Source organism: Metopolophium dirhodum, chromosome 1 (assembly GCF_019925205.1).
Source record: "Metopolophium dirhodum isolate CAU chromosome 1, ASM1992520v1, whole genome shotgun sequence".
Taxonomy (NCBI): domain Eukaryota; kingdom Metazoa; phylum Arthropoda; class Insecta; order Hemiptera; family Aphididae; genus Metopolophium; species Metopolophium dirhodum.
In genome coordinates this window covers 133,224,751-133,296,839 of record NC_083560.1, presented here as the reverse complement: position 1 = coordinate 133,296,839, position 72,089 = coordinate 133,224,751, and the positions used below count along the sequence as shown (strand labels likewise).

At 30.0% G+C, this 72,089-nt stretch overlaps 3 protein-coding genes, 1 long non-coding RNA gene and 2 pseudogenes across 4 annotated transcripts; 2 read left to right on the top strand and 4 right to left on the bottom strand.

Annotated features, from left to right (window-relative positions):
* Positions 1-5,478: 5,478 nt before the first annotated feature.
* Positions 5,479-6,432, bottom strand: LOC132953841 (uncharacterized; annotated as a pseudogene).
* Positions 6,433-11,931: 5,499 nt separating this feature from the next.
* Positions 11,932-12,705, bottom strand: LOC132933541 (uncharacterized). Its single transcript, XR_009662898.1, has 3 exons — positions 12,463-12,705; positions 12,120-12,374; positions 11,932-12,053 (listed from the first exon to the last, which is right to left on the bottom strand). It is a non-coding gene; the product is annotated as an uncharacterized LOC132933541 (long non-coding RNA).
* Positions 12,706-17,375: 4,670 nt separating this feature from the next.
* LOC132953839 (uncharacterized) lies at positions 17,376-22,246 on the top strand. The gene is made up of 5 exons (XM_061026173.1): positions 17,376-17,475; positions 20,148-20,172; positions 20,280-20,528; positions 21,518-21,777; positions 21,906-22,246. Exons 1-5 carry the CDS (start codon positions 17,376-17,378, stop codon positions 22,244-22,246), a joined length of 975 nt encoding a protein of 324 aa, XP_060882156.1.
* Positions 22,247-23,698: 1,452 nt separating this feature from the next.
* LOC132953838 (putative nuclease HARBI1) lies at positions 23,699-26,278 on the top strand. The gene is made up of 6 exons (XM_061026172.1): positions 23,699-23,785; positions 23,873-24,061; positions 24,645-24,736; positions 24,861-25,256; positions 25,777-25,946; positions 26,031-26,278. Exons 1-6 carry the CDS (start codon positions 23,699-23,701, stop codon positions 26,276-26,278), a joined length of 1,182 nt encoding a protein of 393 aa, XP_060882155.1.
* A 4,837-nt stretch (positions 26,279-31,115) lies between these two features.
* Positions 31,116-32,333, bottom strand: LOC132953837 (uncharacterized). The gene has a single exon (XM_061026171.1). The coding sequence runs from the start codon at positions 32,325-32,327 to the stop codon at positions 31,116-31,118; it is 1,212 nt and encodes a 403-aa protein (XP_060882154.1). The 5' UTR covers positions 32,328-32,333.
* A 15,692-nt stretch (positions 32,334-48,025) lies between these two features.
* Positions 48,026-53,845, bottom strand: LOC132936697 (uncharacterized; annotated as a pseudogene).
* Positions 53,846-72,089: the final 18,244 nt, after the last annotated feature.

Sequence of the window (72,089 nt, the reverse complement as noted above, 5' to 3'; positions counted from 1 at the left end):
TCATCGAAGAGGTCATTTACACTGTCATCGAAAGCTTCTTTCGGTATTTCTTGTGCGAGAAGTTTACGTTTAAGAACGTGCATACGGATTTCGAGATCTAAGGGCATGGTCCCTGCAACTACCGGGAGGCAGTTCGTGGACGCGGTATTGTAGGCACCGGTCATCGCCAATAGTGGAGCTCTCTGAGCGCTAAGTAATTTCTTTTTACTTTTAATTAGATTGGTGCCAGATGCCCATATCTCTGCGGCATAAGTTACTCGTGGTAGGAAGACACCTCTGTAAATGGTCCTGGCCGTCAATTGACCCATACCCCAGTTCGCGGAGCGGAGTCTCCTCATTCGGCCGTACATGTCCTTAGATTTAGAGCTTATGTACTCAATATGATCCCAGAAGCTCCGTCTAGGGTCGAGGTAAACTCCGAGGTACTTGGCCGTAGCCGAAGATTCGATGACGGGAGCATCTGCCCTCGTACCAAGGCGAACGCTAGGTTTAAGACCGCCTTTGAGAGATAATAGCTGACTTTTACTGGCGGAGAAATCGAGGCCGAACGTAGAGGCCCAATCGTTAAGAATGTCTAGGTTCTTTTCAATGCGCTGGAAGGCCGTTTTTGGTCTAGCGGCACCAACCATCATCAGGATATCATCTGCGTATGTTATTATTTTTAACGTGCTGGTTTCCGGAAGTTTTCCGTATATGGGTGTCATGGCGATCTTTCAAAGGGTAGGGCCAAGCTGTGAACCCTGGGGGCATCCCCTAGCGAGCCTCCTTCGGTAATGGATGCCCTCAAGTTCGAGATCTTCCCACCTGTTATGGAGGTACGAATTAACTATTCTCGAGGTACCAAGCGAGGCGGCCAGATTGGTCATTTGTGTGAGCAATGGCAACCATCTGACGTTATCGAATGCGCCCGTAATATCCAGGAAAGTTCCGAAAATATGCCTGGATTTGGACGCATCAATTCGCGCGTGTACACTACACAGGGCATTAACTGTGGATTTACCAACAGTGAAGCCGTGTTGCTCGGCAAAGGAGTCCAAATTTGTCTCCTGTCCTATGTTTCTGATTATAAGGGTTTCAAGTGCCTTTCCCAGTGATGGAAGTAGGCTTATGGGCCTAAACGACTTAACACTACAAAGGTCTGTACGGTCTGGTTTGGGGATAATGACCAGCTTGGCAATTTTCCAACAGTCTGGAAAGGTGCTGACTTGAAGGCATCTGCCAAATAGATGAGTGATGGAATCACGGAGAACTGGCCAGGCTTTCCTTAGAATGCCCGCAGTGATGCCGTCTGCACCAGGTGCTCTGGTAGGCCGCATGCGCCATATAGCGGCTTTGATCTCTTCTGAGGAGGGAAGATCCCTAGTTTGTAATGGGCCGTGGAAATCCGCGTCGCCTTGTACTTGGTCGGGATCTGCGGGGACAAAAGTGTCCAGCAGGAGTTCCGCGGTCTCACTGCAGTCAGAAGTGAGAGATCCATCAGGCTTTGTCATGGAGCTGGGCATTTTGTTCATGCTTTAACTACCCTTAGCCCATTTGAATGCTTTGCTCCATGGGTTTGCGTTGAGTTCGCTCGCAAAGCACTTCCAAGCGGCTAGCTAGTGATTTTTAATTTCAGTAAGGAATTCATTCCGTAATCTATTGTAGGCCTGTCTGTTACTACTCCTGAGACCTTCGCGTCTCTTGCGGACCAGGTTTTGTCGGAGCGTGGAGAGCACAGGCGACCACCAGATGTTCCTACCAGAGGTTCTACCCGGTATCCTACGTTGGATCGCACGGTCAGCGGCGATTGCCAGCACACGGTTGATGCCTAAGGCCGAGGATTCGATCGAGGAATCATCAATGCTACCAATTTCACTGAGGAGCGTGGAATTAAACAGATCCCAGTCGGCTGTTCTAAGGTCATACCGCTTTTCGTGAGACGCCTGTTTGCCTGTGCTGTTCACTTTCATAGTGAAGGCTATTACCCTGTGGTCGCTATCCGTTAAGTCGCTGACAGACCAGTTATCAATGCTACGGCTGATATTACTTGTGGACAAAGTGACATCAATGTTAGAGGTTCGGTTGTCCCGGCGGCAGAAGGTGTTCATCTGACCCGCGGTATTATGAATGTCGAGGTCGTGATTATCTATAAACTGTTCAGTGAGCCTGCCACGGCGGTTTCTCGATTCCGAATGCCAACGCGGCGAGTGACCGTTTGTGTCTGCGGCAATTATCACTCTGGATTCGGTGACCAGGATCTGATTAAGGCGTTCTAAGTGGGCGATTGTCGGCTCATTGTACTTAAAGTACGCTGATGTTAGCACAACATTATCACAAGGCCTTTTGCCGAATGTGACTTTAACCGTGGCCGTATGGTTAGACGTATGTGAACTAAGGGATATGCATTGAAAACGGTCTGTCAGGGCAATGACCGCTGCGCCCGATTTATGGCTTATATGGCATTTGCATCGCTCAAAGGCATATATTTTCCCGTTGCAAACAAATGGTTCTTGCACTAGAAGGAAATCTATTCTCTGTTTTTTGCAGGCTTCGCGTAACTGGTGGGAGGCAACACGGTCACGGTTAAGATTGTGCTGGAATATTCTAATTATTTTATTTTCCATTTGTTAATGGGACGGTACCTTTGACCCCTGAGGTAGGACCTGAATTACCAAAATCGGTCTGACGGGTAAGTCGTCTAATGGCAGCTGCTCTTGCCGGACACTTAGCTGAGGCCGCATTGTGTGACCCACTGCGACAGTTGGGGCACTTAAGGGTTTGCACCGTGCAGTTCCTGGATTCATGCCTTTCAGAGCAATTTTTGCACCTGGGCTGATCTTCCCTGCATTTAATGGCTGTGTGGCCAAAACCTTGGCATTTATAGCACTGGGTGACTAAATCATAAAATTTCATTTTACATTTAGTCACTCCAAGATAGGCCGATTTACCTTCAATTTTCGTCAGAATATCCGGTGCGACTTCAACAACCCAATGAACTGCGTGACCGTCACGAGGACCCAGCTTGAAAAGAGGCGTAATGCTACCTAGCTCTTGTTCATTAATCCCGAGAGAAACGTTCTGACTGAGAGCCCACGGGATCTCGTCCTTTTCCAGATGTCTATCAACAAATTTTATGATGACCCTAGGCAACCGTGGAGCCCTCTCAACGAGATTGGTAGTGCGGCGTAATGCTGCTGTGGTATTGTCATCCTCAGGGAAAAGGACCAGGCCACCTTCCTTTTTTTTTACCGTTCTGATCCTAGGGTTAGGAAGTTTTTGTTCGATTGACTTACGAAGGTCCTTCCAGCCCTCGTCGCCCGTTGTGACTTCGAATCTAGGCCCTAACCTGGCAGATCGGTCCCTAGCATTGATCGTTTGTGCAGCTTTGCTCTTTTCCAAATTTTTAGCAGGTTTCGTTGTGCCCAGTCTATCCTTAACGTTGCTTCTTGGCGCAATAGGCGTCTTAAGCACAGGGAAGTCATCACGTTTTCCCCTTTTCTTCGAGTTTTTAGAAGAAGGCGCCATGGGTTTGGCAGCAGCTGTGGCATAGGAAGCTCCCGACGGGCTGATGATCATAACACAGTCGCCGTCATTGTCAATGTTGACAAATTGTAAGGGGGGAGATATAGGCCTATTAGGAGTGTGCTGTTATTGGTCCCACATAGAGGCCATCAGCAAAAAATCAAAAGACATGTACAGACGACTAAGGGCACTCAGGTCGGCAAACTTGGGACTTAGCCGGACCACGGCGCGCATCATTTACAAAGGCGTCTTCTTGCCCAGAATTACATATGCGGCTGAGGCGTGGAAAGACGGAACACGGCTAGTAAAAAGTCAGAAGGTGCTAAACAGCGCACAGAGAGCCCCATTATTGGCCATTACAAGTGCATACAAGACGGCATCAACGAACTGCCTCGCTGTGGTTGCGGGCACATTACCGCTCGACCTTGAAATCCGTCAGTATGTAATCAGACGCGAATTTAAGGAAAATAAAATTACGATTGCAGAGCTCGACAGAAGACTGGACGGTCTATACGAAGAATGGCAGACTCGCTATGATGGTATCGAAAAAGGAAGCTGGACGAAATACATGATCCCGTCTGTCCGCACGCGATACAGCCTGCCTCTGGAACTGGACCATTATACCACCCAGTTCTTGACAGGCCATGGCGACTTCTACGGCAAACTACATAAGTTTAATCTAGTAAGGGACCCCACGTGCGAGTGTGGAAGGAACCCTGAAACGGTAAGGCACGTACTCAGGTTCTGTCCTAGAACAATAATGGCCAGAAGAAAACTGAAAAAAGTCCTCGCAGATGAAGGTGAGAGATGGCCGCCCGAAAAAGGAGCGTTCCTCAAGTCGAAGAGAACATATGATGCCTTGGTGGTATTTGCAAGAGAAGCCTTAACTAATAGATGCGACAGATAGAAAACACGATGTAAAAGAACATGCAAAAACAAGCTCTAGGTCACAAGACCTGTATGGGTCAGGACGCGGCCACCGTCAATGACGGATGGCATAGCACTCGGGGTGTCTCGAATGAGTGCATATGGCGTAAGTGGCAGAAGCGGTGGGACACGCTCGAGTGCGTCCTGACCCGGGATGCGCTCATACGTCAGGGACGTGTAGTCAGGCCCTGGGGTGGGGGCCTTGGAGAATACTACCCCAGTAGTCCCTGCTTGTCGTACGAGGCAACTTAAAGGGAACAGGCCAGGCGAGGCCGGCGCCTGGGGCGCGGACGCACCGAAACCTACGGAGACTAAGGCGTTGAGTGGTTTTGACCGCGACCACGTGAAGAGCGGGTCGGTCACTGGGCTTAGTCACCTGGTGACGCCTTGGTGGCGTGGTTGAGGTTCTGACCGCGACCTCGTGAAGAGCGGGTCGGTCACTGGGCTTGGCCGCCCGGTGACGCCTCTTGGAGGCGGAGTCGGGCCCACCGTGAGCCCGTGGTACACGGCCCAAATCTCGGGAGGACCATAAGCTGAGGCTTGAAGCCAACGACGCTTCGTCCGAGCATCCCACCAATGATGTGCTTCACCTAACGGGGAGCGAGAATGGTGCTTCGGGATGTGGAGGGGGCCCTCGGTGTTGAGAGATTAACACCGAGCCCTCACACGTCGGTCGAGGTGGACACTGCCTCGACCGACGGTGGATTGGTTTCGAAGTGGCAGTTTGCAGGAGCATACTATGTGGTAATAGACCTCACGCTTGGTCAGGGGATAGCTGCCGAGTGACGGGGCCTGGCGGACCCGTACGGCGACAGTCGGCCGGGAATGCACGGTCTCTCCTTAGCGCTCACCCAGCTTATCGTTGGAGCTATATAGTGACCAAAAACGGAAAGCAAAGTGGATAGATTGCGGCCTCACCAAGGTGGCGAAAGGCACCGGTATGCCCTAGCCGGATGGTACGGGCGCGCCAGGGTACTCCTCCGTGCGCGTCCGGTGCTCGTGGTCCTTAGACGACGTGCGGTCGTCAGCCCCGCCGACCCTCGGGCCATCTCAGACATGAAAGTGCTGTGGGGAGGTTCGGCGGGCGGCGCCTGTATGCCTCCGCGGCCCTTGACTAGCACCAAGTGCTAACATAAGGTCCGTGGTTGTAGCCGTAAGGCACCAAACCCGGGAGCTTCGTGATTCTCTTATCGGAAGATTTGCTTTACCGCGACCCGGATATGATCTCATTATGTTTTCCATAAGCGGGAATGCTTCATTTGCTATTATGTAGTATGGTATTTTTCCATTTTCACTATCAATTTCTATGGGTTATGGAAAATCAATTTTCTTTTCTATTATAGCTTTCCCTAATGTGCATTCTTTGAATATGCCTCCATCACTACAACGGCCAGGAGAACCAATATCGACTATGGTAAAATAATAATTAGCATCGCACAATGCTAGTAAAACTGTGCTGTGAGATCCTTTATAATTAAAGTTGGATGATCCACTGTTTTCCAATGCCTGTTATTTGTAAAAACTATAACAAAATACCAACTTGATGTACTACATGTTTTCCATCTAAAGCGCCACAACAATTAGGTATCTGCCATTGTTCATAAAACTGCTTTGCTACCTTAACCCAATTACTTCTAATTGGTTGCAATAATACCTATATATTAGTGTAACAATTTAATTTTAATAATCTAAGTCAACTAAGTCTATTTATAGTACTTTTTTATATAGTATATCCCACTATACTGTACAGCACTCATATATTATTTTTGTTATAGTTGCCTTTCCAATTCTAAAAGAATACATAATAGCTTTCATGCTTTCGCCTGAAGCTAAATATCTATAGAAAAAAATATCTTTCATTATTTTAAATATAGTCTTTAAGTATATATACCTTAATGTAGCAGTTAAAATTTCTCCAACTGAAAGAATATCCTTTCTGATTGGATTTCTTTGGAGTTTGGGAGAAACAAGAATTACTAATTCTTCAAAAGTAGTAGAAGTCATTCGTCATACAGTTGCAGTTCTTTTGTAAAACAATGATAATGGCCATGTAATTCTCTCTCTTGGAGTAACGGACGTACGTGCCATCTTGGTTTGGCCCTACTAGAAGTATATTAAACATTAGGAACGAATGCAGTTTAGCTCCCAAATGATTTTTTGGATTTTTTTTTTTCAAAATGTGAGTTTTGCATGCCTAATTTGATGGCACATTTAAAAAAAGGCGGTCAAACTTATTTTGGAAGTTATGGTCAAAAAATCGTGTTATTGAATTAAAAATACCAAAAATTTAAGTTTTGTAATGATATGCTCACACATCATTATAATAAATAAACTAAAATCTTACAGAATAATAAATAACGGCCAGATTGTCGTTTGTAGAAATCGGTCATCCCCAATAAAACTATTGTCACCGACAAAAAGGTCTTTGCCGCCGAAGAGAAATCTAGTTCGGGGAAATACAAAAACTTTTGATAAAATCGCCTACCTCTCTCTGGTCGGCATATCCGTGTCGTCCCTTAAACCAGTGCATGAGCACCAACCACCAAAGTAACAACCTCTTAAGTACCAAAGACACCGATTTCAACGAGCGACAACTGGACTTCTTGTGCAAGCAATAATCAGTGCGTTCGTTAATTCAATTTGTGTATTTGAAGTAGTACTTTGTTTTATCTAAAACCTAAAACTCCTACAATATTGTCTACGAACAACTGCGAATCAGGTAAGGCATTTAATATAATATTTTATATTTATTGCGTTAATACACTATATGTGTTTTTTACATAAAATTACATTGTATGGTGTATTTGATCTAATTCTCGAATACACGATCTCGAGAGCCCTCCGAACACCTGGAGGAAGGTAATAGCTTAATTTTACTATTTTAACATCTATTTTAATATAACTATCGACAGGAGTCATATCTATATTCGTATTTTTATTTTATCTTATTTCTAAGTTATTACAGTTTTTAGAATTTTTTTTTTTTAGAAATGTTTGTATTTATATGCTCAACATTTTGGTGTAATCAGAATTTGCCTATCACACTTACTTTTTATGTTATTGTTAATAAACCACATAAAACTGAATTATAAAATTATTTCAAACATTTGCATATTTTAACCAAAAAATTTAAGTTAGTTCTGATTTCCCCAAAACTTATTTATGTTATTACTCATCGAATGAAAAAAAAATATCAATTTTGAGTTTCTCAAATATGCAAAAAAAAAAAAAATCACTTGGGAGCTAAACTGCATTTTTTAGTTGTAATTATAAAATTAAAATGTTCACATATTTGTTTTAGAATTGAATGTCAATGTAAATTCACTTAAATCATTTAAATGTATGTACACTTTAACTAATTATGTAGGCACTTACCTACAAACATATTTCATATTTTCGATGTATAAATATAAAATCACAACTTTTCGTCGGTATTGTTGTAAATCATAATGATAAGTTTCTAAGATTATATAAGATTAGGTATATAATATTATATACGCCTATAATATTATATAATAATAGATTGTTTCTATTGTATCTGTCGCGTTCGGCTCTTAACAAAAATAAATATATAATAAATGTCAAGGGTGCCTTCACGACTAGGCGTTAGTTAAATATAAATACTAACAACCTTATGAATAGCAAAAGGAATTAATATAGATAATCCAAGTGATATTGGGATAAATAATTGAATTTATTGATTTTATAAGTGATGTTAGGTACTTTGGTTAAGTATAATAAAATAAATAATAACAAGTGTGGAATGCCTATTTGGCACCCACCAGCTGAATAAAATATAAAGTAATAATAATATTGAAGTGCTTGATTAGCACACAAAAATAATAACAATAATATTGAATAATAATATAAAAACAAATCGTCAGCTGGTTACCTGGAGAACTGGTGTCCGTTAGCGGCTTCGAACCAAACGCTACCGTCTCAAGATGCGCACATTTACACAATAAAAATACAATATTATAAAAATTAAATGTGCAGCAACCCGAGAACGTACGACTAACGAGCCACCAGTTCAAACGAATAAATCAATGAACACATGTAATTGACAACGACACAAAATTCACGTGCTTCTGTAAGTATCTTGTGGTACGCCCTGAATAGGGGAATAATATTAAATGATTGAACAAATCAAATGACTGAACGATACTTACAGAAGTAAATTCACAGAAGACGATTAGTACAAGATGATTGAATATATATGAAATATGAATGTATTGAATGAATGTTTGCTTCTTCAGCAAAAAATGAATGTATTTAGGTTAATGAAACAATGTGCTCTGGCTGGCAGTTGACTTCGACCGAACAGCTCGAGAGGCAAAAAAAAAAGAAATCAAACGAATGTATTGAGTTGAATATGATGCTTTTACGAAAACGAATGAATATTTGAATGACCAATGAAAAAACGCATAACTCACGAAAATGCGATCAGTACCACCTTAAACATTTAATACGACGAAATACAGACTTTCGGTGGCACTGAAAGCGGTACACAACTTTATGAATAACAAAAAACATTGAAAATACACGAAAAAATAATATGAAAATATAACCGTTGGAATACGCACATTGCCCACTATCAGTAAGATAACACAATGTCACAATCTGACGGTGGGACAAAGCGCGCACTCCCCGATCCGTTGTCGTGAATCACACACACACATGCACACACCAGACAGCCAGCTGATTTGCTGTTGGCGCGGAAACGAAAACATTAATTTGTTTGCGGAGCGAACAGTACCATTGGCGCAAATATCATTTGAGATTTGTGGGTAAACAATAACAATTTTAAATTAGATTCGCAATAGTTTGGAAATTCACAGAAAATCAATAATAGGTACAAATTAACCACATGGTTAGATATATTGTAATTTATTTAATGAATTTAGATATATATAACTATATAAATGTACAAGAATATAGTTAATAGGAGTGAAATTTACATACAGTTATAGTCGGCAGTACCACAGATACATGTATCAAATATAGAATAATAATTTCATCTTGTATCATGGTACATATATTAATGTTTCATGTTATAATTTATACTAGGTATCATAATATATCTTATTTTACTAAAAGATACAAGGTACTTTGGTAAAAATGTATATTGAATTGTGTTGGAATTTACAAGTTATAAAGCCTTCAATTTTCAGGAAACTCAAAACTTAAAAAAACATTTAAGATTTTTCTCTTTGTTATCCTTGAGATAATCTAAAAATATGTAAACAATTTAGGTTCCTGTATGACCATACCTAAACATATAATATGAGAAATTATTAGTAGAAATTATCATTTTTGTTTTTCTAAATGATTGCAATTGGTTACATATTATATAGATATTATAATTAGAAGAAATATGGCATAATATACATTTTGTACAAATATAACTACAAATATTTGGTCTGAACAACGTCGGCCGGGACAGCTTTTAATATAATACAATCATAAATTATTTCTATTGTACCTACTTGTTTATTTTTAAGTAAAAAAAGTTATACTTTTAAATGTTGCGTGATATTTATGTAATTAAGTTTATTGCACCTACTACCTACTCTATAATATAAAGTGCCCATAATATAATATAATAATGAATTGTTTCTATTGTATCCATTGATGCAAATAGCATTTGAGATTTGTGGGGCTGAAGCACTACTATAAAGTAATATTGAATATGATTGAAAAAACATTAGGTAATGTTTGATGGTTGACATTTTTTGAGCTTAGCCCTTAAAGCATCCATTTTGCACATATGATTCTTTCTAATAATCTTTAAGTGGTAAGTGTCTAAACTAAACACACATGGGTTAAGGCTTTATCAGTTTACGTGTCCAAAACACATAGAAAAGACGGACAGCACCTCCAGGATCGGTATTACCTCTATGGTGTTGGGTCGTAGGTACAATGGTTGAGTTGCAAATAATTTTTTAATACTCGCCAATCACGCAAACTCAAAAAAAAATAACTAGTTTCTTAGCTATTATTTTTAAAAACAAGCATACGAATTCGTACGTCTCGCATACTAAATGTTGGGACCGTAAAAAATACCACGACGCCATCGGTTCTATTTGAGGGGGTGCTGGAGAAATGCTCAAATGTTAGGAACGACATTTGTACTTGGACGGGAGGTCGTACAAATTTCGGAAACGGTCATACAAATTCTTAATTACTAAATGATGAGACAAAAAAAACACACTATTGCCATCGAATCTTGTGGAGGATACTGGGGAAACGTTTCTTCAGCACCGCCCCAGTTTTTTGTTTGTGGGGCGAAAACTAAACGAGTACAAATTTAAAAAATGGTCATACTAATTCATACTAATTGCATACTAAATATTAGCACAAAAAAAAATATGAAAATCGTATGGGGGTGTGCTGGTTAGTACGTCCTCTCCGGGCCGCGCGCACCAGCGACCAGTGTTAGGACTTATCTAGATAAATTATATTTATTTATATTTATTTATTTATTTATTAATACGGACAAAAGTCCAGTTCACAATATATTTGTATAGATAACAATACTATAATATAATTAAAATATTAACATAATAAAAAATGAAAAGATTAACACATCGAATAAAAGTAATAATAATAATAATAATAATAATAATAATAATAATAATAATAATATTAATAATAGTAATAATAATAAAAATACATTCAGTGTTTATTAAAATAATTAATTGTTTATTTAAGATATTAATGGGGTTATATGACGTATAATTTTTGGATAAATGAGCATAGGCGGATATTTGATCATATCCGTGGGGGGCTTAACATTTTTACCATATTCATTAGCGTCAACACATTATTAGACACTTCAACCTGCAAGCTAGTAGCTCTCCTACTTTATTCTATCTGAGGCCCAAAATATGTATAGGTTTTATGAACATAAATAAAAATATTTATTTGCTATATTGCTATATTGATAAGCTATCAAATGTGTTTTTTATTTTAATGTTATGAATCTATTTTTTTTTGCAAATATATCTATAACAGTATCGGTATTAATATATTTAGTTATGTTTTTTTCAATATACAATATTGATGTGTTGTTGAACCACTCCTGCAACATGGAAGTTCGAAGCCAAGTTTTGATTCGACGCATTGCTGAAAGACTCCTTTCACAAGTTGAGGAACTTATTGGTATTGTTATAGCAACTTGAAATAATTTGTATAAATTAGGGAAAACACTTTTTGTTAAAACCTTTTTTACATAATTTAAAGATATATATTCTTCGTCAGTAGACTGCAATATGCAATTCTATACCACTGCCATTTCTGACTTCAGTAAATCTTTAGATACACACATCAAATCCTAAAAAATATATAAAATAGAGGATTACTTTTAAAAATAGAAAACTAGAGTATAAGTAGAAATTCATTTTTATAAACGATAAATCAATACTTACTTTATAATGATCTACAAAAAAAAAACCTTTTTTCCAGATTTACCAAGATAGCATCAAATACAGGAAAGAAAGCATTTTTTTTTTTTAAATAACCTTCAGTGGTTTCATTAGTTTCATTGATACTATGTTCAGCACTTGTGGTTGCAGTGACATCAAAATTTTTAAAAATTGTTGGCTCTTGTCTTTTTCTTTTACATCCTAGTTAAGTAAATATTTACTTAAAATTAAGAATTATAAATAAATATATGTATAATCAAGGCTCACCTTTAGACGGTGTTTGTATTGATATGTCATGATCTTTAGCAAAGGTTTCTATTTCACACCAAAGCTGAGAAAAATATTCTGTTGTTCTTAAAATTTAAAAAATCATCATCACACCTTAAATAATATTTTTAGATTGACCTAAGGTAGCAGTTTTTTCTTGAAATTTGTTGGTAACGATATTAATATGAATTAATACTTTATGTAAGATAAATAAATAAACTATAAATGGTCCACTTTTTAAATTTGCTAATATTCCTAAAACAAAAAAAAAAAGGACTATAATTACTTTTTATTAATTTATAAATTATTACTTATTAGTTATTATAATAATATATTAATATACCAATTGCTTCATTTACTCCTCTATCATCTTCATTTTCGATTTCTTCTTCTAAAGCTTGAATAATTGCTTTATAACTTGCTTTAACACACTCTATATTTCTATAGCGGCAGTTCCATCTAGTGTCACTGAGTCTAATCACTGACCTATGTTTTATCCCCAGATTGGTTTGAATCTCAATTAAATGTTGATTTTTTGACGGATGTGAAAAATGTATGTATAGGGATTCTAAAGTGTTAAACACATTCCTAGGATAGGATAATATAACGATCTTATCAGCGGTAAATAAGGGGAATAGTTGAAAATAAATTCTTACAAAACAATATTTTTTTTTTATATTTTGATTATTTTTTACAATTATATCAAAATTGTTTGTTGTAATTGAAGTAGAGATACTAGAACCTTCCGAGGGGGCTTGACTACGTACTGAGGGGGCTTAAGCCCCCCAAGTCCCCCCCAATATCCGCCTATGTAAATGAGGAATATAAAATAAATGATTGTTACGAGCATTACGACGAAAGTCCAATTCACAATATATTATTTGTAGATAAAAATAATGTAATATAATTTAAAATAATAAAATATGACATAATAAAAATTTAAGAGATTAATATATCAAATAATAGTAAATATAATAATGATAATAAATGATATTGATAATAATAATAATAATGATAATAATAATAATAAATGATAATATTAATAAAAATACATTCAATGTTCATTAAAATAATTAACTATTTCCCGAAGACATTAAAATATTTATCGTATCGTATGACGTAAACTTTTTAGATGAATGAGGAATATAAAATAAATGATTGTTACGAGTGTAATGGCTATTAACTTTGACATTTAATTGACTTAATAAAAATGAATCATCAATCTCGTTATTTAGTAATTTGGCGAGGAACGTGTTGTAGGATAAGTTTCTTCGTACATTTAAAGATTCTAAGTTTAACAAATTTAAGATATTATCGTAACCAGAGTGAGGTATTCTATGAATATTACATTTATGACATAAAAATCTGAGAACTTTATTTTGAACTTTTTCAAGTTGATCATTATGTCCTACATTGTTGTGATCCCAAATCAGTGGAGCGTATTCTAATAAAGAACGGACTAGTGAGGTATAAAGGCATTTGAGAGCAAGTGGATCACGAAAATCTGAGCAGTTCCTTTTTATCATACCAAATACAGATAAAGCTTTATTTTTAATCGCTGATACATGAGCATTGAATAATAGTTTGGAATCAAATAAGATCCCTAAATCTTTAAATAATGATGAACGATGTAGGTTAATGTCACATATATGATAATTAAAATGTAAGGGATTGTGTTTTTTGGAGTAAGTAACAATTTGGCATTTGTCAATATTTAATGATAGGCTATTTGAAATGCACCATTCGTTAAATGAAGCTAAATCACTTTGAAGAAGTTTAATATCATCGGGAGAAGTAATAGATTTGTAAATTTTGCGTCGTCGGCAAATAATAAAATGTTCGAGTGTGAAATGGATGATATAGCATCATTTATAAATAAATTAAATAGGAGAGGGGAAAGGTGATCGCCTTGGGGGACACCAGAAATTACGTTTATAGGTGTCGATATAAAATTTTTATATTTGACAAATTGTATTCTTTGACTTAGGAATGAGTTGAACCATGATAACAAGGGATTGGCAAAGTCGATTTCCTGCAGTTTATTGATTAATAAAGAGTGGTTTACTCTATCAAAAGCTTTTTCAAAATCTGTATAAATAACATCTGTTTGTTGATTATTAGAAAAAGATTTTATTATATGATGTTTAATAGTTATTAAATTAGTAAGACATGACTTTTTATTGCGAAATCCATGTTGTTGTGGTGCTAAAATATGTTTAAATATGGGCGTAAGCTTGTTATTTATTATTTTAGAAAGTATTTTTGGGAGAATAGAAATTATTGATATAGGACGGTAGTTTGAGATAAATGATTTATTACCTTTTTTAAGAATCGGATTAATATAAGTGGATTTCCGAGATGATGGAAATGAGCCACTATTTAAACAAAAATTAAAGAGATACGTGATAGGTGGTGAAAGTATAAATCTGCAGTTAAATAAAAATATAGGAGAGAGTCCATCAGGACCAATTGCATTTTTGTAAGATAGAATATCTAATTCATTGAAAACTTCTAGGAGTTCGATGTGAAGTGAGTTTAACGAATCAATTGATTGAACTATATTAGACTGAAAATTAATAGTAGTAGGAGCTGTGTCTTTATAAACTGAAGAGAAGTATTGACTAAATAAGTCAACAATTTCTTGACCATTATCAGCTGTCATATCGTTGAAAGACATTGTGTTAGGAAAACCAGATGATTTTTTAATATTTTCAATAAAAGACCAAAATTTTTTAGGTCTAAATCTAAAAGATTTTTGAATATTAATTAAGTATTGGGAGTAATCAAATCTACTTAAGGATTTACATTGAGCACGTGTGGAAGAGAATTGTTGGTATTTATCTTGTGAGTTAGATAACATAAATATTGAATGTTGGAATTTTTTTAATTTGATTAGATTTATTAAGTCTTTAGAAAACCAACCGGGGAATTTAGATTTGAAGTATCTTTTTTTAGGAATAAAAGTGTTTATTGTATAGAATAGGAGGGAATAAAATTCTTCAGTTATGGTTGTAATATCATTATTAATATTGAAAAACTCGTTCCAGTTTATTGAACCAAGGAAAGATAAAATATTATTATAATCATCCTTATACCAGTCGTAGGCTTCTTCAGAAAAAGATAGCGGAAAGGGAGTGTAGGACTGAGAGTAGCTGACATAAATAGGAGGGTGATAATTATCTACTGGAACTATAGAATCCTTATTCAAAGATATAGAATGAGAATTAGAATTGGATAATATAAGGTCCAGTATTGAACCATAACTATTGAAAATTGTATTTATTTGAAAAAGATTAAGTAATGATAGATTTTCTAAAAAAAATAGCTCAAGGAGAGAATAAATTTAAGTTAACATTTAGTGATGCCTTATTTAAATTTGGCAAATTAAAATCACCAAAAAGTAGAAGATCATCATTTGGACGAGAAGAAATTAGGTTATCTAAAATAGAGAAATAATCATTATACAAAGAAGAAGGAGAATTTGGCGGAAAGTAGAAACAACCTACGATTAAATTTTTAGTGTTATTAATTTTTACAGAGACAAAGCATAATTCTAACGATTTTTTATCAATTTCAATTTGTGGGGAGATACATTTTTTATTCTCTGCTATTAAGACACCTCCTCCTCTGGTCGACGAGCTAGATAATAATGATCTATCATATCTATAAATTTCGTAGTTTACGAGACCAAGTTCAAGTGAGCTAACATTATTATGTAACCAGGTTTCGGTAAAAGCTAAAATATTAAAATCTAAGAAATCAGTATTGGTTTTCAATAGTTTTAATTTAGTATTAAGACCTCTTACATTTTGATAGTAGCAGTTGAATATATTGTGAACGGAAATTAGTTTTTTGAGTTGATAATTTTTGGAGTGCCTTTGATGTATTTAATGATGAGGTCCTGTTCTCCATTAGATTGACGGTTTAGAAGTTCTTGGCGAAGGTGAGACATGTATTCTTGTTGCTGTTTGGTTCGGTCAGAAGAGAAGCGAATGTCTTTCCAGGTAGAGTTTGATTTTAATTTATTTTGATATGAGAATAGTTCGAAAATATCTTTTTGATCTGAGAAACGTAATTTTACTGGTCGAGGTTTGGTAGTATTGGAAGAAGAAGGTTTGCCCAGACGAGTGACAGAAATTGGTTTGGATTTTAAATTAAGAACATCAAGTATGTTTTGAATAGAAGTAGAATCCGAGCTTGAGTTTGATGAGTCATTAAGAGCTTCTGGTAAATTAAAGAGTAGCACATTATTCCGTCGTGATTGTCGGTCGATCATCTCAGATATTAAATTGTCGTCAATTAAGATTGATGCCTTTGAATTTGATGATGTGATATTAGCTTCAAGAGTTTCCACTTTAGTTGTTATAGAGGCTAGTTCAGTAGATAGAGTGTTTAATTGTGCGGAATGATTATTGACTTTATTTGTTATAGTTGCTAATTTTTTGGATGGAGAATTTACTGAAGACACTAATTTATTAATTGAAATTTTTAAATCATTTACAGATTTAATTAGAGTATCAAGTTTAGCTTCCATGTTGGTGAAATAAGTGGATAAATATCCAGATAATTATTTTTTTATCTTTTATCTTATCTAGATACATAAATATAAGTTATCTAAGTATTTATTTTAGATAAAAATTGAATTTATCTAGATAAATTTTTTGGAGAAAATTAGCTAGATCTGTTCGAAAATGTTTTATTTTTATTCTCATTAACTGAAGCACAACTTGTACGTAAAATTACACCCAGGGCTGAAAATATATGACGTTATTCTGAAAAAACTATAAATTATTCCTATTTAGTACTTATTAGTATATAAGTAATTAATATTCTGTATTCGGTTAATAATATATAATATAATATTATACTAATTAATTTATGTATTATACATGATACTTTATACTTTAAAATTATGTATCACGATATAAGATACAAAAAACAATTGTATCTTTGATACTGCCCAACCCTGCAAATAGAGTAACTAATGAGTTCTCGAAATTAGGTTAGATTTATTGGATAGATTCGGACAAGAATGCAATAATCCATGAGAGGTAGGCCAGATTATAGGCGATATTAATATATGGGTAGGTATACTTATGAATAAGAAAATAATAAGAAAAATAAATAAAATGTGATTAATTATAACAGAAAAAACAAAAGAAACAAATGGGCGTTGTGACCATTCTTTCTTAGAACGAACAGCCATTGACGCTAACGGAAAATGAAACAATGAAGGATTAAGAAATATTTGGAAAAATGGCAAGAGCAGCAATAAAAAGTTTTGGGGAGACTCAGGAAAGAGCATGGGTTTGGCCAGATGACATTAAATGGATGGTTTTCGAATTGGTTTGTGACAGTAGGATTTCACATTAAAAAAGGTCAGAGCCACGAGGAGGATATACGCAATTTCTTTCATAATAATAAAAAAAGGATATATATAGGGCTATTATTATATGTCTAATATTAGGGATACTAAGATAATAATAATGAAAATAAGCAGTGTCGGCCTGGTACACCAAAGGCCCATGGATCAGTTTTTTAAGGGGCCTCATAATAAAATATAAAATTTACTTGATATTTTGGTGAAAAATAGCTCACCACCTTTTTTCCTTTAAATATACATATAATATTCGAATTCCTGATATTTTTGGTACTACTATTAAAGAGTGTCTTGTGACTATACAAGCTTCTATTTTTCAAATGAAAATCTCATCGTTTCTGAAAACTATTTAGGAGACAATGTTCTTGTAAATATAGATGTATCTAAATCAAAATTCTAATAAGTAGTTGCTAAATTATTAAAATGTTTATACTAAGGATAATCCTTAATTATGGTTTTACAATAAAAAATTATAAGTAGCTAATATTAGATGTAGTATACTAGTACATATTCACTATTCAGTACACCTACTTAATAATTTTTACATATAATTTATCTTGATAGATCAAAGGTAATTAGTACCTACTGACTACTAAATTTTCAAACCATCTAAGCTCCCAAATCTAATTAGCCAAATTCCATATACGTGTTATCATTAGTACACAAAGTTATATTACTCAAAAACTACTACCTAGTTCGAATTTTGATTTAGATACATCAAAGCTAAAAAAAAAACCTACCGAATAATTAAAAGTAAAAAAGAGGATTCATATATGAAAAACAGAAGTTTGTATTGTAACAACATCATCATAAAAAATATTCTAAAATCTTCAAGTGTATTTAAAAATTCTAAAAATCAGAATTTGAATATAATATTTTAAAACTTAAGTGAAAAAATAGGGTGAGCATGTATCAATGGAGGTATATGTAGGAACGCAGCCTGACATCCCATTCAAATTTGAAAATAAGCCATAAAGTATTGTAAAAAGGATGATAACTCCAATTTCTAAAACTGGTCGAAATATCACGATAGATAACTGGTACACTTACATACCATTGGTAAATGAGTTGCTTGAAAATCATAATTTGACAACTGTTGGAACTCTATGCAAAGATAAAAAAGAAATCCCCCTTGCTTTTTAGATACTAAACGTAGGCAAAAAAATTTAACTTTATTCGGATATAGAAAAAATCAAATAATTATGTCGTACGTGTCTCGTAAAAACAAAAATGTCATATTGGTATCTAGTATGCATTATCAAGGCGTTATAGATACAGATTCTGGTGACTAAAATAAACCCGAGATTATTACCACTTACAACTCTACAAAGGGTGAAGTATGTTGTTGATGAATTGAAGGGAGAATATTCTGTTTCTAAAGTAAGCTGTAGATGGCCATTGACAATATTTTTCTCTCTAATGAATATTGCGGAAATCAATAGCCAAATAATTTATCGGGAAAATACTGTCAATGTTATTACTCCTCGAAATTATCTTAGAAGTTTGGGTCGAGAACTTGTTAAAGAATTTATGATCAACCGACTTGATATACCAACATTGAGTATTCAACATCGAAGTACAATTATGAATATAACAGGAATAAAGAAACAGCTTACACAGCCTGAACAACACGGGGCAGTGAAAGAAAGATAGAAATGTGTATATTGTCCAAAAAAGAAAAATCGAAAAACAATGGTGGGTATTACATGAAATATATTAATAAACTTTATAAATAATGAATTCAAAAAAAAATATTTCATGTTTAGGTATGCTGTGTAGGGCTGTGCGATTATTTTTATTAATCCATTATTTTAATCGATTATTTTTAACGAAGGATAAATAATCGAATAACCGATTAACCGATTATTCGATTAACATTCGAATATAATCGAGTAATCGAATATAATAAGATATAGTCGAATAACCAAGCATAACATTTCAAAACAAGAAAATAAATAGGTATTTTAGTTAAATATAACAAATAATATTAATATAATAATACCTAACCAAGGACTAAACTTAGGATTGCTGTAATTCAGTCAATTTTTGAGATAGGAAAAAAGTTTGTTTATCAAAGTTGCTTAAAAAAAATAGTTCTATCGAAACCCGGTGTTGAAAATAGGTGTTGCAATTTAAAAAATGTAAGTTTTATTGCGCATTCGCACAATAAAAGAATTAAAAATTCGAAAATGATCACAAAATGTGTATTTTAGTATTCCCTAGCTTCTCGAAAAAACCCCAATTCAATCCAAGGTCGCTGAACAGAGATATTTCGTGTTACCATTTGAGTGAAACACACTGTATATGTCTTCCTAATGGCCTTGCTGCCGAGGGTTATCTATTTTTAAATTAAAAAAACAAATAATATTAAATAAAAATAAAATAATAATTATAAGTCTTGCATGTTTGCGCGGGTCTACCAAATTATACAATGACATTTTATATTTATAATCTAAATAAACTGATAATGATTATGGTTAATTATTAGATGCTATTTATATTTTATTATTCATTCGTAATATTTCTTATTGACTTATTGTTTACACGGAGTACGGACGTCGGTAAACACTATTTCGTAACTAGTTCGTCTTCATTCTCCATCAGCACATGTGGATTTTAATAATTATACCAAATAATATATTATACAGATTACAGAAATACAAAACAACGAAAGTAAGTACTTACTACCTACTAGTTATAGTAGTTACTAGTGGCTAACTATATCTTATATATACATTGAGGAATTCATATAATTAAATATTTATTATTTATTTCATTAGTACCAAGTACCAAGTATTCAATATGAGTGAGGTATGGCAAGTTTTTAGCAAAGACGATGATGGTCTTAAAGTGAAATGCTCAATATGTAAAAAGAAATATGCAAATCCAGGATCAAGTACAACAAACATGTGGAACCATTTAAAATTTAAACCCAAGCCAAAATTTATTGAACTTGATCAAATTCGAATGGGGTTATCAGGAAGTGCATTTAATCAAGACGTTTCCAATGTTTCCATAGACGAAGATGAGTAAGTAAACACTTATAAGCTCTAATGTAGATCATGATTCAATATAGTAAAATATTAGTTCAATATAAGTGTGATTTAAAATACATAAAAATTGTAATTATTTTTCACGAGTTTACGATTGCTAAGAGTTTTGAACTTTACCGAAAATAGTACCCAATACCTATATAATTTTTGAAATGCATGAAATTGTTTTTAAAGATTAAGCAATACTAATTTTTGTAGCGTTAAAATAATATAGTATTCGAACCTCCAACGCGAGTTATACTAGCTAACCCTTGAGATTTTATACATTTTATAAAAGTATAGGTATGTCGAGTGTTCAATATTTCAATTATTATTTATTAACTGTTGGTCAAAATTATACTAGGTACCTACTTAAAAAGTTAGAAATCGATTGAGTTCCTGCCTCCGGGGGTTGTCCTTATGGCTTATGGGCGATGGTGACAACATAAATTACTAAATTTACCAAATATACAAACATTTAATATTTCTAAATAAAACTTTATGTCGTTACTGACTTTTAGTTATTATGGCAGATCTAGTAGGTATCTACTAAATGTCTAAATATTATCAAATATTCATCTGCTTTATCTAAAATGGACGTTACCAGTTGAATTGTGTCTTATGTAAAAGTATAATAAGTATATATAATAATATTTTTCCAGCATTGCTGATAATTTTAGGTTAATAATTAAATAATATGAATAATATTAATTTATTTAACTTATTCAGCTACCGTATAATAACAATATCAATATAATTTAAAATATCCTAGACTGACATGCCGTCTCCGCTCAGAATCGTGTTTTTCATATACAATGATATTATATCATTGAATTCAAATTTAATGACATCCATTATACAGTGACGTACTTGTAACCTACTGTACAGCGGAGCGATATCCACTTGACCCCCTTTTTTTTGTTAAATTGAATTAAAGATAAAAATGTCTAAATATACATTTACCTATTTCATAATATTTTTATTAGGTCTGAGATTGAGGAATCAAATTCATTAATATCACAACCTTCTACTTCAAATTATGAACCAGAATTAGGTCAATCAGATTCAACTGATTCATGTATTTATCCGTCTCCTATTACTAACACCTCATCAATAGCCATTGTTCACAAAACAAATTCAACTCTAACAAAACAAATGAAAATGACACAATTCACTCTGAATAAAAGTGCAAAAATCAAAATTAATAATGCTCTTGCCTATTTCATTGCAACAAATATGAGAGGCCGTACAGTTTAGTGGAAAAGGAGGGATTCAAACTATTTGTGAATGCGTTAAATCCTAGCTACAAGCTACCAGGTCGAAAAACTCTTACAGAATCCCGAATCCCGTCTAGTGAAACACGTAACATTATAGGGAGCATAATTAGGAGCGCCGATGTTTTTACTTTCACCACGGACTGCTGGACTTCAAGTTCAAACCAACCGTTTATTGGTCTCACGTGCTATTTTATCAACGCTAATTTCAAATTAACTTCAGCCTGTTTGGGTTGCATTGAACTGTCGGAAGACCACACTGGGGAGAATATAACCGACGTAGTTCAAATGTTGCTTTTAGATTATGAGATACCGGATAGGAAAATATGTTCGATAGTGACGGATTATGGATCTAATATGCTAAAGGCTGTACGCAATTTAAATATACCACATGTAGCTTGTTTTGGCCATGCTCAACACGGCAGTTTTACGCATCTTTAATATGGACGAGATAAAAGATGTAGTCCATAAAGTCAAATTAATCCATAATATATTTGCCCATAGTTGGAAGGCAGTTCGAGAAATGGGAAAAGTTCAGGAAAAATTTAGCTTGCCAAATAAAAAATGTCCATCTTCCTCAAAAACGCGTTGGTGGTCAATGTTGGAATTAATTAATGTTATTATTGAACAAGAACTTGGACTCACGAGTTTCCTACGAACATATAAAAATGGTGGATATAAAAATTTAGCTCTTCAAGAATCAGACATTATCGTGTTAAAAAACCTAAGTTGTATTATACAGCCAATCCGGGAAATTTAGCTGGCGATTCATACGTCACGGGCTCGGCTATACTACCAGTTATTTCTTCGTTTAAATCAAAATTATCTCAAATAATACAACTAAATGAAAGTGATGATACGGACATCAACGGAGGACAAATTAAAAACATGTATACAACTATTATTGAAGTTCTAGATCAACGCTATCAAGACATTACTGATTATGTGTACCGTATTGGATCCTAGGTTCAAAACCGAGTACTTTAAGTATGATGATTTATCGGTTTTAAAGAAAACCATCGCTGAATTTTGTGAAACAACATACAGGAGTATCGAAAGTGATAGTTAATGATTTGGAGTAAGGCGTGTCCTTTAAGGTTTGAGGAATGGCAGCCCCAAATTTGATTTTTTGCATTTAAGTCACCTCCTACGATAAAGTAGTGGCTGAGAGAATTAAAGAATGTTTCGTACTGTGGTGGTGTGATTTTGTGTTTAGGGGGACAATAAACTGCTGCAATTTTGATTGGTACATGATTTAAATTAATATTTATTAATGCTGCTTGGAGGAAATCCTTATTTATTATAGGAAGAGGAGTAAATTGTAATGTCGATTTGATAAGAATTGCGGCGCAATTATAATATTCGATTATTGTAGGGAAAAAATAATCGCACAGTCCTACTTTGAACATACCTAGGTACATTTATTAAATTATTTATTATCTATATGATTTGCAGTGCTTGACATCAGCAATACTTTAAATGCACGACTGCCATTACAACGTCATGCAGAGACACTATGGGGACAAGATTAAACTCATGTACACTGATACAGTTGAATATATAAAACTATTCTCTTGTATATACAGGGGTGCGTTCGAATATGATTAGTCGGAGTAGAGTAGAGTAGAGTAGAGTAAACTCTACGTTATCAGCTGGTACTCTTAACCATATTACTCCGAATAACCGAACGATATACCTATTTTAAATTTTTATCAATATTCTCGTATTAATAATTGATAAGTAATATCAATTTATAAAAACAGGAAATCAATGTATTTTTCAAAAACTAAACTAAGTAATTTATTAATTAAAAGTAAATGGGTAATAGGTACTAATTAATAATTATTACCCATTGTTTGTCAGTTAAATTAACATTTAATTAGTTATTGCGAGATGAGCAACGAGAGCTTAGAATTATTTGTGATGTTAGATTCAATGGGGAAAGAATTAAACAATCGATTAAAAAGAAAAATTGTACTTGTAAGTTAACATTTATAATAATTAATAACATACATTTTATACATACAATCGTATTATTTAATAGTATATTATACAATTTGTTAATAGGTTGACATTGAAGATAGTTCAGATGATGAATTAATCAATAATGTACGGGGTAATAGAGTAAAACCTATTAGAGCACATGATTTTATGTCTAAGAAAATTCAAAATTTTACCCATAAACAGTTTCAACAGCACTTTAGGTTGTCCCCAACCTCTTTTGAAAGATGTCTTACAATTTGTGGTCCCCTTTTAAAAACGAGACACCCTCTTTTTGGAAAATTGAAATTTTTAAGGTGCCAAACGTTTGTGCAGAAATGTGCACAAGGTCCCGACGTTTGTGCACAAAAACTCCCAGCGCTATCCAAAAAACAAAGTGAGGGGTATTAACACGAGGGTCCCCCTTTTTTGAAATTTTAAATATTTGTCATATTAATAAATGTTGTTTACGTACCTAATAGGTTCAATAGAATTTTACTATTGCCATGTAAACGTATGACAAATAAAATCTTCAAATATTTTTAATTTATCAAGAAAGCATTATCTTGTTCTAATGTTTTTGATTTCAAAATTGTATGAATAAATGCAGTATTTTCTTTATGCATTTCTTTACTTTATATTTTATATTCAAAATTTGTATTTTGACCGTTTCATTTTTGTATTTAGCATAATAATATGTAACTATGTCAATATTTAAAACATAATAATTATTAATCATATTTTTTTACCGCAACTAGGATTTTTACCTATTTTGATATTTAACCTGTTTTGATCCCGACCGCAACTCGGATTTTTTTTTTTTACCTGTTATAATCTCGACCGCAACTCGGTATCAACCAAAAATACTTGCGTAGAAGGACGTAAAGGTACAGACGAGAGGCTTCAACTATTATCAACTATATGGTTACTGGCTACACCAGATAGTTTTCGGTTTGTTTAAAAACTTATTATTATCAATTTCTTTTTGATATAATGATCTATATCATCTATGAAATGTTAGTTATTAGAATTTATTTTTACATGATTAATACAAATGTTTTTATTTAATTTCCAGATCAGTTTCTGATAGATTTGATGTTGGTAAAAGTTCCCTCCATGATAGTTTTGTCCGTGTCACTACTGTTCTACATAAATTATCCCCCACAATTATTAATTGGCCCAAAGTTGAGCAAATGAATCAAATTCAACTTAATTTTGGTAAGATGTCAAAGACTTGTCTCAATAATATAATTGGTGTTATTGATGGATCATATATTCCAATACCTGCACCTAAGAAATCAGCAAATTCCTATCTCACCAGAAAATGTTTTCACGCAATAACATTACAAGCTATATGTGATGATAAACTTAGAGTTATAGATGCATTTGCTGGTTATCCTGGATCTGTAGGCGATCGAAGAATATTCACAAATTCTTTGATTTATAAACGAATCTTGGAAAACAAAAATAGGTGAATATAATATTAGTAAATTAATCATTTACTCATTAACTAAACTTTTGTATTTTAATAGATTTTATAAGCACTCATGGCAGACATTATCTCAAAGTAGTGACATAATATGAGGTTATTTTGGTTACAGCTTAAATTAGGGACTTTTGAGAAACTTCATTTTACATTTTCGAACTTTTTGACTCAATGAATAAAATTTAATTGACATTTATAGAAATAACCAAAAAAATCAAAAATTCCTTGTGCCTATAAATAACTAAAAAAAATAAAAATATTTTAAATATGTTATAGTGTATATAAATGCAAATATAATCATTCGGTTTTATTCCATTTGGGTGGGCTGAAGAAATGGCAATAGAGGGGAAACGCCCATAGTACTCGAAGTTTCAGGTATACGTTTTTGAAATAGGTTTTTAAATTCATAATATTGTTGGTGAAGGAGGGCTGAGAAAATGTACATCATTGTACCTACATAAATACATAATATATTATATAAATATTGGTATTTTGAATACTTTAGGTATGTTCCTGGTCAATATTTCATCGCTGCAGATAAAGCATATCCAATACTTGATTGGTGCATTCCACCATATATTGATAGAGGTAACCTGTCTGATCAAGAAAAATTTTTTAATGTTTCATTGTCACGTGCTAGGCAGTCTATCGAAAGATGTTTTGCACTGTTGAAAGGTATTTCACTATTTATTTTTCATTTTAAATTAAAAATATATCATTGATCATTGTAATAAAACAGTTACTTGTTCAATAATTTAGGTCGTTTTAGACGTTTGAAGTATTTGGATATGAAAAAAATAGAACTGATCCCACAAACTATAGTTGCTTGTTGTGTCTTGCATAATATTTGTTTAAAGTTTGATGATGACCAATGGATTAATTCTTTAATTTCTGAACAACTAATCAATTTGGGTGACGATACTACATCTGAACAATTAACTGGCTACATTGAAAATACACAGTCCGGCTGTATTAAAAGAGATCAAATTATGGTTTCTTTGATTTAATATATTTTTTATTTATGTTGGTCTTTGAGCTATGGCAGTTATTGCTATAAAAATGTACAATACCAATAAGAATTAATTTAATATATTTCAAACAAAAACTTAATAATTCTTATAAACTTCATAATAGTAACATTTACAAAATTGGAAAACATAACTGTACCTTTGTTACCTTAATAAAAAACTGTATTAATAAAAAATATATTATTGACTGGAATTTTTTTTATAAATAGTTAGAAACTGATTCATAGTGCTTTTATATGCTTCTACAGCATCCTGTTGAAGCTGTATTGATTTCCTTTGAAGTTCTATCAATTCAGAATGTCTCTTTGCACGGTTTTCCTCTTTTTTTTCAATTAACAATTGCATATTACTTATTGAGTCAGTCTTTCTTTTTTTAACTTTTGGCATGTCCTCTGTATCATTGTTGTCACATTGTTTCTCTGCAGTTGCTTCTGCGATCAGATTTCCCGCCAGTGCCACTGGATTGATAGAGGGTTCTTTTTTAGAAATTTTATCAAATTCCTCTTCGTAGTCAAAATGAATTGCGCTTTGCCCAGAACTTGTGGTTTTTTTATTTTGTTGCCTTTTAAGGTATAACTTTCTCAGATTCTTCCACTTATTGTCACATTGAGTGGCTGTTTTACCTATACCAACGGTTTTTAAATGTTTCGCGATGGCTTGCCATACCTTTTCTTTCCTAATTGTGGTTGAAGAAAACATGTGTTTGTTTTTTTCAAACGCGTCTATTAGAACTAGTGTATAATTTTTTGGCCATCGATCAGTATCTGCAGACACAAATTAGATAAGTTTTATATAAGTAATGAATAATGACATGTTTTATTTTATTTTATTGCTGTCTACTACTTAATTAAAATTATGTGTTTAATAACTAATCCAACATACTTGGACTATTATATGTCTCGGCCTCGACTTCAGGCATTTCAGTAGTAGATTTGTCTAAAAATGACCAGACAAAATTATTCCAATTAATAAACTATACATTTAAATTTAAACATGCTAACAGTTATTTTAGTGTGAGGTTGGGTACTCTTCAGGTTTCTGATGCAATCATATCTTATAGTCAATAATAATATTAAATATTCGATAAAATAATACATTGATTTACCTGTGTTTAACACTGGTTCTGCATCCTCATTATTCGATATATTATCATCAACAGTATGTTCTAGAAACAAAAAATAAGTAGTTTCCTTAAATTATTATTTACCATTTTCCCTATACCAATAATTTCAGTAATTTTAGATTTTGATATATTATACTATTGGTTATTTTTTGTGACTATATCTTGTTGAAGGGATGAGATAAGTTACTCCAGATGATAATATGTTGAATTTTGTTTTTCTAGTAACATATTCTTGCAATGTTTTACAAAATTATAAGAGCATTTCATTTTTTTAATATGTTTTCTTTAAATTCTATTTAGTAGATAAGTACTTTTATTTAAAAAGGGCGGTCAAGTGTGTAACACTCTGCTGTATAATAAGTTATAATTGATGTATTAAATTTGAATCCAATGATAGGTATCATTGTACACGAAAAACGATTCTGAACGGAGATGATCTGTCAGCCTATGATATATTTTCTAGTGGGTGGTGAAAAAGGTGGTTTATGTTTGACCTGAATACCCCAAAATTTAAGTTATTTTATAATTATTGTAAGCCAAACTTATGGAAAATCTTGTATTAAACTACTTATACAAAAATGTCATGTCTTCCAAACTCATTACCATGGAACCTATTGGCCCTACTATCTTTAGTACAAAAATTAAATAACTTAAAAACTACTAACTTTAATTGTTATTTTGACCTAACCTATTATACTTGTAGAAATAGAAATAATTATTGTACCTACTTAATCCATCTACCAAATTGAGTCCTAACTATTTTGATTTTAATATATTATTATGTATACAGATTTTTTTAATATTAAAATATCAACCTAATAACAAGTTTATAAATTGTTGTTTGATAACCTATCAATCAGTGGTACATTAAAATCTATTATAGAATATATTATGAATAATTGATTATTACCATAGAGTTCATTCTCATAACCAAATGTTTCCTCATCTAACACCTCTTTAGGACAAGCTTCATATGTATCTTGGAGTTGAGATTTTGTTGGTTCAGATATTTTGTTTTGTAATGTATGCAAAATATATTTATTCAACTGTTCTTCATCTAATATAGAAAAATAACAATTTGTATGTCTAAATTGATTACAATTTCAAGGGGGCTAGCTTTTATGAATTGAATATGAACGTTAACATTAAATAATATTACACTTTATAACGCAGTGGCGTAGTTTGAGTAAATTTTGCAACCTCTGATATTTTTCCCAAATTATACAACTGCCAGAGTTTATAGTTACCTGTTTTTAAAAAATCATATAAATCATCAGGAACAAATACTTGATGATCTTGCCCTCTGTACTCAACAGTGAGTATCATGTTATATCGTACTGTAGCGTCTGTAGCAATTAAAAAAGACGGTAATTTAAACTTGTAAATACGTAATAAATTATTGAAAATAATTTAATAATTTAAAATTTTTATTTCGTTATCATCATAACAACTTCATAGATAAGCTTTGTTATCAGTGGAGTTAAATTAACCTACCTATTTATTTAGGGTCGTCGAGTTAACCCGGAGTCAACAACTTCGCGTTACCGAACGGTAGTGCGGAGTTAACTCTGATAAGCCGAACGACGTTGGGTTAGTAGAGTTAACTATAGTTGAGTTTTCGAACGCACCCCAGAATGTATAATTTAATATCGTTATGACAGTTTCACTAGTGTATCACATCGGTACTGAAGATTTTTATTTTCACCTTTATATTGTTTACTTTGTAAATATTTCTGTAAATGTAGCATATAAACTTGAAATTATTATTTTTATGATATTATATAATTTGCAAATAGCTCTGCCGTATAACCATGTAGTTGCTAGATATTTAAGTTAGTTTACAATGTTTTCTTAAAATATTTTTTCCCGTATAAATGTTTAGGTTATAATCATTGTAATGAAACACAACGTTGTACAAATTAAATTCATCAATATTTATTTGTATGAAATTTTACAACGATTGTATTCATCCGTTTTACAGCATTTTTTTTTAGAATATATTTTATATTCAAAGAGCTTACAATCAAAATTAGTGTATTAGGGTTTACACAAAAGGGTGGGGGGAATCGATGACATAAAACTCACGGCTGATTTTCGGTAGTTAAGAGGACGCCACACGGGCAAAAATACCGTACAAAAACATGCCAATTTTGTTCCAATAATACGGCTTACTGAATGGTTTTAGAGCAAAATACCTTTATTAAAAGTTGTAGAGGAGAGTTATATCGGGTGACGTATAAGACTCGATTTTTGATATTTTAATTTTTTATACCAATTATTCGCAAGTAAAAAAGTCAAAACGCAAAACGATTTTATCGATTTTGAGAAGGAAATATCGAAAATCGAGTCTTATACGTCACCCGATATAACTCTTCTCTACAACTTTTAATTAAGGTATTTTGCTCTAAAACCATTCTGTAAGCCGTATTATTGGAACAAAATTGGCATGTTTTACAGTAAAAAAATTTAATTACGGCCGTCATGTGCTGCTTTTGTTTCTAGCGGCAGCGTTTGTCCCCTCCTAGCTCCGACATCCAGACTCGCTGGCCGCCGGCAGGTCAAAACCGGTCTGTTATCGGCGGTCCGCGCTTCGCACGTCGTTGCATTATTTTTATATATACCTATTACGTTTATATTATTATTTACGTGAAATAAAACATAGTATAATTATGCTCGATTTATTACGATGCCCGCGACCGTCCTTGCATTACCGTATTGCCGTGACATCCGCGGCTGTGAGTAAAAACTTATTTTTTAGTTCCAAAAACATGGCTGACTGACTGGGTTTAGATCAAAAAACCTCTTATAAAAGTTGAAGAGGAGAGTTGAATCTGTTAACGTATAGCACTAGATTTTTCATATTTTAGCTTATTATACCAATTATTCACAAATCAAAAAAGTGAAAACAAAAAACAAAAAATGCAAAACGATTTTATATATTTTGAAAATGAAATATCGAAAATCGAGTCCTCTAATTTTATATAAAATATTCATAACAAACTCTTCAAAAACATTTAAAACTAATTTCTATATAACATATAATATTTATTGTGTTAAAAATATAAGAATTTATAAAAACTAAAACTCATTATTTTATTATTATTTATTTATTACGGGCAGTGAGCCCAATATAATGTACAAAAATATATAAATTCAACCTAAGTGGGTGTTTCAGTTACCCAACTTTACAAGTAGCAATTTTATAGAGATAATAGTAATAATAAAAAACACACGATATAGTATATAATGAGACATATATATTAAAATTTTTAGGTAGGTACATAATAGTAATAATACAATTTTTTTTTTAATATCTAATAAACAAGTGAGGGTGCTCATTGCCAAGGCAAATCATAAAATAATTAGTGTATTAGATATCTTTACAACACAACTATACAAATTAGTAATTACTTTAAAAGTAACAAATAAAATTGAATTTATAAAGGTGATGCATTTCAATCCGATTATACATTCGATTATTTGAACAATTTCATTAAAGTATGTTATAAAATAAAATATATTTATACAAGAACATTTATACAATATATAAGTGTAGAAAAAAGTAAGATAAACATATACTTACATACTAATTATTAACTTCCGAAAAAATAATATAAATGTTGTGAATGGTATTTGACAATTATATAATAATATATAATATCAGGTATACGTATACTAAGAACCTTTACTAAATTAATTTTTAGAACTTGGAGGATTGTAACTTAAATTAATGTTTTCTATAGCTAATTTTTTTGCTTTCCTATTTAAATAAAATTTTGCGATAAAATATATTAAAAAAACTATTATTATGACAACTAAATATTTGTTTGTGTATATAAATTCATACGTTTTATCTACAATAAGCGAATTTATTAACATATCTTGTTGGTCTAATTGTTTATTTATTGTATTGAACGCATCTTTATTAAATTTAATATTTTTTATTTCATCGAAGTGGATAGGTTTGGGATAGGCCTGATTAGAAAAATTGAATACATTACAGCATGAATCATTTGTAAGAGATAAGTCTACTGGAATTGAGAAATATGTTTGATTTAATATTTGTTCAGTTTTTAGTACACCTTTCGAGGTGTAAGCAATACACCCAGACTTCAAGTATAACTTTCCAGAACTTTTAACTTTAATTTTTTGAGTGAAAGACTGTTTATTACAAATTATAGTAATTGTAGTGGGTTTTTCACATACGAAAAACCAATGATTTTTGAAAAATGAGGGATACCACATTTCTGTTTTGAATTCAGAGATATAAGTATCACATTGAGGTGGTTTAGTTAAAGAATTTTTTACTAATTCTGTTACACATGTGGGGTCCGTGTCACAATTATGTATAATTTCATTAAATCCACAAACAAATATTTTATCCACTACTTTACAGTTATTTAAATCTGGCCATATAAAATATTTGGTCATTATTTTGTCCATTAACAAATACATAGAATTTTTAGTCATATGCAGAAATTGACCATGTTCATTAATTGGAATGTAAATAGGTAATATGTAATAAACGTTGAAATTTTCTATAAGGCACAGAGGAAATTTTAAAGAAAAAATAAATCTGTCATTTATTGTGTGCATTTCAATACTTAATATTTTGAATATTTCTTGAATACTATCCTCATCAAATTTAACAGGGATTTTCAAATCATCCGGGAGTATACTCTGAATATTTTTTATTTCCGAAAGCAATTGGTCAGGTGTTATTATAAACGCATCTACTACATTATTCTGTACGTTAGAAATTACTCTTTGCAACCTACTAATAAACATGTCCAATTCAAATATAGTGTTTTCTAAAAGAGTTATCGAACTCAGAATAATGATTTTTCTGTCTTCCTTAGCTATCTCAATAATCAATTCGTTCACTTTTTTCTCGCCTTCTTTCATATTTGCATCAAATTTATCTATTTTACCTATTTTATTAATATATTATATTTTATACTTTATTATATTTTGTACTTTAAGGTTTTATATGAAGTCTTTATTACCCGAAATTATTGATCCACAATTCCCTAAAAGAATGCTGAAATCAGATATTCGAGAACCAGACCACATAAAAAAAAAAAATGATTATAAAAAAAAATTAATAAACTATTTAAATATAATTTAAACTAGTTGAATGTTTTTTTTATTTTTTAATTTCTTAGATTGCAACTCAGTAAGTTGTAAATCCAATTCAAGTAGTTTATTTATGGCTGATTAAAATGTAAGAAGAGTTATACCGAGTGACGTATAAGACTTGATTTTCGATATTTCATTCTCAAAATCGATAAAATCGTTTTGCGTTTTCAGTTTTTTACTTGCGAATAATTGGTATAAAAAATTAAAATATCAAAAATCGAGTCTTAAACGTCATCTGATATAACTCTCTTCTACAACTTTTAATTAAGGTATTTTGCTCTAAAACCATTCAGTTGGCCGTATTATTGGAACAAAATTGGCATGTTTTTGTACGGTATTTTCGCTGGTTTAGCGTCCTCAGTGTAATATAGAATAATATAAATAATAATATGTATTATAATCAATGGTTTTATGGTAATACATTCGAAAATATGGGTAAGTATAAAAATTAAATACATAATAGTTATGTCTATATTGATATTTTTACAAACAAAATGTAAATCGTAAGTTATTGTACGTGTAAAATATTGTCAACTCGAATACCTAAAATGTTAGTACTAATAGTACTACAATTAAAGGTACGGTAGAAACTAGATTTTCTTGGCAACATAATATTGTTATATACAAATAGGTATACAATTGGGCAGACAGTGGCTTTAATTAAAAGATGGTTAGTGCATAAGAGCGAATATTTAAAATATTATGGTGGCAATGAATTTAGGTGTATGCATTTTATTTCGATTCGACACATCACGGACGAACGTTCATAAGATAATAAACAACGCTCCCGAACGAGCAATTCGTCGGTCGTTACACGGCTGTGTGTAGTGGGCGCGGCTTAAACGTCGCGTGCTTGCGGATCACGAAAACACCCAACAGCGCATTCTCTTGGTCATTGCATGGTTTCGTTTGCCCGTGTGGCGTCCTCTTAATCGAATTGTGTTCCGTATAGGCTCGTTCTACTGGCAGCGTGCGGAAGAAATGTCAGTGAATGTCCAAGGTGACAGCTCCTCGTGGCACTGACGGTTATTCAATCTTACGGGGAAGGCTCAGTTTGGTATGACGGTACGTGAAGTATATGTCTAAACTATTCTGTAGCGGACTCAAAACCGACGTCTCATGGCGGAAGGGAACAAAGGGGTACGAGTGGGTTCCGTTAAGATACTGTACTCGCTGGGGTTAGGCCGTGGCGCATCCGTGTCTAACAGCGTTTTACGACCGTCCGGCTCACACATACACCGCACCCAGCGGGGACGAAGGTGTCTGGCTAGTGGCCGCTGGCTTATACTTATGTTATTCGTGGCCGTAGCTTCACGTTACACATCGGTTGCGGTTTTTGTGTTTTCTTCTTTCACGTGTGTATTAAAACTGATTAAAAAATACTAGTTTGTAGTTTAGAGCTCATAGATTCTGAATCTGCGAACATTTGGGTTTTCATGTCAAGGGTTCCGTTGGAAACTCAATTTTACTGGAGGCCGGTGTACCGGCGGAAAACTGGTGCTTTTCCACGCTATCTATGTTGCGTCTTGGTTCTCAAATATTCGTGTTCCACAGTTATTGTGGAGATTGTTGTGCGCCAGAGCGCGCAGCGGTCGTGCAGTGCGCGAGTGTGGTGACGAGAAGAGTGCGCCACCGAAATGGTTTTGAACTGTTTAGGAACATTTTCTTTTTCCAATTGTATTAGTATTTTTTTCTATGAATGTCAATAAAACTTTATTTGTTTGATGAAAAAGATTGAAAATTTAATAAAAGGCTCCTACTATATATAGTAGGTATATTGTTACAATGACATTTGAAAAATATTAAAAATCCTTAGTCACAGTTTTTATTTATAAGCATTTAAAGTTCAAATCTTGACAAAATACGGAAAAATCTCGAAAATTAGCAAATTATTTAGAGTTGAGAATTCATATAAATTTTTATTTTTAACTCTAAGATTTAAAAATGTAATACGTGATTCCTTATAAGTGTGTCTACCTTTATCAAACGAAAAAATTTCCACACGCAAATCAAATTAAATTTTTATGAGTGTTTGAAGTTCATATTTTTACAATATTGGATATTCACTCGATTTCTCGTGTAATGATTTCCTTATTTTGTTGTAATCAAAACACGAATGACTGTGGATACTTGAAAATTTTACTAAATGTTTATATACGGAAGTTGAAAGACTAATAGAGCTGACGTTAAAATTTCCAATAGTTTCCAAAAGCGCCGGGAAAAACAACATAACAACTAAGGAAAAACTGGAATTTTTACGCAAATTAGGTTTTCCACAAAATCGACATCTTAATAATATATTGTTGTGTACAATATCAATTTTGAGTTTGGCACATATATTGTTGTCATAATATGATAATATATAATATATTATATTGTTAAGTCGTAGACAGTCGTCAATATAATTTTATTTTATACAATATAATATATAGAATAAGTGCAAGCATATTTTAGCAACTTTTAAATTTAGATAGGTTAGACAATTTTTCTAAATTATAACACCACCACTCGCGCGTACCAATAAACTTGTTTCTAAAACTGATTGAGATTAATTTCAGCAATTTTACCTTCTTACATTTTAAAAAAGAACAGTGGCGGGGTATACGTTTATTTAAATCAAATAGTGCATGTTATATAGAACATTGAGTCATTCTAATTTAGAAGGAACCAATGTATAACAGACAAGCACATACTAAATTGAATAAAATCAAAATATTTTAACTACCCCTAACCGTGATGACAGACATACAAAAAAAAATAAATAAAAAACACACATCATTGTAAAATCAATACATTCATCGTTCGGCTTAGAATCTAAAAGGTTTCCAAAATTAAATTAAATATGAATGCACAATAGTATAAATATAAATTTTTAATAGTTGCAATAGTTTTACAATTGTATTTAAAAAAATATCCATTGTAATTTTTTTATTTTAGTAACTATTAATAGTTCGATGAAGTATAATATTTTATATTTTTTTCAAAAGTGTTAAACATAGGCGTAGCCAGACCTCTTTTTCAGGGTATGTAAGAAGTCTGTGTACCATAGTAAGCCGTGGGGGGCTTTTCTTAATATACAAAAATATTAGATTTCTCATTTAGCAGTTTTGTTATTTTGTTGTTATTCAAAAACGAATAACTGTAGATACATAAAAATTTTACTAAATGTTTATATATTTATTTTCTAGAAACCATAAAATGTTGAAAATATTTTCACTCTTTTTGAGCTGTTTACGGAAATTGTCAGTTTTTAATATTTTTAGTTTTTTTTTTCTATAAATATTAATAAAATTTTATTTGTTGGGTAAAGAAGCGTGAACATTTAATGCAAGGCTCCTAATATATTGTTACAATAGCAATTTTAAATTAATATTAAAAATACATAGGCACGATTTTTTTTATAAGCATTTAAAATTCGAATTTCGACAAAATATATCAAATTTAAAATGTTATAATTATTTTTTAGTTAAAAGTTTATAAAATGTTCAACTTTATAGCTAAGAATTGAAAATTTGAAACAAGGTTCCGCGTAAATTGGTAAATATATAAATTGTTTTATTCATAATAATATCATCAAATATACGATTAGTAATATCATAGGCTGACTGGCCGTTTTCGCTCAGAATTGTTTTTCTTATACAATGATATTAAATGATATTAAATCATTGAATTCAAATTTAACACCATCCATTACAGTGACCCACTTGTAACCGGCTTTACAGCAGAGCAACATCCACTTACCCACTTTTTTGTTGTTAAAATTTACAAAATGTTCTTTTTTTATATTTCAGTATTGAAAAGTTAAAATAAGGATTTACATAATTAATAGTTTATACTGTAACCAAATTATCTAAAAAATATACAAACCCAGTTATTTTTTTACAGACATTTTAAATTCAAATTTGGACGAAATTACATATTAAAACCAAAAATAACGATTTTAGTTATTTTTTTGTAATTTAAAAATATTAGTCATGGGTGCTTAACCCTTTGAGTGCCAAATTAATTTTGACCAGTGGCACCTGCCAGACCAAGTTATTTTTGCATTTTTATTTTTATTTTTTTTTCATTTTTTTTTTCATTGAATATTATAATGATTAAAAAAAAAAAATGTTTGGACTTAAGTTTCCAAAGTTATTGTACTTTTAGAATTAAGCGTACAGTGGTTTCTAAAATGTTAATGAATGCGATAGTTTAGCGGTGTTAACACTTGAGCATTTGCTTATGGTAACACAACTTTTATTTTTTATCCAGTACATAATAATAATAGTAATATTATAAAAATAAAAGTAAAGTAAATAAATTATTTGTATAATATACAAATATACAAATTATTTTAAAAATTTTGTTGCAAACAATTAATAATATAATTTTAAAGTATTATAAAAATAATTATACAATGTTACATTTTTTGTATAATATACAATTTAATATACAAAACTTCTATAATTATACATTTTTAAAATAATTTTGTTTTGTATGGTAAATGGCGAAACATGGTGTAACACACAGACTGACATCACATTCTTGACACATATACATTGTATCCTTTCTTTTGTTGTTTCTGGTATAAACTATACATTTTCTCCTTTGTACTTTTCCAGGCTCTAATTTTTTCACATCTGATGGAAAATGCCGAGCTGATAGTCGAAATGGTTGATCTTTTGTACATGGTCTTCCTCTGGGGTTTACTGTATTTCCACCATATTTTTCTAATAGTTGTCGAATTACTTCAAGTTGGAAATTTGCAAGTGGCATATTTTGTCCAGTGACTGTTTTGAAAGCAGAGAATGCATTTAAAATGCTTAATTATGTTATTGTAAAATAATGACAACAAATACGACACTGACCTGCCACACTTTTCGACGAATACGAAGCTCCGTCTCCACTCAATGAATTATTCTTTTTGCAACTGACAACCTGTCGACACGCACTTCTTTTTGCAACCGACGACCTTTTCACACGTCACGTCTCCGAGAACATCAACAAGAAACCTCGTGATCAACCGACCACGAACGCCATCATTTTGAACCTGGTTCCTGCTCATACAAACACCGCCATGATGGGCTAAGCCACAACGATGGGCCGCTGGTGGCCAAGGACACCAGACACGGAATCTCCACAGCTCTTCAGCTCCAGTCGTCGGCCGTTGATTCAAATAATGTCGTAACGTAAATTTCCCTATGCCACCCCCCCCCCCCTTTTTAAAGCACGATTTATAGGCGTCGCAAGACGCGGGTTCTTTATTTCTCCTTTCCCTAAGCTTTTATCGTACATGCCAGGTAACCCTGTGAGGGCACATCACGATTTATGTGGCATGCAGCCTCCCGAGGGCCTGAATTCTATTATTACATTCAATAACATGGTTGTGCATCATCCCAATGATTTAATTTAAATTATAATGTCTTGCGACAGATTCCATATATTATTATACTTTTCTTCCCACACCTGCCATGTGCCCAATTATTATATTATACTTATTTTTTATTATTAACATGTGTGAAGGCCAATATTATTCGAATTATTATATATTATGTCAAAAATAAAAAACTTCATGATTACCTTAAAACTTCACCCTTATTATTTTTATTTTTTTTTTATTAATATCATTTCTTCTTTTCCCCATCATATATCCTCAACATTCATTTGTTGTTGTATGTACAAAAAACCTATGAGTTCCACCGACTTGACCCTCGGGTCACACGCGGTGCGGCTCATAGGTCACGAACAAAGTGCTCCCCTTTGGTCGTGGGTAGTTTTTGGTGGTGTCAAACTCTTACAACTCACTTACCTACTTTTTAAATATTTAATTACAAAAGTAATAAATTTAATTTAAATGTCAGTATATAGGTTTTTATTATAATTATTATTAAACTTATAAAAAGTATTGTATAGGTACGTCAACTATAATATTGTAAATCATTTAGTGTATTTAAACAATTCAAATAATAACAAATGTGTTTAGGATCTCTGGTTTTAGACGCCTACTATTACAGATGAATGGTTGAATATAGCAGAACATTTTTTTTCGAAATGGAATGTTCCTAATTGTATTGGAGCATGGGATGGTAAACACATTTCGCTCCAAGCACCTATAAATTCCGGCACAGAATATTTCAACTATAAGACTTTCCATAGTATTGTTTTAATGGCTTGTGTAGATGCAAATTACAATTTTATTTGGGCTAGTGTTGGAGATCAGGGAAGAATTTCGGATGGTGGTGTTTTTGGGGACACCAAATTCAATAACATGATGGCTAATAACTTATTAAATCTCCCTTCTGAGTGTCCATTACTCGGAAGAGTAAAACCTATTCCGTTTGTATTACTTGCAGATATGCATTTCCACTTGGAAAAAATATGATGAAGCCTTATCCTGGACTTAACCAGAAAGGATCACCGGAAAGAATACTCAACTATCGACTAAGTAGAGGGCGTCGAGTTGTAGAAAATGCATTTGGTATTCTGTCTTCTGTGTTTAGAATTTTTAAATATAGAAATATACTTACTCGTAGTCTCTTCTTCTCCTGTATCCCTTGTGTGTATTGGTTTATTTCTATCTTGGAGAAAATGCATCTGTTCATAACCAAACCAAATGTTTTTAACAGTACTAGCACCAGCGCCGGATTTTTTGTTGTCTTGATTTTTTTTCTCTCTGGCATATTGACTAAGAAGATTTTAATTTTCTTTTCACATTCCTCGACTGATATTTTCATAATATTTCCAATTTCAGTCAAACCATTAAATCTAATCAGTTTATTTTTATAATCTGAGTGCTTTGTATAAGTCAATAAAAAGACTTGTATTTACATTGTTCCACTTTTCACTGCACTCAAATGTTGCTATTTTAAAAACTAGTACCTACAACGTATTGGAGCACAATATCAACTAACTTCAGAAAATTCTTATAGATTATTTCTGTTTGGATATTTGGATATTTATATTTACAATAAATCAAAAAAGCAGAGTAAATTGCACACTATTTAAATAGTTAAAATTATAAATATAGTTAGGAGAGAAGGGCTAAATGGAAAAGTAGTTTATAATGGTAAGTAGGTATTTAATTAAATTTAGGATAACGTTATTATTAAATGTAAATAATAATGTAGGTATCAATAAATATTGTGACTAGTAAATATTAATCGATATAATAATAGAAATGTAAAGCGGCTTAGGTATTTTGATTTAAATGTAAAATAATTTTAATTATCTATGTTTAAATTTTTAAAATTAAATTAAATAGTGTTTAGAAAATTATTAAACATGTATTGGTACATTTCAAAGGGCAATATTTTCCAAAAAATCAATGAACTGCTGTCGATCCAGTGTAATACCGGCTTTACACATACTAATCTTTGTTTACTTTGCACACACTTACAAGTCATTTTAATGTCTTTATGTTAAATTGCCTATATTAATTTCCTTAAAACACGACCGACTGGAGCCCCCTTAATGTATAATGATTCAAAAGATGAAAATAATTATATGCATCATAAACAATTTACCTTTGTATTATAAAGGTTACAATATGTCTATACTATTCTGTAACTTTTATAATTAAAGGGAAAAACTATTCAAATCAATAAACATCCACCTTTTACTTTTTAGTGATGAGTAGACCTAACAAATACACAAAAATGCACAGCAAAAATGACCAAATATGTACTTAGATGAGCGAAAAAAATTTAATTTAAAAATAATTATTAATTATTATTTATTCATTTTTTTACTACACAAAATAGGTAAAAATGTATTTTAAGAAGTAAATTAAATAAATATATTCAAATTTGAGTTGACTGATGAGTGTATCCGATTCCTGGTATTGTTATTCTGAATAATCAATAAAATCTTAAACTAAAATAATTGAATGAAAAATATGTCATATTTTTTTTCACCTGTTCACATATTATTGCATTGCACAGTTAAATGATTCTTAAGAATTATATTTTAAATATAATATCAGGATAAGTACTAAATGTTGTGTATTTTAAATAATTACAATACCCTTAAATATAAATTTCTGAAAAAGAATATGTCAATAGTTGTCTTTATCACTACTGTCAGCATCTCTTGTCGTACAAGTAAGGCTTTGACGTCATCCGACGTACAAAAATATTGTAAATGAAGTTCTCGAGTAGGTACCAAAAATCATAAACATTGTTTTCGGTCACTTCCGTTATTAATGTATAAAATTATTATTGTCCAAATATCACCCTATTATTAATATAGATATTTTTTTAAGTAGTTGCTATAGATACTGCAATTTTTTTTATTCAAGTTTACCCTATTAGTATTATAATATTTGTGTTAAGAATATTTATATGAAAATATTTTTTTTAGAATCTGAATGTGAACACTATTTGTCAGTGGCGGCTATCCTCTAAATAATATGTGTTGCTGAAAATATTTCAGGGGAACAACTACCCACCCATCATAAAATAATTATTAGAAAATACAAATTACCAATATTCAATCAGTGGCTACTGGTTCACATATTTTTCTGATTTTTGGGTGTTATCAAAATATAACAGTAAATTAATTTTAAAAAATATATATATAACACTCTATTTTATAAATTAGTTACAAAATTAATTATACTTAACAGTTAACTTATTACTTTGAATTATAACAAGAAAAATCAAATTGAAAAATATATATTGTACAATACTATACTTATACAATATTATTGTATATAATATTATGTATTTTATAATATTATGTCAAAAATGATAGTATTTTATATTCTCATAAGGCATAACATAAGTTTATAATTGAGATATAACAAATAATTTCAAGGAAGAATTTAACTATAGGCAATATATTAGAGCATTCAATAATATGTAATAATAATATTTTCGTGATTTTTCAGTATTTTGTCAATATTTGAACTTTAAATGCTTATAAATAAAAACCGTGATTAAGGATATTTTTCAAATGTCATTGTAACAATATAGTAAGAGCCTTGTATTAAATAAATTTTCAAGCTTTTTTACCCAACAAATAAAGTTTTATTGACAATCATAGAAAAAAGACTAAGAAAATTGGAAAAAGAAAATGTTCCTAAACAGTTCAAAACCATTTCGGTGGCGCACTCTTCTCGTCACCACACTCGCGCACTGCACGACGAAAAAAATTTTCGTTTATAGAAAATGCGAATATAAACAACCAGTGAAAAATTCATATTCATACGTTTTAAAGTTACACCAAAAACTAAAATTATTTTGTCAAAAACCAATTTTGCGTAAAAATTCTCGTTTTTCCTTAATTTTTTTATTGTTTTTCCTGGCGCTTTTGAAAACTATTGAAAATTTGAAAATTTGACCTCCCAAACTCACCAACTAGATTCACTTTCCCATCGAACAAGATACTGATGAAGACAATCGGAGTAGTCCTACTGCCCCAAACCGTGATGACAGACACAAAAGTAAAAAAACACACATCATTGTAAAATCAATACATTCATCGCTCCGCTCAGAATCTAAAATAATTTGTTTTATATTTTACATGTACCTAACGCAAGTGACAATAAGTTATACATAAAAAAACTTTAAATATTGATTAGAACAATAGTTGTTTCATCTGTCAAGTCTTCCTGTTTACAACTTTAATGCCAGCTGTTACCTAAATTATACCAATTTTTATTTTTAAAAAATACCATATACCTACCTTATTATATGAGTACTCACCTGGTCGCAATTTTTTTGTTTGATAACTACTTATTTCAGTTGATATCAATGCAGCTGGCCTTTTGAAAAATGATGAAATATCTATATTTTTAATTTTGTTTTGTCTCACTTTACATGATGTAGTATGACGTGTCCAATTTGTAGAATTCATACTACCTTTTTTTTTTACCACATATGCAAACGTTATCATCATCATCAAACATTATTAAATATTAAAAAGTATACAACGTGTAGTATGTACAGAGTACCGATAACCGATTACTAATGTTTTTATAATTTGTAAATTTGTAATCCAATAAAGACATTAAGATTACTTCCTAAGTATTGTAAACTAGATATTATATTTAAAATTCAAATTATGTGACTATTTTGAATAATGCCATAATGGTAATGAGTAATGACTAGGGCAGTGAAGTTGTTGCATTTGCATGTTTTTTTTAAATGGTTATATTTATTGCTGAGTGAGCTTAAAATAAGTTTCATTAAACTCTTAATTTAAACCAAAAAAAATTATATTGCAATAAATGCAATTTTGGTGATTTTTTTAATTTTACTGCAATTTTAACTATTTTTGATAATTTTCGTTTACATTTAAGATTATATAACTTAATATATAAAATAAAAGTAACTAAACGTAGCAGTGAACAAATTTCTATATTTGTTGTAATACCTACTTATTATTTCTATAGAGCGATTATCGTATTTTGATCGTTAAGATAAAAACTTGTCCCTCAATAACATATATTATCGTCTATTTATTTTATTATCGTCAAAAATCATCCGCACGTTTTTGTGGCACGTACTGTAGTCGTTCGTTATACTTTGTCGCGTCTATTTCGTCCGTTAAAATGCCAAAAGTCAAACCGATTAAATCAGCCATTTTAAAAAATTACGTATCAGAATTTGGTGACGCTATATTTTCTTCTGATGGCAGTATTCTCTTTTGTAAAATGTGTGAAGTGCAAGTATGTGCCGATAGACGATATATTGTGACACAACATCTAAAAACAGATAAACATTCTAGGGCAGTAAATAAGAAAAACAATACAAAGTCACAAGTTCAACAATTAGTAACAAATACAAAAAAGTCAAATTTTTCGTTTGATCTGTGTAAAGCATTGATGTCAAGTAATATTCCGTTACATAAAATTAGTAACATACATTTCCGGTCATTTTTGGAAAAATACACTGGAAAAGAAATTCCAACAGTTATTACTTTACGCAAAACATATGTAAATGATTGCTACGATGATACTATGAAAATTATCAGAAATTATGTAACTGGTAAAAAATATGGGTATCTATAGATGAAACAACAGATATAAGTGGACGTTTCATAGCTAACGTTGTAATCGGAACCTTGGAATTTGATCAACCTGGTAAGATATTTTTACTCACTACGGAAATTCTTTGTGAACATTTTGTAGAAGTAAAAAAAGTAATACAATTATTAAATTCAAATGATGCTATTTCTATTGAACAAGCTCAACATCTTTTGTCGGATAGTTCTATGGAAACCAACTTGGCATTCATTCATTCCAATTATGGTTTCATACCAGCAGAAATCACTAAACTCGAAACCCAACATGTTCCATTAATCGAAGCTTTATCTATAGTTAAAAACGTTGAAACTAAAATAGAAAAAATTACGGGACAAAATAGAATATTAATAAACCAGAAATTCAAAACTATTTTACAAAAAAATGAAGGATATCAAATAATTTTTCGTATATCAAAAATTCTAAGTGGAGAAATACAGTCAATGGAGGGCTTGCCAGAAGACTTGACCAACAACGATTTAATCTATTTCAAGTACGCGCCAATAACAACTACTGACGTAGAAAGAAGTTTCTCCCGATACAAAAATTTGTTGTGCGATAACAGACGATCATTCGATTTTGAAAACTTAAAAAAATCATTTGTAGTGCAATGCGATAATGTAAGCAATATTCATATTTAATTTTTATTATTATTATGTATTAATATATTTAATTTTATTGATTATAATTAAATTTTTTTAAATTTTTTCAATGCAATTTTTAATATATTTTAATGCAATAATGCAATCAATTTAGTGTGTTTTTTAATGCAATAACTTCACTGCCCTAGTAATGACTAATACAATTATTAAATAATAATTGATTAGGTATCTACCGAGTATCCAATATTCAATAATATTATATTTTTAGCATAATATCGGTAGCAAATGGTCAAGAGAGTGGAGTTTATGTATAGAAGGTGGTAAGTAGACGGAATATCAATAAACAAACTATTTTTATTTATAGATATACCAACTACCAATATATAAATACTAGTCCGTTGTCCGTACATACTACATATAGGTATTATTTTTATTATGGTTTACTAGTTGAATAATTAATATAAATAACATTCTACAGGAAACGGTTTCTTCTGAAAATGATTTATTCCAGAACTTATATTTATTTTAATATTGTTTCGTTTTTAATTATAAGTCATAGTATTATAAATAATTACACAAATACCCAACATCCATCCAACCACCCACCTAGGTACCCGCCCACCCACCAAATGTTATATGTGTTGGTCAAGCAACACTTGCACCATAGCATAACCGCCACTGCTATTTGTTCTATCCACGATGAAAAAGAAGCTATACATGCCTGAGAGAATTGTTTGATTTGTATTTTTAATTTACTTCATTAGCAAAATTTTCATAATATACCTACTTATTCTAATTTATATGCCGCCATGGAATATGTAGGTACTAACTTTTTGGGTGACTCGGGTTAATTGTAAACGAGTAGGTATTTAGCAAATTCAAAATTACCAAAAATCGTCTACGCGCTTTATTATTGACCGCTTAGATGATTTTTTATTAATGTCTGTAAAAGAAGATATATTGAATGAATTGAAATTTTAAGATATTTTGGACATTATTAAAAACTCATCTCATACTTTATCTAAATTTTTATTGTACATATAATTACATAAATATATAATTATAAGATTTAATTTGCCATATTGCTACTTAGTGTTACTGATTTATACCTATGTGTTGATTATTTTACATTTTTTTTAATCATCATAGAAAAAGTTCCTAAATCCTAAATCTTATAAAATGTGGGTGAAGGTAGAAATACTATTGAGAAAAATGTAATATTTTGTTAGTTTAAGCTGGGCCGTTAAATGTAGAAATAAAATAGCCTGGTTGCTTACAAAGAATAGTGGGCTTCTTGACCCTTCCAGTCCGGCCCCTGAAAAGTATAAAAAAAAGGATTTAGTGATACAATATATTCCCCAAAAAATTGTTGTCTCAACAATTCTAAGAAATTGGTGATATCACAACAAAAACACTTCGTCAAAATTCGTGTAAAAAACGAATAAGTAAAAAAAAACAGATCTTTAAGCACTATAAAGATGTACCTAATATAATAAATAAATGCTAAGTAAATTGAATTGAAGTACATTTATTTTTTTTCCAATAATTTATTTACTTGTCGATAAATTATATGATACAGCAGGGGTCGGCAACCTTTTTACCTACACGGGCCATAATTTGTTTCAGTTTTTAATGGAGGGCCGCATACAAAATTAAAATATTAAAAAATATAATTTTAACAAATAATACTAATATATTTACAGATAGCAACAAACATATTATGAATTTAACATTGCAGTTGTGCTTATTAACTAATTTTTAATTAAATACATTAGTAGAGACAATTTAAAAGTTTAAAAATAATTATTAATTAATTCTTGAATGCAATTTAGTATACAAATATTAAGTTACTAGTGTGATTTTTGAGGTTGAAATTTTCCCGCCAATTCATTTATATCCGCTTTTAAATTGGATGTTGATGAAAATTATTTATTTTAATCTGTCTAAGATCACCAGTGAGAGTGTCAAATTTTAATTTATGCTCTGTTTCATAGTGACGTTTAACATTATACTCTTTTACAGTTAAAATGTTTTTTTTTGCAAATTAAACATAATAGTTTACCTTTATTTTCGATAAAAAAAATATAAATCCGTCCATGATTCGTTGAATGTACGATGTTCATCACTAATTTTACGTTTTTTTGACATTGAATTGATAGGTTATTATAAAACAGTTGAAATTTAAACTTCACGTTGGAATGTTTCGAAACGAACTGCACTAAGCCACTAAGGCCATGACCAATACGTATTTGTCATAATCGACGATATATACATTACATAAGATTAGATTACGTTTTCGATCATAGCTTATCTCGCATTGATTAAATATTATTTATATATTTATAACAATTTAACCTACAAAATTAAAATTAAAACACCATGAATTATATTTGGAGGGCCTCAGCTAAAAGTTCCGAGGGCCGCGGGTTGCCGGTGCCTGTGATACAGCACAAGAAAAACGTGAACAAAATAAATAAAAGGCATTAGAAGTTCATTATAATTTAAAATATTATAATAGACGTTCAGTAAAGTAAATACTAAATGTAGGTATAATTTTAAACTTTAAAGGCTCGGTCAAACAATGAGACGGCTGCTATTGTGTTAGAGTACCGTGGACCGTGGCGGGCAGCGGTCTGTTAATATTATGTTGGGGGCAAGTCGTTGAGTTATTTTAAAAAATTTAAATTTTGAAAAGTAGTAAGGTATTTTAAAAATGTTGAAATTTTTTCTATTTCTAAACGATATAATGAACGTTATATTGGGTAAAATGAAAAAAACGCAATGACTTGCCCTCAAAAATATTGTCACAATTCAATTTTACAATGGGTATTTTTCCTCTAAAACCAAAATTGAGCGAGTTCTACTCAGACTGCGTAAACACGTTTTGTCAATGCCGTACGTGTTTAAGACGGTGACAACACATGCGGGTGTGACGTCCTCTTAAGGGAGTCGGAGCCGATGCGTTTTTTGATACAAAAACCTTGTCATACAGGAAAAACTCCCACGCCATGTAGAATAGTCGGATTTCGTTCATTTTTTTTTAATTGAAAGTAGAGAACATTTTGTAGGTCGGATTAAAGCCCGATTTTGAAAATTATAAATATAGAAGCTGGAATAATATGCATTTGAATGATGCACAATATTTGTTCTTTTTCAAACGTATTTTTTTCTACTATTTAAAGTAAAATAAAAATTCGAGCTTTGATCCGACCTGTAAAAACTTCTCATCTTTCAGATAAAAAAAAATGACCAAAATCCGACATATCTACGAGGCGTGAACGTTTTTCTTGTAGAAGCATTTTTGTTCATCAAAATAGTGCTTCGATAATAGTCATAGAAGTCAATTTATGTTTATTTAATTTATTTAATTGCTGATGTGCATGCGCGTGGGTAAATATCTATCTGCGCGTGTAATTATAGCTCACTCACACTAATATTGATTTACATACTCACACACGTGCACGTTCCACGCGAGGCCGATACAACATGTGAATTGAATTGCCTACATTTTACTCCTTAATAAATGACCGGCGCCGTCACCCTTAAGGCGGCCGGTGCCGATGCATAGCTTGAGAGTTATTCCCGTAAAGTCATTTTCGTCCGTTAGAACGGAAGACTAAATATTTCGTTATTTGTGAATGTTGACATGTGCCTGCGAGTACGTTCGCGACCCTCGCTCTACTGCGTATTTTGCAAATGTGGGTAGTGGGTACACTCAGAACCGGGTTGCTCTGATTGGTCCAATTTGAATTCCCGCTATTTTCTTATCACTTCATTTAAAGTATGTTTATATATCATATTATATCCTATCATTTCGTTATCATATCAAAATAATATTAAATATTTAATTATTTAAATCAATTAATTTAATTTAATTAATTATATTCTTTACATATATTTGGCATACATTATTTTCATTATTTACTAATGCTTACTATGTTTAACAATATAAACTCAACATAAAGATTATACTCAACTTAACAATATATAAAATCTCAAAAATCATAGTATAGATAGCTCTATAATATACAAAAGCGAAATTTTTAAAAATCAGTAGGAATGATAATATTACCTAAACCTAATGTGAAAAAACAATAATATTCTAATGTAATTATTTACACGTGGGACTATGGGAGACGAGAGGAGGACCAGAAAAAGCTTAAATATAACAATTATTAAATAATTTTTATAGTGTGGTATTTTACATCTATTCCTGCATAATATATTGTATTCATCAATTATTATTTGGGATGTTTTTTTTAAAATCTCTATTAAAATACTACGAGGATTTAAAATATGAGTTATAATTTTTATTTATATACCTAACACTACTATAATAAATGATACATTTTTAAACATAAGGCATGAACATTTTGAATTTGAAATACTTACATTTTAAGGTTTCAGAACATTAAATTTATTTTGATAGTTATAACTATATACATAATATACAAAATAAATTAAAACTATTAGTTGAATATTATATAACTCTGAATGACATTTATTACCTTCGGTTTTATAGAGATAAATATACTTTAAGTGACTACAGTATTTTTTTATAACAAAAAAACATTTTCGAGCAGTGAGTACTGAGATTATTATAATATTTATTTAGATGAATATTTAAATGTTTTTTACATTTAGAAGTGAATTGATGATATAAATATATAAGACAGTAAAACCGAAAGTTTATAATAATTCACCTTTATTATTATTATTATTATATTATATTCTAAATCTGAACAAAGTTAGGTAACGTTGTAAATATTAAATACTATTAATATTTGTATAAAGAGAGCAAATATTGTAAATAGCAAGAATTCTTAAAATATATACCTGCAGATTAGTGCAGAACAGTAGTATACTAAAAAAAAAAATAATGGATGATTTTATAATTGTTTTATTAGTGAGATTTGGCATTATTTGTATTTAAATTTAAACATTGCGTTAAATTATGAAGACGCTTAGGCGGCTTGATTTTTTTTTTGTAATTGTGTGTCTACCAGCTATGCAGTAACTTTCTGTTGGAGGTCTTCCTGCATTAATTTGATGCGTACCCTTGTAGTTTCCTCGTCTCCTAGCCACTGAAGTAGGTTGAACACGAATACGTCTTCCTCGTTTAGAACTAAATTAATAAAGATAAAACAATTATAAATGAAGCAGCATAATACTATTGCATATTTTTTAACACAGTTATGAAATACCTAGTAATACTAATTAAACATTTACCTAGAAGCATTATTAATAACAAAGTCTACAGCTTGAGTTGGAGTAATTTTTGTTTGTATATTTTTTGTTAAAATAGTTAAATATTTTATTGATGTTTCTGAAACATCTTTTTGTAAAACAAGTCTAAGGTTATTTATTGCATTTGAAAATTGTTCGTTTAATAATTGCTGGCTTGCTTCATTTTTAGATGAAGTATCATGTGAGTGTAATTGTTGATCTTTTGATTCACTACAATTATTTTGATCACTTTCTGACAACTCTTATAGTTTGTTCAACTAAGGTATTTTTCTCCATCAGAGATGTTTGAGGAGTTGATAGTTCAAAGACATCCTGTAATAAAGAGTTAGTACATAGTTCACATCTTAATTAATCTAATAATTGAGTAAATTTTGTTTTATAGTATACATTACTTCAAAAAAATGGTTTTGGTGGACACTCATCACCAAGAGCAAGCAAACCTAGAATATAGCGATCATTGCAATTAACTACTGGACAATTTGGAAATTCTTTTGAGTTTGGAAAATGTTTTTTTAGAAAATCTCGGTGTTTGCAAAATCCCCCCTGTTGACCACTATAGCAGCTACACCAACCAACTATAGTATTAACTATATATTTAGTACTAGGCACTTTATATACATAATCATCTATTTGCACCACAGTGCATATATTTACTGTTGACATTCGAGTAAGCTGCATTTCAAAATGGCTTTTTGATCTTCTGTTATAAGCAAAATCAAACAAGCGGTTAATAGCAATAAATTCAAAAGTGCAACTATGTTATAAGCTTTTGTGCGTTCCAAAACAATTTCTTTTAAAATACTAATAGATGCCTCAGAATAATTATTTGTTTGATTATTTCGTGTTATGAGACTATTACGGTTTCTATAAAGCATTGACCACTGATTGCTTCTTTTTAAATTTTCATTTAAACAATCTTTAAATTTTTGATTATTTTCTAATTGATTTATGTTATTTATAGAATCTTGAAACTCATCATCAGTTTTAGAATATACTACCTGAAAAATACAATACCTAGTATTTATTTGTATAATAAGTTCAGCATAATTAATTTAACGTTGATACCTGTTTAAAAAGCTCCATCAAATTTTGCCTCTGTGTAGGCAATACATTACTTCCAGTTGACATTAGCCATCTCCATTCTGCTTGCATGAAATGAAATAGACAAAGTAATTTTGTAAGTATTAAATATTTGTATAAAATAATTGTATTTTTGAGTATCTAATAAAGAATCTTAAATATAATAATCATTTGGCATTGGTCATGAATTAATTATTATTGATTTTTAAAATTTTTCTTGTATTAAAAAAAATTGCTGTAAGTAGGTAGGTATAATTATAAAAATTTAAAATTAATTAAAAATTATTAAAAAAAATAATAAAATATTGTTTTTAATTTATTCGTTAAGAATTAATTTCAAAATTAAATAATTCACAAAATTTAAAGTAACAACTTCTTGTATGACACTAATTTTATGTTACATCGGTATACATTGCACTTTTTACAGCTATAGATATGATACAGATTAATTTATTATCTGATCTATAGGCCATGGTGTCATGAAAACATATGTAATTAATTAATAGATAATGTTTTAACTTATAATTTAAACCATATTTTGTTTTATTGTTTTATAAGCTATTAAGCTTACAATATTAACATTAGGTATCCTACAATTATTATAACTTATAAGATATAATTAGTTAATTTAACAAAAAAATATGAATTATAATACATTTTTAAACGTAATTTATCTTTGTTCACACTATTACATTAAAAATTAAATTTGTGAATTAAAACAAAAATAATAATAACTAAAAATGATTTTGATATAATTTTAAAACCATTATCAGTTCATTGTTCATTATTTTTATCATTACCTCTAATCCTCCAAAGCAATTAGGAAAATGTTCATTTAGCATTTTAAATCCTTTTTCATATGATATACTTGTTTGTTGCCTGTGCACCAAAATACCAATTGGTACAGCACCACCTTTAGTTGCAGTTAAAATTACAGTAACTGAGGCCATCGAAACATCACAGCTTGAGCTTGAATCGAGAAAAATTATTTCAAAGCTGCTCTGTAATTTTTGGGCTCTTTGGTTTAAAGATGTAACAATTAGAACTACCCAAGGAGTGGTTTTGTTTATTTTAACAATTACACCTGCAAATACAATTTAAAATTATATAATCTAAATATGTAAACTCTATGGTAATACTAAATAGGGTGACATGTATGTAGATGTACATATAAAAATATCATATACAAATAATTAAACCTTGTTTAAGATATTATGGGATTTTTTCTTCCAGTCTATCAAAGGGATCTTTTATAGTACCATAATTTTCTGTTAAATAATTATGCCACAGCCTATACACTATCCAAGGTCTGGGATTTAGTGCACCATTTGCTAATTTAACAATGTAATTTGGTAGTGTTTGAAGTCTTGATATATATTTTGTTTTATTGCTTGGCAAGGGGAAAGTCCATCAGCAAAGTACTGCCAAAAAATAGCTTTCACTTCTGGGTCAATAAATAAACGTTTTAGTGCATCGGCACTAGCACAGTTATGCTTATGGAAAGGATTTATTTTGATGATAGTATTAAGCGGGGGGTCTCTTTTTAAATATTCATCATTTTTTTTTGAACCCTTTGTTACCATTTTTATTAAGATATCAATAAATCCTTCACGGTTCTGATTTTTTTTGCTGTTTGAGGTTTTTCTGTGTGAGCTATAACTGCATAGTCATTTTTCGTGCATTATAAACCTTAAACAGAACAAATAACAAATAACTTTAAATGTATCTAAGTTATTATACAATAAGATGTATGAGTATAATGTATAAATATTTTAAATTCATGTGAAATAAAATTAATAAATAAAATTAATTTAATATCAATGCAGGTCTACTTTAATTATTTTAATAGGTACCTGCTGTAGTAAGCAAGTTACTACTTAACAATAAAACAAATCCCACAGGTACATAACTATACTATACTATAATTTAGATACTGTAATTCGGCATACATCGGATAATAGAAACGGAGGTAAGGGTTCTTTCTGTATATTACATTTTAATGTCTTGGGGAAGAGACGGTAGATATTAGGAACTCACTGAACCATAATTTGCTCTGTATACGACAGATGTTCAAATATAAAAATATATACTATATGATTATTTTGATTACAACGCTGTACGCTGTACGCGACGATAGTTATTATAAATATATTAAAATTATATTAAAAAGATTATTTCAAATTTAATACACAGAATTATACTGGAAGTCATAATATGCGTGGGCTGGAACGATGTTCACACCAGTCACATCCGTGAGCCGAGATACAGTATCTATAGGCAAGGGGTACGGGGAACTGCATATAAAAGGGAGCCCGAATCGGCCTGTTTTCAGACGTGTACTACCCATTAGTGCAAGCACCTTCACGCCACTCTGTACGAGCATATTTTGGACTTAGAAAAATTATCAACAATATAATAAAATTCACAATAAAACAACAACTGTCTTTTATTTATTATCAACCACGACTACAACATCAAACAAATTGTCTGCGACCTGCAACTATAATATCTTGGGAGCCACTTATCTACTATTAGTACTACGATAGTAGGTACCAAGCTCACGAGAATATTACACTGCTATTTGTATAAATGTTTTTATGTAAAGTATTTTATAAGAAACCTATGGTAACTATACTAACTATATATTTTGAGAGTTTAAATTATTATTTTGTTTAAGTCAAAGTGTGATTGTAAATTATGATTTGTTCTTAAGAATTAGGTAGTAATATGGTGGTGTGTAATATAAAATGTAAATGTAAAAAATTAATACAAATTATTAATATTTAAATATATTTAAATTACAAGATTTTAGTTTGTTTACAATAGCATGATTTAGACTTTAAGTATCAATCGATTTACAAAAATTTACTGACCGACAATTATTTCCCTTATTGATCCAATGACCAAATATCCAGTTGCTATCATCAAACTTTCCAAATTGTTTAATCAATAGTTGAGCATCATCTTGACTTTCCATAGCAATTCGAAATGTTAAAACATGTTCTGTTAATTTATCTAAAACCAACCCGCTATTTAAGTCTTCGAAGTACTTAATTAGTGATTTTAAAAAAACCTCCTATTTAATAATTTATAAAAATATTATTAATGCAATATAAATACGAATAGTCAGCTGTAGCCAATACAAATAAAAAATAATAATATATATTTACCATAATAATTATTAATTAGTAAGCAATGAGATTTTATATATTGTTAAGTTGAGTATAATCTTTATGTTGAGTTTATATTGTTTAACATAGTAAGCATTAGTAAATAATAAAAATAATGTATGCCAAATATATGTTAAGAATATAATTAATTAAATTAAATTAATTGATTTAAATAATTAAATATTTAATATTATTTTGATATGATAACGAAATGATAGGATATAATATGATATATTATAAACATATTTTAAATGAAGTGATAAGAAAATAGCGGGAATTCAAATTGGACCAATCAGAGTAACCCGGTTCTGAGTGTACCCACATTTGCAAAATACCCCGCTCTACTCATCACCCCACCAATACCCATATCGCGTATAAAAATTACTAATTTATTATATTACTTCTTACTAGGGAATTAATTATTAAATAATTTTGTTATTATTGTCGGCGGCTGTGGCCGGAGCAGAGCACCAGTCGGTCTCAGTTATTGTTTCGAGTACCGAATACCGTACCTACGCGTAATGTGTATTAAAACTTAGGTATGTGTGTAATTTAAAATTTGAATCGTTTTATTTATTATTAATTATTATTTCTTACACTTACCTACTTATTATTAAAAATTAAATACATACATCTTTTTTATATTATGATCGAAAAAAAACATACAATACCGAAAAATAAACTAATTATCTAATAAGTAAAAAAAAAATTATTATTTATATTAATATATTATAATACGTAAACTGTTTTTAACGTAGAATCTCAGGATTCACGATTTCATTCAACAAATGATTATTGTAAAAATCCACAAGTTGAGTTTCCATTTTATTTTTCCAAAACTCAGTATCACGATCAATTTTTTCAACAAAAATATTTGTAAAAAGTGTATTATTTTCATCAAATCTCATCTGAATGTTATGATTTTTAAATAAATATACTTTGTTATAAACTATAATATAATTATTTTTACGTCATTGCTGCTGTTGTTTTTGGTGTAAATACTTCACTGTACAAAATATATTTATTGTATTTACCCTCGGTGTTTTTTTTCTTAATTTACATACTCGACCGAAATTTGAGGCAGTGAGGCAGTATTTTCGTTCCCTGTGCCAATTAAGCTTTTAGGTTAATCTACTGTACGTCTTTCTAAAAAATGTATTTTCTCCACACTTAGTTATAAATTAATTAAAATATTAGTTTGTCTGTCTTCCAAATCTTCCACTGAAATCGGTAAGTCAGTTCAACCCAGCTCATCACATAAATTTCCGTAATCTTTATCGGGCCCAGAAAATTTTTTCATTTTACTAGTTTGTGAACTAAAAATTTTTTATCATATTTTAAACAATCATAAATGAGACAAATTTAAATATTAAAAAAAAATAATTTAAAAATTATATAAACCTGGTAGATGATCCTAATAAGTTGAGTTTTGATTTTTTACTATTCTGTAAAGTTTATCTTTCTGCAATTTTCGTACATATAATTCGGTAAACTGTCCTGGACTTTGTTTGGTAGCAGTTTTATGCATTTTATGTAAATAATCAGGATCACAATTAAAAGAGGACACTGCTGTCATGTATCTTGTATTATAAGAACCTATAAATTAATTTATGAAATAAAGATTACCTAAACTACTTTATATTATGTATAGAATTTTTAATCATTACCTACCTCTCAAAGAATAATTTATTCTTTTTCCCCCACGAATTTGGCAACAACACGATACTACATAATTGTTATTTATATCGTACATTAAACTATCTGCATGATATGCCACTAAATTTTTGGCTTTAATGATGTCTTGCCATAAGCCACATTTTTCCATTTCCGGAACATAGTTTAGGGCATTAGGTTCAGCTTTACAAAAATATCTGAAAATCATTTTAGATTCTGAGCGAAGCGATGAATGTATTGATTTTACAATGAAGTATGTTTTTTTTTTAATTTTTTTTTATTTTTGTGTCTGTCATCACCTTTTAGGAGAGTAAAAGTGCTTGGATTTTCTTCAACAATAACTTTTCTGATGGGAAAGTGAATCTATTTGGTACTTTGGGGGGTCAAAAGTAAAAATTTCTCAGTAGTTTTCAAAAGCGACGTGAAAAACAAAAGAAAAATTAAGGAAAAACGGGAATTTTTTCGAGAATTTTTCCCTGTTTTCGAGAAAATCGATTTTGGTTTTTGGTGTAACTCTAAAACAAATAACCGTTGGTACACGAAATTTTGACTGAATGTTTATATTAGCATTTTCTATACACCATAACATTTTCCAAATATTTTGACTCTTTTTGAACTGTGTACGGGCATTGTAAGTTTTCAATTTTTTTAGTTTTTTTTTCTATAAATATCAATAAAATTTTATCTGTCGAGTAAAAAAGCTTGAAAATTTAATAGAAGGCTCCTAGGTTATTGATTCAAAGGCAGATGAAAAAAATTAAAAATCCTTAGTCACAGTTTTTATTTATAAGCATTTAAAGTTCAAATTTTGACAAAATACTGAAAAATCACGAAAATTAGCAAATTATTTTGAGTCGAGAATTCATAAAAAATTTTCTTTTTAAATCTAAGATTTGAAAATAAAATATAAGATTACTCATAAGTTTGTCTACCTTTATCAAAAAAAAAAATGTCTATAAGAAACATAGATTAAATTTTTATGAGCGTCTGAAATTTATATTTTTACAACATTTGATATTCACTCGATTTCTCATGTAACGATTTTCTTATTTTATTGTAATTAAAAAACGAATGACTGTAGATACTTGAAAATTTCACTGAATGTTTGTATTAGCATTTTCAATACACCATAACATTTTGAAAATATTTTGACTCTATTTGAGCTGTTTACGGACATTGTCAGTTTCCAATTTTTTTAGTTTTTTTTCTATAAATATCAATAAAATTTTATTTGTTGGGTAAAAAAGCGTGAGTATTTAATATAAGGCTCCTGATATATCGTTCTAATAGCAGTTGAAAAATATTAAAAATACATAGGCACAATTTTTTTTTATAAGCATTTAAAGTTCAAATTTTGATAACATTTATCAAATTTATAATTTATTAATTACTTTGTAGTGAATAATGTATAAAATGTTTAACTTTATGGCTAAGGATTGAAAATTTAAATCAAGGCTCCACGTAAATAGATTATATATAAATTACTTTATTCACAATAATATCATCAAATATACTTGGTAATATCATAGGCTGACTGACCGTTTTCGCTCAGAATCGTTTTTCTTATACAACGATATTATATCATTGAATTCAAATTTAACACCATCCATTACAGTGACCCACTTGTAACCTACTGTACAGCAGAGTGACATCCACTTATCCACCTTTTTTAAATTAAAATATTATTTTAAGGTATATACATATTAAATTAATTTTTACAAACGGATCGCATTTGTCATAACAACCAAATACACGATACAGTCCATTGTCTATATCTCTTTTTAAAAATGTTGACTTTTGATTAAAGTTAAATTGTTTACATGTTTCCAGTGGTGAATATCTTTAGTAATACCGTATCTAAATGAAATCATTTAAATTAATATGATGAACCCACTTTTAATGATATGTAATATTCTAATATGTACCTATGTATAGTATATATTAATGAATAATATACACCTACCGTAGTCTAAGTTTATTATTTTTTAATAATATTCTCAAAATTCCCGGTACAACAATACCACTGGAACATTTTCTTTTTCCCGCTATGTCATTTATTCGATTCGTGTAATTCCGTAATATATGATTTTTACATTCAATTTTTTTTACTGGACAGTTTTCGACCATAAGGTTGTGCTATACTCAACTTTTTTGTAACGGAACTATCACCATCACCAATCAGTTTATAATATATTATATTGTACATGGGAATACTTTGTTTGAAGCCTTCGAGAATTATATCAGATTCCATACCAGTCGATGTACCATCCCAATTTTTATAGCATTGGTGGTTGGTAGTTGGTTTATTTGAGTTTGTTTGAGCTTTTACAAAAATTGAACAATATTTATTTCAATTTCCCAAAAAAAGGACTTTTTTAGTTTTTGCTCCAACAATACAACCCTAGATTAAAAAAGAACTAATTTAAAAATAAAATGGTTAAAAAAAATGCTCATAAAAAATATTTATGGAATATCTTTCAACTTTTGTTTATAGTTAGTTTAATCTCAACTCATGTATTTTATATATTTTTATTACAGTACGAACAACTTATCGTGCAGTAGGCTTTCAAGTATTTTGACTACGAAAAACATTTTACCAACATTTATAAAAAAAAACTTAAAATAATCAAATATTTTAAAATAACTCAAAATTAGCAAAATATTTTGAAAATTATACTTTGTAAAGAAAATTCAAATTTAAATAACTGCTGAAAGTTTCAAGTATCCACGAAATCTGTCACTCTATATTGATAAGTGATATTTAAAGTAAATTTTTATGACATATTTACTTATATTATATTGCTATTATTATAATTTATTTTACCATTATCTATAATATCAATACGATATGTGGTATAAATAGGCTTAATAATAATTTAAATATGTATTTTTAAAAATTTCATTATGCAGGTATAGTACAATAAGTATCAGTAACAGTAATATTTGTACTAACAACTCCAGATAAGGCATTGTAGTTTGTTCTATAGCTGCTTTTGGACCAAGCTCCATCAGTTATAACTGTTATCATAATAATTCTGTTTTTATTTACATCGCCATTATCTATAGCTAATTTAGCCTCCTCATTGGCTGCAGAAGACATTGACTCTCAAGCAGTATTATCAGTAAAATTTTTAACTTTTTCGTGAAGTTTTTGATATAATTTATTGCACATGTTCGGCATATTCAATAAAGCAGAGAATATTTCCAACTGTACAAAACCTTAACCCGAATTTATTGCTGCTGTTACAGCTGCTGTATTAACGTCCATTAACGATATACTAGGATCTTCGGATTCGATTACTTAATATAACAAGGCACAACATAATCTGATAAATTATCGGATATAGCTTAAGCCTCTTGTACAAATATGTCCTTATTTAAAGAACATGTTTCTTTAGATGAATTATCTGTTATTGATTTACTACAATGTAAATATACAACAAACGTATAATAATATACAATCATAAATATAATTTTAATTGATTTATTTTGGTCTAATATAATATTACAATCAATTTTATTTAGCTACGTCTATAATATAATAAGTTATATACAAATACCGTATTAGATTCAAAAATGTAACGGAAAATTATTAATATATCTACTCGCGTTGACGATATCCATTCGAGGTACTCGACATCTACTATACAGCAGAGCGAGTTCCCGGTTTTTATTTTTCATTCGTATAATAATAATACACGTCAGAGACCAAATATATATAAATATAAAATAAATGATTATCATAATATTATTACCTACATTTTGTAAAACAAAGTTTCAAATAAAGTGCGTACTTAATAGTACGAAAAAATTTATATTCTAGCCTCTGATTTATGTATATAAAGTAGGTATTTTACAAAAATCGTACGGTGTTTTAGTGTTTACATAATTCTTAAATTAAATTAAATATCTAAAATCAAAAATATATTACTATGATATATATTTTAGGTTTTCACTTAACGTGCTATTATTCCACCTTTTTTCCCTATAAGCTGCTACTGTTTTAGATTTTATGCAATATTTTTTTGTCACCGTATTTTTATCCATGGTAAATTAAAAATCACAAACGGAATAAAGGAGTAATGGAGTAAACGAAGTAACGGAGTAAACAACAACGATACCCATCAAAAATGCGTACTCAATAACAACAAAATAATAACATGTTGTATTTAGTAAACCAATAGATACCTAATAGTAATTTATTATTGTTATAATAATATCAAAATAAACATTATAATTTTGTGATTCCGTAAATACTAAATATACTTGATATTTATAAATAAAACTTCCTGGACAGCGCGTCGCACATCATGGTTACAGGAGTAGTAGAGGGGATTCTCTCACACTAATAATCATTTATACTACTACACACTCACAAGATTGTGCGATGCCGAAACAATATGTGAATTAGGTTGCCAATGATTTGCTCCTTAATAAATAGCCGGCACGGGCCTTAAAGGTTAAGTATAGTATCGTTGATTATAAATAGGTACTATAGATCGCTCACTGGCCACTGCGGAACAATATACTCTGCGTTGAATTTCACACAAAATATAGAAACAAAAAAAGGTGGGTAAGTGGATGTCGCTCTGCTGTACAGTAGGTTACAAGTGGGTCACTGTAACGGATGATTTTAAATTTGAATTCAATGATAAAATATCTTTGTATAAGAAAAACGATTCTGAGCGATAACGGTCAGTCAGCCGATATATATATGATATTACAAAGTATATTTGATGATATTATTGTAAATAAAGTAATTTATATATAACCTATTTACGTGGAGCCTTGTTTTAAATGTTCAATCCTTAGCTATAAAAGCTGAACATTTTATAAATTATAAATTTTGTCAAAATTTGAACTTTAAATGCTTATAAAAAAAAATTGTGCCTATGTATTTTTAATATTTTTCAACTGTTATTAGAACGATATATCAGGAGCCTTATATTAAATATTCACGCTTTTTTACCCAACAAATAAAATGTTATTGATATTTATAGAAAAAAAAACTAAAAAAATTGAAAACTGACAATGTCCGTAAACAGCTCAAATAGAGTCAAATTATTTTCAAAATTTTATCGTGTATAGAAAATGCTAATACAAACATTCAGTGAAATTTTCAAATATCTATAGTCATACGTTTTTTAATTACAACAAAATAAGAAAATCGTTACATGAGATATCGAGTGAATATCAAATGTTATAAAAATATGAATTTCAAACGCTCATAAAAATTTAATTTGACTTTCTTGTAGACATTTTTTTTTTGATTAAAGGTAGACAAACTTATGGATAATCTTGTATTACATTTTCAAATCTTAGATTTAAAAAGAAAAATTTTTATGAATTCTCAGCACAAAATAATTTGCTAATTTTCGTGATTTTTTAGTATTTTGTCAATATTTGAACTTAAAATGCTTATAAAATGTGAATTTGAATTTTTTTTATCTGCCTTTAAAACATTAACCTAGGAGCCTTCTAAAAAATTTTCAAGCTTTTTTACCCAACAGATAAAATTTAATTGATATTTCTAGAAAAAAAAAACTAAAAAAAAATGGAAACTGAAAATGTCCGTAAACAGCTCAAATTAAGTCAAAATATTTGGAAAATGTTATGGTGTATAGAAAATGCTAATATAATCATTCAGTCAACATTTCATGTACCTACGGTCATTTGTTTTAGAGTTGCACCAAAAATCAAAATCGATTTTCTCGTTTTTCCTTAATTTTTCTTTTGTTTATCGCGTCGCTTTTGAAAAATAATGGGAAATGTTTACTTTTGGTGATGACAGACACAAAAATAAAAAAAAACACACATCATTATAAAATCAATACATTCATCGTTCCACTCAGAATCTAAAATATCTAAAATAATTACTATAAAAATATTAATATTTAAAGCATACACATTTGGCGCCATTGAGCAAATATAGTTCAAACATTCCTATACCTATTAAAATGTACCTAAGTATTGAACTATTAATTAAGAGCTCAAAGCTCGCCAATATGTGTACCAATGTGGCTTATCAAACTTTTAGGTTTTGTTTCATATACAGCTGTAGAAAATTTTATTTGCCGTAACTTTCAAAGAAATAATTTTTTAATTTTCGAAAACTTCAAGTGGCGGAGGGCGGAAACTCCATCATTCCTCTTGGCTATTCCTCTGCACTAGTTATTATACAATTTTGGAATAAAAACGTTATAATTAAAATCGGTATAGAAATTGGAAACAGTTCAACCTAAACTACACTTTATAAATATCAGTTGTCATTTAATATACAAGACAGTAACATCAAAATAATGCCAAAAATGAAATTCACGACTGATTTTCAACTAGAATAAAATAATGTATAACTACTTATTATTGATAAAAATGGCAATACCACAATATTATGATTTTTTATGCAATTTCATTACTAAAAATTTCAATATTTTGCTTTAATTGCCTATGTCAAACCCCTTAAACTCGACAGTTAAGATTCCTGTCAATATCCTGATCAGTAGTTTCGTTCAACAACACTCAACAATGAGGTGATATTATTATGATTTTTATCTGTGGTGCGTGTAGGGGGTAGATAATCTGCTAGGTAAACAACATGTGGGGAGCTTTAGGAGGAACTCTCCCCAACATACACTTTTTGTTTATTTTTTAGTATACAATAATACACAGTAAAACAATTTATATTGAACATTCCAAATAGATTATTTTATGCATAACAATTTATTAATAAACACAATATTTAAAACAAGATCTAATTATCGAGATTTTTTTGAGCTCATTACCATTGTGATTAGTATAGATTTTAATTCTCAATCGAAATCTTTTGCAACTGCTTCTTTAAAATTATCCACTATTTTTTTAAACTTCTTACATAAAGGCATACCAAACGAGATCAAAATTTAAATACGTAACAAATTACATGTGAACGGTTAATATTCATTGTAAGGGCCGCTTTTCTTAGCTCATAATTCAGGGAGTGGAACCTTCAGGTTTTTGGGGTTCTGATTCCGGTTCAGGTTTTTTGAATCTTAATTTAAGAGTTCTGCTTCCGGTTCCAGATTTTACAACTTTAGAAAAAGTAACCATAGTTTTTCAAAGAACTTCTGCACTTCTAAATAAATTGAGCACAGGCAACAGAGGTAAACACAAAATAATCATTGAAAAACCAAATTTTTGTTGATTTAAATATATGAGTTCCAATTTCGGTTTCTATTGCCCATATTTTAAGAATTTTTGATTCTAGTCCCTGCCCAATGTTGCAATACCATGTTTCATTAATGATAAAACAATATCCCGCTGTAACATGAAATATTACAAAATGTGTTGACTATTTGTGGGTAAGTGGATGTCGCTCTGCTGTACAGTAGGTTACAAGTGGGTCACTGTAACGGATGATTTTAAATTTGAATTCAATGATAAAATATCTTTGTATAAGAAAAACGATTCTGAGCGATAACGGTCAGTCAGCCGATATATATATGATATTACAAAGTATATTTGATGATATTATTGTAAATAAAGTAATTTATATATAACCCATTAACGTGGAGCCTTGTTTTAAATGTTCAATCCTTAGCTATAAAAGTTGAACATTTTATAAATTATAAATTTTGTCAAAATTTGAACTTTAAATGCTTATAAAAAAAAATTGTGCCTATGTATTTTTAATATTTTTCAACTGTTATTAGAACGATATATCAGGAGCCTTATATTAAATATTCACGCTTTTTTACCCAACAAATAAAATGTTATTGATATTTATAGAAAAAAAAACTAAAAAAATTGAAAACTGACAATGTCCGTAAACAGCTCAAATAGAGTCAAATTATTTTCAAAATTTTATCGTGTATAGAAAATGCTAATACAAACATTCAGTGAAATTTTCAAATATCTATAGTCATACGTTTTTTAATTACAACAAAATAAGAAAATCGTTACATGAGATATCGAGTGAATATCAAATGTTATAAAAATATGAATTTCAAACGCTCATAAAAATTTAATTTGACTTTCTTGTAGACATTTTTTTTTTGATTAAAGGTAGACAAACTTATGGATAATCTTGTATTACATTTTCAAATCTTAGATTTAAAAAGAAAAATTTTTATGAATTCTCAGCTCAAAATAATTTGCTAATTTTCGTGATTTTTTAGTATTTTGTCAATATTTGAACTTAAAATGCTTATAAAATGTGAATTTGAATTTTTTTTATCTGCCTTTAAAACATTAACCTAGGAGCCTTCTATAAAATTTTCAAGCTTTTTTACCCAACAGATAAAATTTAATTGATATTTCTAGAAAAAAAAAACTAAAAAAAAATGGAAACTGAAAATGTCCGTAAACAGCTCAAATTAAGTCAAAATATTTGGAAAATGTTATGGTGTATAGAAAATGCTAATATAAACATTCAGTCAACATTTCATGTACCTACGGTCATTTGTTTTAGAGTTGCACCAAAAATCAAAATCGATTTTCTCGTTTTTCCTTAATTTTTCTTTTGTTTATCGCGTCGCTTTTGAAAAATAATGGGAAATGTTTACTTTTGGTGATGACAGACACAAAAATAAAAAAAAACACACATCATTATAAAATCAATACATTCATCGTTCCACTCAGAATCTAAAATATCTAAAATAATTACTATAAAAATATTAATATTTAAAGCATACACATTTGGCGCCATTGAGCAAATATAGTTCAAACATTCCTATACCTATTAAAATGTACCTAAGTATTGAACTATTAATTAAGAGCTCAAAGCTCGCCAATATGTGTACCAATGTGGCTTATCAAACTTTTAGGTTTTGTTTCATATACAGCTGTAGAAAATTTTATTTGCCGTAACTTTCAAAGAAATAATTTTTTAATTTTCGAAAACTTCAAGTGGCGGAGGGCGGAAACTCCATCATTCCTCTTGGCTATTCCTCTGCACTAGTTATTATACAATTTTGGAATAAAAACGTTATAATTAAAATCGGTATAGAAATTGGAAACAGTTCAACCTAAACTACACTTTATAAATATCAGTTGTCATTTAATATACAAGACAGTAACATCAAAATAATGCCAAAAATGAAATTCACGACTGATTTTCAACTAGAATAAAATAATGTATAACTACTTATTATTGATAAAAATGGCAATACCACAATATTATGATTTTTTATGCAATTTCATTACTAAAAATTTCAATATTTTGCTTTAATTGCCTATGTCAAACCCCTTAAACTCGACAGTTAAGATTCCTGTCAATATCCTGATCAGTAGTTTCGTTCAACAACACTCAACAATGAGGTGATATTATTATGATTTTTATCTGTGGTGCGTGTAGGGGGTAGATAATCTGCTAGGTAAACAACATGTGGGGAGCTTTAGGAGGAACTCTCCCCAACATACACTTTTTGTTTATTTTTTAGTATACAATAATACACAGTAAAACAATTTATATTGAACATTCCAAATAGATTATTTTATGCATAACAATTTATTAATAAACACAATATTTAAAACAAGATCTAATTATCGAGATTTTTTTGAGCTCATTACCATTGTGATTAGTATAGATTTTAATTCTCAATCGAAATCTTTTGCAACTGCTTCTTTAAAATTATCCACTATTTTTTTAAACTTCTTACATAAAGGCATACCAAACGAGATCAAAATTTAAATACGTAACAAATTACATGTGAACGGTTAATATTCATTGTAAGGGCCGCTTTTCTTAGCTCATAATTCAGGGAGTGGAACCTTCAGGTTTTTGGGGTTCTGATTCCGGTTCAGGTTTTTTGAATCTTAATTTAAGAGTTCTGCTTCCGGTTCCAGATTTTACAACTTTAGAAAAAGTAACCATAGTTTTTCAAAGAACTTCTGCACTTCTAAATAAATTGAGCACAGGCAACAGAGGTAAACACAAAATAATCATTGAAAAACCAAATTTTTGTTGATTTAAATATATGAGTTCCAATTTCGGTTTTTTTAAAATATTAAAATTCGGTTTCTATTGCCCATATTTTAAGAATTTTTGATTCTAGTCCCTGCCCAATGTTGCAATACCATGTTTCATTAATGATAAAACAATATCCCGCTGTAACATGAAATATTACAAAATGTGTTGACTATTTGTGGGTAAGTGGATGTCGCTCTGCTGTACAGTAGGTTACAAGTGGGTCACTGTAACGGATGATTTTAAATTTGAATTCAATGATAAAATATCTTTGTATAAGAAAAACGATTCTGAGCGATAACGGTCAGTCAGCCGATATATATATGATATTACAAAGTATATTTGATGATATTATTGTAAATAAAGTAATTTATATATAACCCATTTACGTGGAGCCTTGTTTTAAATGTTCAATCCTTAGCTATAAAAGTTGAACATTTTATAAATTATAAATTTTGTCAAAATTTGAACTTTAAATGCTTATAAAAAAAAATTGTGCCTATGTATTTTTAATATTTTTCAACTGTTATTAGAACGATATATCAGGAGCCTTATATTAAATATTCACGCTTTTTTACCCAACAAATAAAATGTTATTGATATTTATAGAAAAAAAAACTAAAAAAATTGAAAACTGACAATGTCCGTAAACAGCTCAAATAGAGTCAAATTATTTTCAAAATTTTATCGTGTATAGAAAATGCTAATACAAACATTCAGTGAAATTTTCAAATATCTATAGTCATACGTTTTTTAATTACAACAAAATAAGAAAATCGTTACATGAGATATCGAGTGAATATCAAATGTTATAAAAATATGAATTTCAAACGCTCATAAAAATTTAATTTGACTTTCTTGTAGACATTTTTTTTTTGATTAAAGGTAGACAAACTTATGGATAATCTTGTATTACATTTTCAAATCTTAGATTTAAAAAGAAAAATTTTTATGAATTCTCAGCTCAAAATAATTTGCTAATTTTCGTGATTTTTTAGTATTTTGTCAATATTTGAACTTAAAATGCTTATAAAATGTGAATTTGAATTTTTTTTATCTGCCTTTAAAACATTAACCTAGGAGCCTTCTATAAAATTTTCAAGCTTTTTTACCCAACAGATAAAATTTAATTGATATTTCTAGAAAAAAAAAACTAAAAAAAAATGGAAACTGAAAATGTCCGTAAACAGCTCAAATTAAGTCAAAATATTTGGAAAATGTTATGGTGTATAGAAAATGCTAATATAAACATTCAGTCAAAATTTCATGTACCTACGGTCATTTGTTTTAGAGTTGCACCAAAAATCAAAATCGATTTTCTCGTTTTTCCTTAATTTTTCTTTTGTTTATCGCGTCGCTTTTGAAAAATAATGGGAAATGTTTACTTTTGGTGATGACAGACACAAAAATAAAAAAAAACACACATCATTATAAAATCAATACATTCATCGTTCCACTCAGAATCTAAAATATCTAAAATAATTACTATAAAAATATTAATATTTAAAGCATACACATTTGGCGCCATTGAGCAAATATAGTTCAAACATTCCTATACCTATTAAAATGTACCTAAGTATTGAACTATTAATTAAGAGCTCAAAGCTCGCCAATATGTGTACCAATGTGGCTTATCAAACTTTTAGGTTTTGTTTCATATACAGCTGTAGAAAATTTTATTTGCCGTAACTTTCAAAGAAATAATTTTTTAATTTTCGAAAACTTCAAGTGGCGGAGGGCGGAAACTCCATCATTCCTCTTGGCTATTCCTCTGCACTAGTTATTATACAATTTTGGAATAAAAACGTTATAATTAAAATCGGTATAGAAATTGGAAACAGTTCAACCTAAACTACACTTTATAAATATCAGTTGTCATTTAATATACAAGACAGTAACATCAAAATAATGCCAAAAATGAAATTCACGACTGATTTTCAACTAGAATAAAATAATGTATAACTACTTATTATTGATAAAAATGGCAATACCACAATATTATGATTTTTTATGCAATTTCATTACTAAAAATTTCAATATTTTGCTTTAATTGCCTATGTCAAACCCCTTAAACTCGACAGTTAAGATTCCTGTCAATATCCTGATCAGTAGTTTCGTTCAACAACACTCAACAATGAGGTGATATTATTATGATTTTTATCTGTGGTGCGTGTAGGGGGTAGATAATCTGCTAGGTAAACAACATGTGGGGAGCTTTAGGAGGAACTCTCCCCAACATACACTTTTTGTTTATTTTTTAGTATACAATAATACACAGTAAAACAATTTATATTGAACATTCCAAATAGATTATTTTATGCATAACAATTTATTAATAAACACAATATTTAAAACAAGATCTAATTATCGAGATTTTTTTGAGCTCATTACCATTGTGATTAGTATAGATTTTAATTCTCAATCGAAATCTTTTGCAACTGCTTCTTTAAAATTATCCACTATTTTTTTAAACTTCTTACATAAAGGCATACCAAACGAGATCAAAATTTAAATACGTAACAAATTACATGTGAACGGTTAATATTCATTGTAAGGGCCGCTTTTCTTAGCTCATAATTCAGGGAGTGGAACCTTCAGGTTTTTGGGGTTCTGATTCCGGTTCAGGTTTTTTGAATCTTAATTTAAGAGTTCTGCTTCCGGTTCCAGATTTTACAACTTTAGAAAAAGTAACCATAGTTTTTCAAAGAACTTCTGCACTTCTAAATAAATTGAGCACAGGCAACAGAGGTAAACACAAAATAATCATTGAAAAACCAAATTTTTGTTGATTTAAATATATGAGTTCCAATTTCGGTTTTTTTAAAATATTAAAATTCGGTTTCTATTGCCCATATTTTAAGAATTTTTGATTCTAGTCCCTGCCCAATGTTGCAATACCATGTTTCATTAATGATAAAACAATATCCCGCTGTAACATGAAATATTACAAAATGTGTTGACTATTTGTGGGTAAGTGGATGTCGCTCTGCTGTACAGTAGGTTACAAGTGGGTCACTGTAACGGATGATTTTAAATTTGAATTCAATGATAAAATATCTTTGTATAAGAAAAACGATTCTGAGCGATAACGGTCAGTCAGCCGATATATATATGATATTACAAAGTATATTTGATGATATTATTGTAAATAAAGTAATTTATATATAACCCATTTACGTGGAGCCTTGTTTTAAATGTTCAATCCTTAGCTATAAAAGTTGAACATTTTATAAATTATAAATTTTGTCAAAATTTGAACTTTAAATGCTTATAAAAAAAAATTGTGCCTATGTATTTTTAATATTTTTCAACTGTTATTAGAACGATATATCAGGAGCCTTATATTAAATATTCACGCTTTTTTACCCAACAAATAAAATGTTATTGATATTTATAGAAAAAAAAACTAAAAAAATTGAAAACTGACAATGTCCGTAAACAGCTCAAATAGAGTCAAATTATTTTCAAAATTTTATCGTGTATAGAAAATCCTAATACAAACATTCAGTGAAATTTTCAAATATCTATAGTCATACGTTTTTTAATTACAACAAAATAAGAAAATCGTTACATGCGATATCGAGTGAATATCAAATGTTATAAAAATATGAATTTCAAACGCTCATAAAAATTTAATTTGACTTTCTTGTAGACATTTTTTTTTTGATTAAAGGTAGACAAACTTATGGATAATCTTGTATTACATTTTCAAATCTTAGATTTAAAAAGAAAAATTTTTATGAATTCTCAGCTCAAAATAATTTGCTAATTTTCGTGATTTTTTAGTATTTTGTCAATATTTGAACTTAAAATGCTTATAAAATGTGAATTTGAATTTTTTTTATCTGCCTTTAAAACATTAACCTAGGAGCCTTCTATAAAATTTTCAAGCTTTTTTACCCAACAGATAAAATTTAATTGATATTTCTAGAAAAAAAAACTAAAAAAAAATGGAAACTGAAAATGTCCGTAAACAGCTCAAATTAAGTCAAAATATTTGGAAAATGTTATGGTGTATAGAAAATGCTAATATAAACATTCAGTCAAAATTTCATGTACCTACGGTCATTTGTTTTAGAGTTGCACCAAAAATCAAAATCGATTTTCTCGTTTTTCCTTAATTTTTCTTTTGTTTATCGCGTCGCTTTTGAAAAATAATGGGAAATGTTTACTTTTGGTGATGACAGACACAAAAATAAAAAAAAACACACATCATTATAAAATCAATACATTCATCGTTCCACTCAGAATCTAAAATATCTAAAATAATTACTATAAAAATATTAATATTTAAAGCATACACATTTGGCGCCATTGAGCAAATATAGTTCAAACATTCCTATACCTATTAAAATGTACCTAAGTATTGAACTATTAATTAAGAGCTCAAAGCTCGCCAATATGTGTACCAATGTGGCTTATCAAACTTTTAGGTTTTGTTTCATATACAGCTGTAGAAAATTTTATTTGCCGTAACTTTCAAAGAAATAATTTTTTAATTTTCGAAAACTTCAAGTGGCGGAGGGCGGAAACTCCATCATTCCTCTTGGCTATTCCTCTGCACTAGTTATTATACAATTTTGGAATAAAAACGTTATAATTAAAATCGGTATAGAAATTGGAAACAGTTCAACCTAAACTACACTTTATAAATATCAGTTGTCATTTAATATACAAGACAGTAACATCAAAATAATGCCAAAAATGAAATTCACGACTGATTTTCAACTAGAATAAAATAATGTATAACTACTTATTATTGATAAAAATGGCAATACCACAATATTATGATTTTTTATGCAATTTCATTACTAAAAATTTCAATATTTTGCTTTAATTGCCTATGTCAAACCCCTTAAACTCGACAGTTAAGATTCCTGTCAATATCCTGATCAGTAGTTTCGTTCAACAACACTCAACAATGAGGTGATATTATTATGATTTTTATCTGTGGTGCGTGTAGGGGGTAGATAATCTGCTAGGTAAACAACATGTGGGGAGCTTTAGGAGGAACTCTCCCCAACATACACTTTTTGTTTATTTTTTAGTATACAATAATACACAGTAAAACAATTTATATTGAACATTCCAAATAGATTATTTTATGCATAACAATTTATTAATAAACACAATATTTAAAACAAGATCTAATTATCGAGATTTTTTTGAGCTCATTACCATTGTGATTAGTATAGATTTTAATTCTCAATCGAAATCTTTTGCAACTGCTTCTTTAAAATTATCCACTATTTTTTTAAACTTCTTACATAAAGGCATACCAAACGAGATCAAAATTTAAATACGTAACAAATTACATGTGAACGGTTAATATTCATTGTAAGGGCCGCTTTTCTTAGCTCATAATTCAGGGAGTGGAACCTTCAGGTTTTTGGGGTTCTGATTCCGGTTCAGGTTTTTTGAATCTTAATTTAAGAGTTCTGCTTCCGGTTCCAGATTTTACAACTTTAGAAAAAGTAACCATAGTTTTTCAAAGAACTTCTGCACTTCTAAATAAATTGAGCACAGGCAACAGAGGTAAACACAAAATAATCATTGAAAAACCAAATTTTTGTTGATTTAAATATATGAGTTCCAATTTCGGTTTTTTTAAAATATTAAAATTCGGTTTCTATTGCCCATATTTTAAGAATTTTTGATTCTAGTCCCTGCCCAATGTTGCAATACCATGTTTCATTAATGATAAAACAATATCCCGCTGTAACATGAAATATTACAAAATGTGTTGACTATTTGTGGGTAAGTGGATGTCGCTCTGCTGTACAGTAGGTTACAAGTGGGTCACTGTAACGGATGATTTTAAATTTGAATTCAATGATAAAATATCTTTGTATAAGAAAAACGATTCTGAGCGATAACGGTCAGTCAGCCGATATATATATGATATTACAAAGTATATTTGATGATATTATTGTAAATAAAGTAATTTATATATAACCTATTTACGTGGAGCCTTGTTTTAAATGTTCAATCCTTAGCTATAAAAGTTGAACATTTTATAAATTATAAATTTTGTCAAAATTTGAACTTTAAATGCTTATAAAAAAAAATTGTGCCTATGTATTTTTAATATTTTTCAACTGTTATTAGAACGATATATCAGGAGCCTTATATTAAATATTCACGCTTTTTTACCCAACAAATAAAATGTTATTGATATTTATAGAAAAAAAAACTAAAAAAATTGAAAACTGACAATGTCCGTAAACAGCTCAAATAGAGTCAAATTATTTTCAAAATTTTATCGTGTATAGAAAATGCTAATACAAACATTCAGTGAAATTTTCAAATATCTATAGTCATACGTTTTTTAATTACAACAAAATAAGAAAATCGTTACATGAGATATCGAGTGAATATCAAATGTTATAAAAATATGAATTTCAAACGCTCATAAAAATTTAATTTGACTTTCTTGTAGACATTTTTTTTTTGATTAAAGGTAGACAAACTTATGGATAATCTTGTATTACATTTTCAAATCTTAGATTTAAAAAGAAAAATTTTTATGAATTCTCAGCTCAAAATAATTTGCTAATTTTCGTGATTTTTTAGTATTTTGTCAATATTTGAACTTAAAATGCTTATAAAATGTGAATTTGAATTTTTTTTATCTGCCTTTAAAACATTAACCTAGGAGCCTTCTATAAAATTTTCAAGCTTTTTTACCCAACAGATAAAATTTAATTGATATTTCTAGAAAAAAAAAACTAAAAAAAAATGGAAACTGAAAATGTCCGTAAACAGCTCAAATTAAGTCAAAATATTTGGAAAATGTTATGGTGTATA

Bases quoted from the DNA above. Each gene is read 5' to 3' on its own strand.
- LOC132953839 (XM_061026173.1), top strand. From the start codon at position 17,376: ATGGCAAGAGCAGCAATAAAAAGTTTTGGGGAGACTCAGGAAAGAGCA. The intron at 20,173-20,279 runs GTAAGTACTTAC...TTATTTCATTAG, and splicing joins AGAAATACAAAACAACGAAA to TACCAAGTACCAAGTATTCA. The intron at 21,778-21,905 runs GTACAGTTTAGT...GTAACATTATAG, and splicing joins TGCAACAAATATGAGAGGCC to GGAGCATAATTAGGAGCGCC.
- LOC132953838 (XM_061026172.1), top strand. From the start codon at position 23,699: ATGAGCAACGAGAGCTTAGAATTATTTGTGATGTTAGATTCAATGGGG. The intron at 25,257-25,776 runs GTGAATATAATA...TGAATACTTTAG, and splicing joins ATCTTGGAAAACAAAAATAG to GTATGTTCCTGGTCAATATT. The intron at 25,947-26,030 runs GTATTTCACTAT...TCAATAATTTAG, and splicing joins ATGTTTTGCACTGTTGAAAG to GTCGTTTTAGACGTTTGAAG.
- LOC132953837 (XM_061026171.1), bottom strand. From the start codon at position 32,327: ATGAAAGAAGGCGAGAAAAAAGTGAACGAATTGATTATTGAGATAGCT.